A 72,089-nucleotide genomic window follows, 5' to 3' on the forward strand; every position below is an offset into this window, starting at 1 on the left:
CGTGATGGTACAACAATCAAAGATATTGTCATGGGGCGTGCAGCAGAGGTGATGGTGGTGGGTGAGCATGCAACAATAGGTTGAGCTAATTGTCATGGGCGAGAAAGGTGATCGTCTTGCGTGTAGAGGGCAACGGACAACAAAACAAAGATTATTTTGTTTAAAAGGCAAGAAGAAAAGAAGTTTAAAAAATATTAAAATTTAAAAAATTGTGGTAAGAAAAAAAGAAGTTTTTAAAAATATTTATTGTTAAAAAACTATGCTAGCCTGTTGAGGTGAGGTGGGAGGTGGTAGCTGATGGGATTTTGACTGCAACAAAACCACTACCGATTGGGATTTCGATTGGTGGTTGCTGATGGAATTTTGACTCTGCTTGTCGAATGTGAGCAAAGGTGACCGGTTTTAGAAGGTGGTCAAGGGTGACCGGTTGGGAGGTGGTCGAGCGTGTAGTAGCAGCAGGCCGAGGCGAGTGTGGGCGAGGCAACAAAATATTGCATTGTTGGCGAGGTGGTTAAGCGTGAGCAGAGGCAACCTGATCAACCGTGTAGTAGGCCGACAATTGTATTGTGTCTTTCACAAAGGACTTTTAACACATTCTTATATAGCAAAAAAAACATTTTGCTAGATAGTTTACTAGAAAAAATGAACATATCTAGTAAAAGTCCGGATTTAGGAAAAGTGGAACACTTTCTAGTTCTTCATTCTAGGAAAACGCTTGCTATATAGTAAAAAAACTAGCAAAAATCTCTATATAGTAAACTATGCAATAAAAAGTTGCTATATAGCAAAAGTCATGAAAGCATTCACTATATAGTAATTGATCTAGGAAAACTTTCCTATATAGTAATCTATATACAAAAATATTGTTATATAGGAATCAGTAATAAAAAATTACTATATAATGATTTATCTAGTTAAATATTACTATATAGTAATTTATCTAATAAAATATTATTATATAGTAAATTAATATGTAAAAAATCATTATATAATAATGGTTATAGATTTTTCTTAAAAGTTGAAGATTAGTTTTTTAAAAGAGAAATACATTGAAAATTAGGGTTTTTATTTTTCTAAGTGTTGTTATTCAAATGATTTCTATATATCATAGAGAATATTGTACGATTATGTAGATAGCTAAAGACACAAGTTAACTCTGAGAGAGAGATTCAAAGTATTTTTTACTATATGTAGTAGAGAATATTACACTATTATGTGGACACCTAAAGACACCCACATTTTGTTTTTATGTGTGTGTAAGAGAGAGAGAGAGAGAGAGAGAGAGAGAGAGAGAGAGAGAAATAGATTTGGAGCATTTTTAAGAATACTTATAAAGTAAAACTTCATAAATTTCAAGCTTCTTTTACACTTTATAACTAAATAACTTACTCCAATATAATATTTCTAAATAGCTAAAACTTTTAAATAATTTAAGATAAAAAAACATTACAATAGTTTGAGATAAAAAATCACAATAGCTTGAGATTTAAAAAAAATAAAAAGTAGATAAAAATAATACATTACTGTGAAATCTTAATTGTACATCAATAGTTTAAGAAATGAAGTTTTCTATAGTTTAAACATCACTTAAGTTAACATCATCTAAAGATAAAGAGCCATTTCTCTTCTTCGCGATATTTACTAGATAACTTGACTTTTATAGCCATGATGAAATTGGTGATGGATGACTTGATATCTATATCAATGCAGATGACTTGATTATTATAGCAATGATGAAATGATTTTAAGCTTTAGTGTCTAGCGTATAGAGTTTTAGGATTAGGGTTTAGGATTTAGTTACGCTTTAGGATTTTAGGGTTAGGATTTAGGGATTAGGGTTTAAGGTTTAGGGTTTAGGATTTAGGGATTAAGGTTTAGGGATTGGGACATCGGATTTAGGGTTTAGGATCTAGGGTATGGAGTGTAGGGTTTAGGGTTTGGGAATTGGGACATAGGATTTCGGGTTTAGGGTCTAGGGTCTAGGGTTTAGGGTCTAAGGTATAGGGTTTAGGGTCTAGGATTTTAGGGTTTTAGGGATTAGGGTTTAGGATGTAGGGTCTAGGATCTAGGGTCTAAGGTCTAGGGTTTAAGGTTTAGGGTTTTAGTGTTTTATGTAGGGTTTCACGCATTAGAAATTAAGGTTTAGGGATTAGGGTTTAGGATGTAGGGTCTAGGATCTAGGGTCTAAGGTCTAGGGTTTAAGGTTTAGGGTTTTAGTGTTTTATGGCTTAGGGTTTCACGCATTAGAAATTAAGGTTTAGGGTTTAGATTCCAGGGCTTAGGGTTTGGGGTCTAGGTCTGGGGTTTTGGGTTTTGGGTCTAGGGTCTAGGGTCTAGGGTTTACGATTTAGGGTTTAAAATTTAGGATTTAGAGTTTAGAGTCGGGGGGTATAGGGTTTGCGGTTTAGATCTAGGGTTTAGGGTTAAGAGTCGAGGGTTTAGGGTTTTTTGTTTAGGTCTAGGGTTTTGGGTTTAGGGTCTAGGGTCTAGGGTTTAGGGTCTAGGGTGAAGGGTGTAGGGTGTAGGGTCTAGGTTTTAGGGTTTATGGTTTAGAGTTCGAGGTTTAAGGTTTGGGGTTTAAGTCTAGGGTTTAGGGTTTAGGGTCTTAGGTTGAGGGTTTAGGGTCTAGGGTTTAGGGTCTTAGGTTGAGGGTTTGGGCTTTAGGGTCTAGGGTTTAGGTTTTAGGGCTTCAGGATCTAGGGTTTTAGGGATTTATGGTTAAGGATTTAGGGATTTATAGTTTAGGATTTAGGGTTTAGGGTATCTAAATGTATATGTGTGTGGGTTTGTGTAAGAGTGAGATAAATAAATTGAGAGAGTAAGGTAATAAAAGGGAATGTTCCTCTCACTCTCTCTCTAATCATTTGAAGAAAAAAATGCACAAAGCTCTCATAATTATATCTCTACCTCACTACCTCTCTCTCTCTCTCTCTCTCTTTTATAGGCACACACTCTCTCTATGTTCTATACCTCCATATCTCCTTTTCTCCCTCTTCTATCTCTCAATCTCTCGTCTCTCTCTCATGCATAAACACATTCGCTTACTTCTCTCTTTCTCTCTCATCCATAAACACATTCGCTTACTTATCTCTCTCTCTCTCTCTCTCTAGCTTGGCTCTCTCTCAATATACACACACACACACTCTCTCTCTCTCTCTCTATCCCCCCTCTCTCTACCCCTATGCCTCCTTTCCTTCTCGTTCTTTGTGAATCTCTCACTTCATCTCTCTTTCTCTTTCTCACACTCTCTCTCTCTCTCTCTCTCAAACCTCACTCTTTTCCTTGACACACTCTCTCTATGTTCTATACCTCCATATCTCCTTTTATCCCTCTTCTATCTCTCTCCTCTCCTTGCTCATCCTCTCTCTCATTTCTCACTCCCTCTTCTCTCTTCCTCTTCCTCTCTCTCTAATCCTTTAGAGAAAAAATGCACAAACCTCTCATTGTTATCTCTCTCTCTCTCTCATAAGCACACACTAACCCTCTCTTCCTCTTGCTATCTCTCTGCTCTCTTGCTCATCCTCTCTCTCATTCTACCTCTTCTCTCTTCCTTTCTCTCTTCTCTCTTCCTCTCACTCTCTCTCTAATCCTTTGGAGAGAAAAATGCACAAACCTCTCATAAGCACACACTAACCCTCTCTTCCTCTTGCTATCTCTCTACTCTCTTGCTCATCCTCTCTCTCATTCTCACTACCTCTTCTCTCTTCCTTTCTCTCTTCTCTCTTCCTCTCACTCTCTCTCTAATCCTTTGGAGAGAAAAATTCACAAACCTCTCATAATTATCTCTCTATGTCACCACCTCTCACTCTCTCTCCCTCTAATCCTTTGGAGAGAAAAATTCACAAACCTCTCGTAATTATCTCTCTACGTCACTACCTCTCTCTCTCCCTCCCTCTCTCTCTGATCTCTCTCTCTCTCTCTCTCTCTCTCTCTCTCTCATAGACACACTAACCCTCTCTTCCTCGCTATTTCTGTACTCTGTTGCTCATCCTCTCTCTCATTCTCACTCCCTCTTGTCTCTTCCTCTCACTCTCTCTCTAATCTCTCTCTCATGCATAAACGCATTCGCTTACTTCTATCTTTCTCTCTCTCATGCATAAACACACACACACACTCTCTCTCTCTCTCTCTCTCTCTCTCTCTCTCTCTCTCTCTCTCTCTCTCTCTCTCTAGCTAGCTTGGCTTTCTCTCAATACAAGTTTTTTACACAAAGTTTATTAATCATAAATATAATATTCTTTTTAAAAATATAATGAATATTAAATTTATGTAGATTTATTTCTCTCTTAATTCTAATATACTTGATTTCTTTCATGAAGATTGAAACCTTTATTTAAAGACCATATAATTATATACATTGTGAGTTCTTAGCTATATAGATGTTGTTATTTTTGCTATATAGAGATCACTAGTTTAGTAGATGAAAGTTATATTTCCTATATAGGTATTTGAATTTGCAAGAGAGACTTCATTTCTTTGCTAGTTGTGAGGTGGGTTTTCTATATGACCATTATCATTTACTCTATAGACCCTTCACAATGCTATATAGAAAATATTGTTTGCTATTTAGGGAAAACCTATTTACTAGTTGTAAGATTAATTTCCTATATAGATAATATTGTTTGCTATATAGGGAAAACCTATTTACTAGTTGTAATATTAATTTCCTATATAGATATTCACATTTCCCATAAAGAAATCACTTCATTACTAGACATAATGTCATTTTCTATATAGATATTATCATTTTCTATATAGAAACCATTTATTTGCTAGATAGATAATGTAATTTGCTAGATCAATATATAGGAAATCATGTTTACTATATTGAATAAGAAAAATGTGTGTTGACATCTAGCAAATTTGTCCAAATTTGCTAGATAGATTCAACTTTACTATATAGGAATGCGTTTGAAGTCCCTTGTGTTTGCTAATAGCTATGGATCTAGCATGCTGCTCTAGGGCTAAGAGACTGCAGTCAGCAGGACCCAAAACAATAGCAAATGATATCTACACAATAGGGCTCCACCTCCCCAACCTGCCCACCGGCGGGAGCTCTAGATTACCTCATCCACCACCAGTGAGACGACGACGATGACTACAACACGTCAGTGATCAGAAGCTAGGAAGACGTCCAGCTCGAGGCAAAAAAACAAATATTGTGGGAGATCATGAACAGAGGCATTGGGAGGTGGTAAGCGTGCAGCAGGCCCGTAGCAACAAAATGGCATTGGCTAGCCCCCAACCTGCCCACCGGGAGCTCTAGATTATCTCATCCAGCGCGACGATGACGATGGCCGATGATCAGAAGCTAGGAAGATGTCTAGCTTGAGGCAACAAAACAAATATTGTGGGTCAGTGTGAGCAGAGGCATTGGGAGGTGGTAAGCGTGTAGCATACCGTAGTGAGTGTGGGCGAGGCAATAAAACAAACGTTGATCCTGAACTTACGTTGGCGCAACGTTGATTGTAAGATTCGTCCCCAGCCTCTCAAAATGTCCAGCATCTTCCCCCTGTAATCAATTCCCTCTTCAGAAATATAAGAGATCTCGTCTCTGCCTGTTTTGACATAGAAAGAGAAAATATTATAGAGAGAGAATATTCAGAGTATGAATATTTTTGGATAGAAAAATAACTCATCTTATTAAAATAAGTTCCCCTAAAATAGAAATTCAAAAAGAACTTTCCAATGTGCAATTGGAATTAATTGGAAATGGGTATGAAGGACCTTAGCCTAAGGGTCTAGATTTTCAAAAATTTTTGGATTATGGTCCAATTAAGGTTCCTGTGGGCCAATAGGATCAATCCATGTGTGGGGAGGAGATAAATCCAATTTGTAAAAGAAGATACCCAAAAATGAGTAAATGCTCACATAAGATGAAGAGTTGACTATGTACAAGGTTTATTAGTAAGAAACTATGAGTAATATCAAAAATATGAGATATTTTGGGTATAATGATTCCATTTTGACACATATGTAAGGAAGGGGAGTCCCTTAAAGGAGGTGCATACTTCACATGCTTGAATGAGTTTTAAACTCAAAAATAATGTGATATTTTTATCTCTCCTCTCTCTTGAACCAAACCAAATCAAAATGGAACCAAACCGAATTAAAAAGTAACCAAACTAGGTCCAAATCTAGTCCAAATTCAACCAAACTAAAATCTAGAAAATTCTAAAAATCAGTTAGCTTTGGTTAGAGCTTCCCTCTCCTATAAATAGAACATGAATCCTTTGAAAAAAATAGGAGAATTTTACTATACTAAAGTTATGCTGAAATAATGCTAATTTCTACTATTCTCTAAAATTCTCTCCAAATTGGAGAAATTGGAGCTTCCCTCTTTCTTCAATCCCCATTGGTGGCTCCATCAACATACTAAACCAATTGATTGGTTGGGGGCCTCCACCGTGAACAAAGAATCAAGCAATTTGTAAGATAAATGGTGAATTTAGATCTTTTCTATAATTTCTCAATGTTTCTCTCTTCTCAACCCCTCTCAAGCTTGAGAAGCTTAATTGGAATGGTTTTTGAATGCTATTGAAGTTAATTGATGAATGGTAGTGAAGAGTTACATAATTTGATCAATGCTATTGAAGTTAATTGATTAATGATAGTTAAGAATTACATAAATTTCTATTTATGCTTAATTCTAATGGTTTTATGTAATTTCTCTCTCTCACTCAAGAAATGGTCATACTCATGACCCATTCTCAATCCAAATGAAGCTTTTCATAAATCTTTTCCTTAATCCAAGATTAATCTATGCTTGAGGCCAAATTAATAGCTTTTTTCTATGCTTTTAGTTTATGTATTTCATGAATATTGATGATTCAATCCATTATTGGGTTAATGATCCAATTAGGGATCATTCTAATCCTTCCCTTAATGATAAGCTTTATCCTTCAAAATAAATTGAGATTTATCAATCATAGTAGCGGAACTATGGTAAAATTTTTATAAAAAGTACACATAAAATAATTTCATTCAAAGCATGAAAAGAGAACTACTTACCATATTCTAGGAATTATCATCCTAGATTAATTGAAAGATATTCATTGTAATCATAGACAAATTGATTTTTATATTATGCATAATTGGATTTCATGCATAGAGGTATGCATAAAAGATTATTATTTTAATATAAAAGTGTTACTTTTATCATATTTGGATTTCATGCATAGAGGTATGCATAAAAGATTATTATTTTAATATAAAAGTGTTACTTTTATCATATTTGAATTTCATGCATAGAGGTATGCATAAAACTTGATTATTTTATTATAAAAGTGTTACTTTTATCATATTTGGATTTCATGCATAGAGGTATGCATAAAAGTTGATTATTTTATTATAAAAGTGTTACTTTTATGATATTTGGATTTCATGCATAGAGGTATGCATAAAAGATTATTATTTTATTATAAAAGTGTTACTTTTATCATATTTGGATTTCATGCATAGAGGCATGCATAAAAGATTATTATTTTATTATAAAAGTGTTACTTTTATTATATTTGGATTTCATGCATAGAGGTATGCATAAAAGATTATTATTTTAATATAAAAGTGTTAGTTTTATCATATTTGGATTTCATGCATGGAGGTATGCATAAAAGTTGATTATTTTATTATAAAAGTGTTACTTTTATAATATTTGGATTTCGTGCATGGAGGTATGCATAAAAGTTGATTATTTTATTATAAAAGTATTACTTTTATCATATTTGAATTTCATGCATAGAGGTATGCATAAAAGTTGACTATTTTAATATAAAAGTGTTACTTTTATCATATTGGATTTCATGCATAGAGGTATGCATAAAAGATATTCTTTTTATACTAAAAGTGTGATTTTCATCATAAATGGATTTTATGCATAACTTAGATGCATAAGAGAAATTCTTTTATTCTAAAAGTGTAATTCCTACCAAATTGAATTTATGCATAGGAAGATGCATAAAAGAATGGATTTTTAATTCAAAAGTGTTATTCTCATCCAAATTGAATTTATGCATAGGATGATGCATAAAAGATGGATTTTTAATTCAAAAGTGTCAATTCTCATCTAAATTGAGTTTATGCATAGGAAGATGCATAAAAGATTGAATTTTAATTCAAGAGTGTCATTTTTATTTAAAATGAATTTATGCATAGGAAGATGCATAAAAGATTGATTTTTATTTCGAAAGTGTTAGTCTCCTTAATTGGAATTTATGCATAAATAAATGTGTAGAGAAATCTTATATCAAATATAAGAATTCTCTTGTATTCTATAAATAGATATGGGAAGTGATAGGATGTGATAAGATGCATATGAGATGAGTCAGGATGTGATAAGATGAGTTAAGATGTGATAAGATGTGTATGAGATGTGATAGGATGCGATAAGAGGTGTATGAGATGTGATAAGATGTGATAAGATGAGTTAGGATGTGATAAGATGAGTTAAGATGTGATAAGATGTGTATGAGATGTGATAGGATGTGATAAGAGGTGTATGAGATGTGATAAGATGCATATGGATAAGATGTATATAGGATGTGATAAGGCGAGAATGGATGTGATGTAAAGAATAGATGTGAAGGCATATGTGGCTATATGAATGGGAATGTGAAAATGGATGTATGTATGTGGATGTGTGGATGTGGAAATGGGAGTGTGGATGTATGAATGTGAAAACGGATGTATACATGTAGATGTAGATGTATAGATGTGAATGAGAATGTGGATGTGGATGTATGCATGGAGATGTTGATGTATGCATGGAGATATAGATATATGTAGGTAGATGTAGATGTATGGATGTGAATGTGACTATGGAGGTAAATGTTGATGTATGCATGGAGATGTAGATATATGTAGGTAGATGTAGATGTATGGATGTGAATGTGATTATGGAGGTAAATGTTGATGTATGCATGGAGATGTAGATATATGTAGGTAGATGTAGATGTATGGATGTGAATGTGATTATGGATGTGGATATATGCATGGAGATGTTGATGTATGCATGGAGATGTGGATATATGTAGGTAGATGTAGATGTATGGATGTGAATGTGATTATGGAGGTAAATGTGATTATGGATGCGGATATATGCATGGAGATGTTGATGTATGCATGGAGATGTGGATGTACGCATATAGATGTAGATGTATGGATGTGAATGTGATTATGGATGTGGATGTATGCATGGAGATGTGGATGGATGGTTATGTATGTGGATGTGGATGTATGAATGAGGATGTGAAAATGGAGGTATGCATGGATGTGTATGTAGAATAATGAACGTGAATGTGTATGGAAAATAATGTGTCATCGATATGAGTAAATGGATGAAAATGGATACACATTGAATGGAATGTGGATTAAGTAATGTGGATTGAGGAGGGATAATGTGGAAAGACGAGAGTTCGATATAGAAACTGTATTTTGTGACTGTTTGTAAATGACTGTTTTATGTCGAGAATGCTGGGGAAGCATTTTGACCGTCTTGTGGATTAAGGTCATGGAGACCTACTTGATAGAGTTGCAACTGCTGAGACGGAGAGTCAATGGAGGACGTCTCGCGTAGCAAGGTCGACCGATGTCTTGACCAGCCTCGGTTCGATTTAAATGGTGAGCTTCCGGTACGGTGGATGAGGGCCCAAGGAAGCGACCTATGAGTAAAGCGTTAGGTCACCTGCGAAGGATCCTAGAGGGTGCTGACCATACGGTGCTTGGGCTCTCGGTCGCCGAAGATACCCACACGTGCGTCGTGGAAGATATTGGAACAAGGAGTAAGAGTTGTTTTCTGAAACCGGGCATGGATCTGGTTGATTGACCTTGCTGGTCCTCAACGGATGAGTCCATGGCTCTCTTATATGGATCTGTTGATTGATCTTGCTGATCTTCAACGAGGATTCCATCTTGATTTTATATGTGAATATATTGCCGGTTACTACTATGAGCTAGGAACTATGGAAAAGGCCCCTGAGTGAACACGTGGTGAGCGTTCTGGTTGCCAATGATGCCATAAGTACACCGATGAATGAACGAGACTGGAAATAAGGATTCAACTAGAGACTTTGAGGATTGTCATCAGTGACATAATGGTTTTATTAAGGATTGTTTTAAAGTTAGCTGATGCTGAGAAAAAGGCAATTTCATATTGGGTGTGTAAGTGGTGTGACTAGTTTTACGTTTGCATGAACTTCGGGCTAGGGGGCCTTGGAACTCTTTTCCTTGGTACCCGGGACAAAACCTAACCAAATTCCTAATTGGATCGCATCACTACAGTGGTTGGGTGGTTGGCTAACCCATGGGACTGGATGGGGTTAGGCTGGATTGATGGATCCGTATACCGAGACTCAATTTCTGTTATTACGATAGATGAAGTAAATCCGGATAGTAATTGTTCTATGGATAGGAATCAACGGCTGTGCCTTTTGATGGGGAAAAAGCGTTGATCTCAATGATCCAAGTGCAAGTTTCTTCCTTGATCTGACCGAGTACCTTTATAGGTGCAGTCGGATCAGTTTGATCAGTAATGATCTTGACTACGTTAGAGTAAAAAGTTATCCTGGTGGAATCGTCCGTACTTTTCGGGTAAAGGAAGTTTTTCCGGGTTCGGTTTTGGAAAAATCGACGGATTAGTCTCTTGTCCGGATATCCGTGGACGAGGCCCCGAGTGTGGACCCTCTCCTGTGCATGATGTGCTACTTCCGCTGCTAGCATCCCGAATCCGCGCGGTGGGGGACGGGGATCTTACAGTTGGTATCAGAGCAAATTGGCTAATAAAGATCAACTGAGAAGCCAAATAGGTCAAAAATTTATCAAGAAGCACAAAAAGGTTGTAATTGTGTGATATAAATTCATACAATTTGATATTCAAACTGAAAATTCATAAACTAGTAATTGGGTCTTCAAATGGAAGTACCGCAATCGTATGGAATCTTGACTTGCTTGAGGCCTAGACATGATGGTATTTACCTTATAGTTCCAAGTATCATGACTACCGTATATATCGAGGGTATAACTGCAGCTCTTTACCGCCGGCAGTATATACGAGTAAATCTAAGACTTGAAATTATAAACATTAATGCTATCCAGATGATGAATTCGAATGTGGTTGACATGATTTTTAATTATGGTTGAGAACTGATGAGTTGATTTGGATTCTGATTGAAAAATGTTGATCCCTGAAATTTGGTTGAAATGTAATAAGCTGATCGAATCCTCAATGAGGATGAATGGGATGAGTCCCTGTGATGATATTCATAACTAGAATGATGATAATGATTTCAGCAAATCACTATGAGATTAGTGGATTATGCTGTCAAATTGCTACTGTTAACTCTTATCACGGTAGATCAAGTTAAGGGATGACAATTTGAGAAATTACTTAACTTAAATTTCCATGGAGAAATGTTCAAAAAGAAATTTTTCGGTCTAATGGACCATTATCGTGTTAAAAATATGGCTGATATGATCGGAATGAATTGTTATTAATGAGTTCTATATAAGGGATACTTATCCCCGTATTCTGTTGGGTTGACCAGAATATAAGGAACCCCAGCATAAATTGGATCTTAAGAAAAAAGAGTTGTCTCTACTTTACGAGATGAGGACATCTCGCGCCTTTTTAAGTGGGGTAGAATGTAAGATTCCTCCCCCAGCCTTCGAGGTATGCAGGAGTAAGAATCTCCCTTTCTGATCTTATAATTATTCCCTCTCTAAAATAAAAGAAAGATTCTGTTTAAAAAAAGGGAAGACACTTTCCCCAGAATACTTTCTCAGGAGCCCACCTGTTTTAAGGATTCAGAACGATGAGTTCAGAAGTAAGAACCGGTGTTTTAGATGCCAAGGAATTGGTCATCAGTTAAAAGACTACCCAGGATCGACAGAAGCAATATTTAAGCAGATAAGAAGAGGACAGTGAGAGAATTCAAAGAAGCAGATATAGTCTTCATTCGAGTACGGCCCAAAAGAAATTCTTTATCTTTTGGGAAGTATAAGAAGTTATCCCGCAGATATTGTGGACCATATCGGAATTCAATGGAAGTAGGTGACTTAGCCTACGAGCTTTTTCTACCTCATCATCTCAAAGTTCATATTGTATCTCATCTAAACCTTCTATAGAAATATGTGCCAAACCCAAATCATGAAAAGATGGTAAAACTTCAGTGGCAAGATACCCCGTTGGCTTCTAGGTTACGCTAGTTCTTTCTTTTATATAAGGCGTAACTCTTACTTGTCGCTCGCAGTAATCTGACTTCTATCGATCTCCTTTCTTCTTAATCTCTCTTATGGCTTGGCAAAGGACTTAGTTTTATCCATGATGATTTCTCACCTTCAAGACACAAGCGAGTCTGTGAAGAAGGATTTTATAGAACTGTATGAGCGCTCACTTTTCCCTCACTTGGGAACTTCTGTAGCTCAGACCAAATGGCGGACCTATCAAGACATAACTAGGGTAACACCGTGGGGCCAGCAGCACTTTCGTAACAATGTCCGCTTGGCGATGGTTATTGAAGCTTTGGGTTTGGGTCCCCGATACTATTGCGTGATGAGTTTAAGGCATGGTGGATTTTCTGAGAGGGTCTTCTTACTTGCATGTTTTCTTCCTCGCCAGAAGATATGCCTTTATCCCAATTTCGGCTTGCCTCTTAGAGGTCCTTTTATTAGGTCACCTCATACCAATGAGATAGGTCCTTTTACTAGGTCACCTCATACCAATGAGATAGGTACTGCAATAGCTGACCGAATTATTCCTAGAGATGAGTTACCTTATACGTGTGCTGCTTGTGAGTGCTACTTTTGTGACCATATGATGGACAGGCTTATGGAATTGTAAAAAGTTCTTCTACCTTGCTATATATGTGTTCCAAGAGTGAATAAAGTTGAAATCTTGTTCTTGTCTTGAGTCTTGCTCTCTTTGAGACTTTTCTTGGTGGTTAATCTTAATTAAAATTTTCTCTCAGTCTCATATTCGTGCATTTGGCGAAACTACCCCCAGTTTGCGAGATGAGGACATCTCGCATTTTCAAGTGGGACAGAATGTAAGATTCGTCTCCAACCTCTCAAAATGTCCAGCATCTTCCCCGTGTAAGCATCTTCTCCCTGTAATCAATTCCCTCTTGAGAAATATAAGAGATCTCGTCTCTGCCTGTTTTGACATAGAGAGAGAAAATATTTTAGAGAGAGAATATTCAGAGTATGAATATTTTTGGATAGAAAAATAACTCATCTTATTAAAATAAGTTCCCCTGAAACAGAAATTTAAAAAGAACTTTCCAATGTGCAATTGAAATTAATTGGAAATGGGTATGAAGGACCTTAGCCTAAGGGTCTAGATTTTTAGAAATTTTTGGATTATGGTCCAATTAAGGTTCATGTGGGCCAATAGGATCAATCCATGTGTGGGGAGGAGATAAATCCAATTTGTAAAGAAGATACCCAAAAATGAGTAAATGCTCACATAAGATGAAGAGTTGACTATGTACAAGGTTTATTAGTAAGAAACTATGAGTAATATAAAAAATATGAGATATTTTGGGTATAATGATTCCATTTTGACACATATGTAAGGAAGGGGAGTCCCTTAAAGGAGGTGCATACTTCACATGCTTGAATGAGTTTTAAACTCAAAAATAATGTGATATTTTTATCTCTCCTCTCTCTTGAACCAAACCAAATCAAAATGGAACCAAACCGAATCAAAAAGTAACCAAACTAAGTCCAAATCTAGTCCAAATTCAACCAAACTAAAATCTAGAAAATTCTAGAAATCAGTTAGCTTTGGTTAGAGCTTCCCTCTCCTATAAATAGAACATGAATCCTTTGAAAAAAACAAGAGAATTTTACCATACTAAAGTTATGCTGAAATAATACTAATTTCTACTATTCTCTAAAATTCTCTCCAAATTGGAGAAAATGGAGCTTCCCTCTTTCTTCAATCCCCATTGGTGGCTCCATCAACATACTAAACCAATTGATTGGTTGGGGGCCTCTATCGTGAACAAAGAATCAAGCAATTTGTAAGGTAAATCTAAATGGTGAATTTAGATCTTTTCTATAATTTCTCAATGTTTCTCTCTTCTCAACCCCTCTCAAGCTTGAGAAGCTTAATTGGAATGGTTTTTGAATGCTATTGAAGTTAATTGATGAATGGTAGTGAAGAGTTACATAATTTGATCAATGCTATTGAAGTTAATTGATTAATGATAGTTAAGAATTACATAATTTTTTGTTTATGCTTAACTCTAATGGTTTTATGTAATTTCTCTCTCTCACTCAAGAAATGGTCATACTCATGGCCCATTCTCAATCCCAATGAAGCTTTTTATAAATCTTTTCCTTAATCCAAGATTAATCTGTGCTTGAGGCCAAATTAATGCCTTTTTTCTATGCTTTTAGTTTATGTATTTCATGAATATTGATGATTCAATCCATTATTGGGTTAATGATCCAATTAGGGATCATTCTAATCCTTCCCTTAATGATAAGCTTTATCCTTCAAAATAAATTGAGATTTATCAGTCATAGTAGCGGAGCTATGGTAAAATTTTTATAAAAAATATACATAAAATAATTTCATTCAAAGCATGAAAAGAGAACTACTTACCATATTCTAAGAATTATCATCCTAGATTAATTGAAAGATATTCATTGTAATCATAGAGAAATTGATTTTTACATTATGCATAATTGGATTTCATGCATAGAGGTATGATAAAAGATTAATATTTTAATATAAAAGTGTTACTTTTATCATATTTGGATTTCATGCATAGAGGTATGCATAAAAGATTATTATTTTAATATAAAAGTGTTACTTTTATCATATTTGAATTTCATGCATAGAGGTATGCATAAAAGTTGATTATTTTATTATAAAAGTGTTACTTTTATCATATTTCAATTTCATGCATAGAGATATGCATAAAAGTTGATTATTTTATTATAAAAGTGTTACTTTTATCATATTTGGATTTCATGCATAGAGGTATGCATAAAAGATTATTATTTTAATATAAAAGTGTTACTTTTATCATATTTGGATTTCATGCATAGAGGTATGCATAAAAGATTATTATTTTATTATAAAAGTGTTACTTTTATCATATTTGGATTTCATGCATAGAGGTATGCATAAAAGATTATTATTTTATTATAAAAGTGTTACTTTTATCATATTTGGATTTCATGCATAGAGGTATGCATAAAAGATTATTATTTTAATATAAAAGTGTTACTTTTATCATATTTGGATTTCATGCATGGAGGTATGCATAAAAGTTGATTATTTTATTATAAAAGTGTTACTTTTATCATATTTGGATTTCATGCGTAGAGGTATGCATAAAAGTTGACTATTTTAATATAAAAGTGTTACTTTTATCATATTTGGATTTCATGCATAGAGGTATGCATAAAAGTTGATTATTTTATTGTAAAAGTGTAACTTTTATCATATTGGATTTCATGCATAGAGGTATGCATAAAAGATATTCTTTTTATACTAAAAGTGTGATTTTCATCATAAATGGATTTTATGCATAACTTAGATGCATAAGAGAAATTCTTTTATTCTAAAAGTGTAATTCCTACCAAATTGAATTTATGCATAGGAAGATGCATAAAAGAATGGATTTTTTAATTCAAAAGTGTTATTCTCATCCAAATTGAATTTATGCATAGGATGATGCATAAAAGATGGATTTTTAATTCAAAAGTGTCAATTCTCATCTAAATTGAGTTTATGCATAGGAAGATGTATAAAAGATTGAATTTTAATTCATGAGTGTCATTTTTATTTAAAATGAATTTATGCATAGGAAGATGCATAAAAGATTGATTTTTATTTCGAAAGTGTTAGTCTCCTTTATTGGAATTTATGCATAAATAAATGTGTAGAGAAATCTTATATCAAATATAAGAATTCTCTTGTATTCTATAAATAGATATGGGAAGTGATAGGATGTGATAAGATGCATATGAGATGAGTTAGGATGTGATAAGATGAGTTAAGATGTGATAAGATGTGTATGAGATGTGATAGGATGTGATAAGAGGTGTATAAGATGTGATAAGATGAGTTAGGATGTGATAAGATGAGTTAAGATGTGATAAGATGTGTATGAGATGTGATAGGATGTGATAAGAGGTATATGAGATGTGATAAGATGCATATGAGATGAGTTAAGATGTGATAAGATGAGTTAAGATATGATAAGATGTGTATGGGATGAGGTAAGAAGTGTATGTGATGGGATAAGATGTATATGGGATGTGATAAGGCGAGAATGGATGTGATGTAAAGAATAGATGTGAAGGCATATGTGGCTATATGAATGGGAATGTGAAAATGGATGTATGTATGTGGATGTGTGGATGTGGAAATGGGAGTGTGGATGTATGAATGTGAAAACGGATGTATACATGTAGATGTAGATGTATAGATGTGAATGAGAATGTGGATGTGGATGTATGCATGGAGATGTTGATGTATGCATGGAGATGTAGATATATGTAGGTAGATGTAGATGTATGGATGTGAATGTGATTATGGATGTGGATATATGCATGGAGATGTTGATGTATACATGGAGATATATGTAGGTAGATATAGATGTATGGATGTGAATGTGATTATGGAGGTAAATGTGATTATGGATGTGGATATATGCATGGAGATGTTGATGTATGCATGGAGATGTGGATGTACGCATATAGATGTAGATGTATGGATGTGAATGTGATTATGGATGTGGATGTATGAATGGAGATGTGGATGGATGGTTATGTATGTGGATGTGGATGTATGAATGAGGATGTGAAAATGGAGGTATGCATGAATGTGTATGTAGAATAATGAACGTGAATGTGTATGGAAAATAATGTATCGTCGATATGAGTAAATGGATGAAAATAGATACACATTGAATGGAATGTGGATTAAGTAATGTGGATTGAGGAGGGATAATATGGAAAGACGAGAGTTGGATATAGAAACTGTATTTTGTGACTGTTTGTAAATGATTGTTTTATGTCGAGAATGCTAGGGAAGCATTTTGACCGTCTTGTGGATTAAGGTCACGGAGACCTAACTGATAGAGTTGCAACTGCTGAGACGGAGAGTCAATGGAGGACGTCTCGCGTAGCAAGGTCGACCGAGGTCTTGCGGTTCGATTTAAATGGTGAGCTTCCGATACAGTGGATGAGGGACCAAGGAAGCGGCCTATGAGTGAAGCGCTAGGTCACCTGCGAAGGATCCTAGAGGGTGCTGACCATACGGTGCTTGGGCTCTCGGTCGTTGAAGATACCCACACGTGCGTCGTGGAAGATATTGGAACAAGGAGTAAGAGTTGTTTTCTGAAACCGGGCATGGATCTGGTTGATTGACCTTGCTGGTCCTCAACGGATGAGTCCATGGCTCTCTTATATGGATCTGTTGATTGATCTTGCTGATCTTCAACGAGGATTCCATCTTGATTTTATATGTGAATATATTGCCGGTTACTACTATGAGCTAGGAACTATGGAAAAGGTCCCTGAGTGAACAGGTGGTGAGCGTTCTGGTTGCCAATGATGCCATAAGTACACCGATGAATGAACGAGACTGGAAATAAGGATTCAACCAGAGACTTTGAGGATTGTCATCAGTGACATAATGGTTTTATTAAGGATTGTTTTAAAGTTAGCTGATGCTGAGAAAAAGGCAATTTCATACTGGGTGTGTAAGTGGTGTGACTAGTTTTATGTTTGCATGAACTTCTGGCTAGGGGGCCTTGGAACTCTTTTTCTTGGTACCCGAGACAAAACCTAACCAAATTCCTAATTGGATCGCATCACTACAGTGGTTGGGTGGTTGGCTAACCCATGGGACTGGATGGGGTTAGGCTGGATTGATGGATCCGTAAACTGAGACTCAATTTCTGTTATTATGATAGATGAAGTAAATCCGGATAGTAATTGTTCTATGGATAGGAATCAACGGTTGTGCCTCTTGATGGGGAAAAAAGTGTTGATCCCAATGATCCAAGTGCAAGTTTCTTCCTTGATGTGACCGAGTACCTTTATAGGTGCAGTCGGATCAGTTTGATCAGTAATGATCTTGACTACGTTAGAGTAAAAAGTTATCCTGGTGGAATCGTCCGTGCTTTCCGGGTAAAGGAAGTCTTTCCGGGTTCGGTTTTAGAAAAACCGACGGATTAGTCTCTTGTCCGGATATCCGTGGACGAGGCCCCGAGTGTGGACCCTGTCCTGCGCATGATGTGCTACTTCCGCTGCTAGCATCCCGAATCCTGGGGGACGGGGATCTTACAGTTGGTATCAGAGCAAATTGGCTAATAAAGATCAACTGAGAAGCCAAATAGGTCAAAAATTTATCAAGAGGCACAAAAAGGTTGTAATTGTGTGATATAAATTCATACAATTTGATATTCAAACTGAAAATTCGCAAACTAGTAATTGGGTCTTCAAATGGAAGTACCGCAATCGTATGGAATCTTGACTTGCTTGAGGCCTAGACATGATGGTATTTACCTTATAGTTCTAAGTATCATGACTACCGTATATATCGAGGGTATAACTGGAGCTCTTTACCAGCAGTATATATGAGTAAATCTAAGACTTGAAATTATAAGCATTAATGCTATCCAGATGATGAATTTGAATGTGGTTAATATGATTTTTAATTATGTTTGAGAACTGATGAGTTGATTTGGATTCTGATTGAAAAATGTTGATCCCTGAAATTTGGTTAAAATGTAATAAGCTGATCGAATCCTCAATGAGGATGAATGGGATGAGTCATTGATATGATTTTTAATTATGTTTGAGAACTGATGAGTTGATTTGGATTCTGATTGAAAAATGTTGATCCCTGAAATTTGGTTGAAATGTAATAAGCTGATCGAATCCTCAATGAGGATGAATGGGATGAGTCCCTGTTGATGATATTCATAACTAGAATGATGATAATGATTTCAGCAAATCACTATGAGATTAGTGGATTGTGCTGTCAAATTGCTACTGTCTTATCACGGTAGATCAAGTTAAGGGATGACAATTTGAGAAATTACTTAACTTAAATTTCCGTGGAGGAATGTTCAGAAAGATATTTTTCGGTCTAATGGACCATTATCGTGTTAAAAATATGGATGATATGATCGGAATGAATTGTTATTAATGAGTTCTATATAAGGGATACTTATCCCCGTATTCTGTTGGGTTGACCAGAATATAAGGAACCCCAGAATAAATTGGATCTTAAGAAAAAAGAGTTGTCCTCTACTTTACGAGATGAGGACATCTCGCGCAATTTTAAGTGGGGTAGAATGTAAGATTTCTCCCCCAGCCTTCGAGGTATGCAGGAGTAAGAATCTCTCTTTTTGATCTTATAATTATTCCCTCTCTAAAATAAAAGAAAGATTCTGTTTAAAAAAAGGGAAGACACTTTCCCCAGAATACTTTCTCAGGAGCCCACCTATTTTAAGGATTCAGAACGATGAGTTCAGAAGTAAGAACTGGTGTTTTAGATGCCAAGGAATTGGTCATCAGTTAAAAGACTACCCAGGATCGACAGAAGCAATATTTATGCAGATAAGAAGAGGACAATGAGAGAATTCAAAGAAGCAGATATAGTCTTCATTCGAGTACGGCCCAAAAGAAATTCTTTATCTTTTGGGAAGTATAAGAAGTTATCCCGCAGATATTGTGGACCATATCGAAATTCAATGGAAGTAGGTGACTTAGCCTACGAGCTTTTTTACCTCATCATCTCAAAGTTCATATTGTATCTCATCTAAACCTTCTATAGAAATATGTGCCAAACCCAAATCATGAAAAGATGGTAAAACATCAGTGGCAAGATACCCCGTTGGCTTCTAGGCTACGTTAGTTCTTTCTTTTATATAAGGCGTAACTCTTACTTGTCGCTCGCAGTAATCTTACTTCTATCGATCTCCTTTCTTCTTAATCTCTCTTATGGCTTGGCAACAAGACTTAGTTTTATCCATGATGATTTCTCACCTTCAAGACACAAGCGAGTCTGTGAAGAAGGATTTTATAGAACTGTATGAGCGCTCACTTTTCCCTCACTTGGGAACTTCTGTAGCTCAGACCAAATGGCGGACCTATCAAGACATAACTAGGGTAACACCATGGGGCCAGCAGCACTTTCGTAACAATGTCCGCTTGGCGATGGTTATTGAAGCTTTGGGTTTGGGTCCCCGATACTATTGCGTGATGAGTTCAAGGCATGGTGGATTTTCTGAGCGGGTCTTCTTACTTGCGTGTTTTCTTCCTCACCAGAAGATATGCCTTTACCCCAATTTCGGCTTGCCTCTTAGAGGTCCTTTTATTAGGTCACCTCATACCAATGAGATAGGTACTGCAATAGCCGACCGAATTATTCCCAGAGATGAGTTACCTTATACGTGTGCTGCTTGTGAGTGCTACTTTTGTGACCATATGATGGACGGGCTTATGGAATTGTAAAAAGTTCTTCTACCTTGCTATATATGTGTTCCAAGAGTGAATAAAGTTGAAATCTTGTTCTTGTCTTGAGTCTTGCTCTCTTTGAGACTTTTCTTGGTAGTTAATCTTAATTAAAATTTTCTCTCAGTCTTATATTCGTGCATTTGGCGAAATTACCCCCAGTTTGCGAGATGAGGACATCTTGCGTTTTCAAGTGGGACAGAATGTAAGATTCGTCCCCAGCCTCTCAAAATCTCTAGCATCTTTTCCCTGTAAGCATCTTCCCCCTGTAATCAATTCCCTCTTCAGAAATATAAGAGATCTCGTCTCTGCCTGTTTTGACATAGAGAGAGAAAATATTATAGAGAGAGAATATTCAGAGTATGAATATTTTTGGATAGAAAAATAACTCATCTTATTAAAATAAGTTCCCCTGAAACATAAATTCAAAAAGAACTTTCCAATGTGCAATTGGAATTAATTGGAAATGGGTATGAAGGACCTTAGCCTAAGAGTCTAGATTTTCAGAAATTTTTGGATTATGGTCCAATTAAGGTTCTTGTGGGTCAATAGGATCAATCCATGTGTGGGGAGGAGATAAATCCAATTTGTAAAAGAAGATACCCAAAAATGAGTAAATGCTCACATAAGATGAAGAGTTGACTATGTACAAGGTTTATTAGTAAGAAACTATGAGTAATATCAAAAATATGAGATATTTTGGGTATAATGATTCCATTTTGACACATATGTAAGGAAGGGGAGTCCCTTAAAGGAGGTGCATACTTCACATGCTTGAATGAGTTTTAAACTCAAAAATAATGTGATATTTTTATCTCTCCTCTCTCTTGAACCAAACCAAATCAAAATGGAACCAAACCGAATCAAAAAGTAACCAAACTAGGTCCAAATCTAGTCCAAATTCAACCAAACTAAAATCTAGAAAATTCTAGAAATCAGTTAGCTTTGGTTAGTTGAAAAAAATAGGAGAATTTTACTATACTAAAGTTATGCTGAAATAATGCTAAATTCTACTATTCTCTAAAATTCTCTCCAAATTGGAGAAATTGGAGCTTCCCTCTTTCTTCAATCCCCATTGGTGGCTCCATCAACATACTAAACCAATTGATTGGTTGGGGGCCTCTACCGTGAACAAAGAATCAAGCAATTTGTAAGGTAAATGGTGAATTTAGATCTTTTCTATAATTTCTCAATGTTTCTCTCTTCTCAACCCCTCTCAAGCTTGAGAAGCTTAATTGGAATGGTTTTTGAATGCTATTGAAGTTAATTGATGAATGGTAGTGAAGAGTTACATAATTTGATCAATGCTATTGAAGTTAATTGATTAATGATAGTTAAGAATTACATAAATTTCTATTTATGCTTAATTCTAATGGTTTTATGTAATTTCTCTCTCTCACTCAAGATCATACTCATGACCCATTCTCAATCCAAATGAAGCTTTTCGTAAATCTTTTCCTTAATCGTTGATTATTTTATTATAAAAGTGTTACTTTTATCATATTTGAATTTCATGCATAGAGGTATGCATAAAAGTTGACTATTTTAATATAAAAGTGTTACTTTTATCATATTTGGATTTTATGCATAGAGGTATGCATAAAAGTTGATTATTTTATTGTAAAAGTGTAACTTTTATCATATTGGATTTCATGCATAGAGGTATGCATAAAAGATATTCTTTTTATACTAAAAGTGTGATTTTCATCATAAATGGATTTTATGCATAACTTAGATGCATAAGAGAAATTCTTTTATTCTAAAAGTGTAATTCCTACCAAATTGAATTTATGCATAGGAAGATGCATAAAAGAATGGATTTTTAATTCAAAAGTGTTATTCTCATCCAAATTGAATTTATGCATAGGATGATGCATAAAAGATGGATTTTTAATTCAAAAGTGTCAATTCTCATCTAAATTGAGTTTATGCATAGGAAGATGCATAAAAGATTGAATTTTAAATCAAGAGTGTCATTTTTATTTAAAATGATTTTATGCATAGGAAGATGCATAAAAAATTGATTTTTATTTCGAAAGTGTTAGTCTCCTTAATTGAAATTTATGCATAAATAAATGTGTAGAGAAATCTTATATCAAATATAAGAATTCTCTTGTATTCTATAAATAGATATGGAAAGTGATAGGATGTGATAAGATGCATATGAGATGAGTTAGGATGTGATAAGATGAGTTAAGATGTGATAAGATGTGTATGAGATGTGATAGGATGTGATAAGAGGTGTATGAGATGTGATAAGATGTGATAAGATGAGTTAGGATGTGATAAGATGTGTATGAGATGTGATAGGATGTGATAAGAGGTGTATGAGATGTGATAAGATGCATATGAGATGAGTTAAGATGTGATAAGATGAGTTAAGATATGATGAGATGTGTATGGGATGAGGTAAGAAGTGTATGTGATGGGATAAGATGTATATGGGATGTGATAAGGTGAGAATGGATGTGATCTAAAGAATAGACGTGAAGGCATATGTGGCTATATGAATGGGAATGTGAAAATGGATGTATGTATGTGGATGTGTGGATGTGGAAATGGTAGTGTGGATGTATGAATGTGAAAACGGATGTATACATGTAGATGTAGATGTATAGATGTGAATGAGAATGTGGATGTGGATGTATGCATGGAGATGTTGATGTATGCATGGAGATGTAGATATATGTAGGTAGATGTAGATGTATGGATGTGAATGTGATTATGAATGTGGATATATGCATGGAGATGTTGATGTATGCATGGAGATGTGGATATATGTAGGTAGATGTAGATGTATGGATGTGAATGTGATTATGGAGGTAAATGTGATTATGGATGTGGATATATGCATGGAGATGTTGATGTATGCATGGAGATGTGGATGTACGCATATAGATGTAGATGTATGGATGTGAATGTGATTATGGATGTGGATGTATGCATGGAGATGTGGATGGATGGTTATGTATGTGGATGTGGATGTATGAATGAGGATGTGAAAATGGAGGTATGCATGGATGTGTATGTAGAATAATGAACGTGAATGTGTATGGAAAATAATGTGTCGTCGATATGAGTAAATGGATACACATTGAATGGAATGTGAATTAAGTAATGTGGATTGAGGAGGGATAATGTGGATTGAGGAGGGATAATGTGGAAAGACGAGAGTTCGATATAGAAACTGTATTTTGTGACTATTTGTAAATGATTGTTTTATGTCGAGAATGCTGGGGAAGCATTTTGACCGTCTTGTGAATTAAGGTCATGGAGACCTAACTGATAGAGTTGCAACTGCTGAGACGGAGAGTCAATGGAGGACGTCTCGCATAGCAAGGTCGACCGAGGTCTTGACGAGCCTCGGTTCGATTTAAATGGTGAGCTTCCAGTACGGTGGATGAGGGACCAAGGAAGCGGCGTATGAGTGAAGCGCTAGGTCACCTACGAAGGATCCTAGATCGTGCTGACCATACGGTGCTCGGGCTCTCGGTCGCCGAAGATACCCACACGTGCGTCGTGGAAGATATTGGAACAAGGAATAAGAGTTGTTTTCTGAAACCGGGCATGGATCTGGTTGATTGACCTTGCTGGTCCTCAACACGGATGAGTCCATGGCTCTCTTATATGGATCTGTTGATTTATCTTGCTGATCTTCAACGAGGATTCCATCTTGATTTTATATGTGAATATATTGCCGGTTACTACTATGAGCTAGGATTTATGGAAAAGGTCCCTGAGTGAACAGGTGGTGAGCGTTCTGGTTGCCAATGATGCCATGAGTACACCAATGAGAATGAACGAGACTGGAAATAAGGATTTAACCAGAGACTTTGAGGATTGTCATCAATGACATAATGGTTTTATTAAGGATTGTTTTAAAGTTAGCTGATGCTGAGAAAAAGGCAATTTCATATTGGGTGTGTAAGTGGTGTGACTAGTTTTATGTTTGCATGAACTTCCAGCTAGGGGGCCTTGGAACTCTTTTCCTTGGTACCCGGGACAAAACCTAACCAAATTCCTAATTGGATCGCATCACTACAGTGGTTGGGTGGTTGGCTAACCCATGGGACTCGATGGGGTTAGGCTGGACTGATGGATCCGTAAACCGAGACTCAATTTCTGTTATTACGATAGATGAAGTAAATCCGGATAGTAATTGTTCTATGGATAGGAATCAACGGCTGTGCCTTTTGATGGGGAAAAAAGCGTTGATCCCAATGATCCAAGTGCAAGTTTCTTCCTTGATCTGACCGAGTACCTTTATAGGTGCAGTCAGATCAGTTTGATCAGTAATGATCTTAACTACGTTAGAGTAAAAAGTTATCCTGGTGGAATCGTCCGTACTTTTCGGGTAAAGGAAGTTTTTCCGGGTTCGGTTTTGGAAAAATCGACGGATTAGTCTCTTGTCCGGATATCCGTGGGGACGAGGCCCCGAGTGTGGACCTTGTCCTGCGCATGATGTGCTACTTCCGCTGCTAGCATCCCGAATCCGTTGCGCGGTGGGGGACGGGGATCTTACAGTTGGTATCATAGCAAATTGGCTAATAAAGATCAACTGAGAAGCCAAATAGGTCAAAAATTTATCAAGAAGCACAAAAAGGTTGTAATTGTGTGATATAAATTTATACAATTTGATATTCAAATTGTATAAATTGTACAATTTGATATTCAAACTGAAAATTCGTAAACTAGTAATTGGGTCTTCAAATGGAAGTACCGCAATCGTATGGAATACTGACTTGCTTGAGGCCTAGACATGATGGTATTTACCTTATAGTTCCAAGTATCATGACTACCGTATATATCGAGGGTATAACTACAGCTCTTTACCGGCAGTATATATGAGTAAATCTAAGACTTGAAATTATAAGCATTAATGCTATCCAGATGATGAATTCGAATGTGGTTGATGTGATTTTTAATTATGTTTGAGAACTTATGAGTTGATTTGGATTCTGATTGAAAAATGTTGATCCCTGAAATTTGGTTGAAATGTAATAAGCTGATCGAATCCTCAATGAGGATGAATGGGATGAGTCCCTGTGATGATATTCATAACTAGAATGATGATAATGATTTCAGCAAATCACTATGAGATTAGTGGATTGTGCTGTCAAATTGCTACTGTTAACTCTTATCATGGTAGATCAAGTTAAGGGATGACAATTTGAGAAATTGCTTAACTTAAATTTCCGTGGAGGAATGTTCAGAAAGAAATTTTTCAGTCTAATGGACCATTATCGTGTTAAAAATATGGATGATATGATCGGAATGAATTGTTATTAATGAGTTCTATATAAGGGATACTTATCCCCGTATTCTGTTGGGTTGACCATAATATAAGGAACCCCAGCATAAATTGGATCTTAAGAAAAAAGAGTTGTCTCTACTTTACGAGATGAGGACATCTCGCGCCTTTTTAAGTGGGGTAGAATGTAAGATTCCTCCCCCAGCCTTCGAGGTATGCAGGAGTAAGAATCTCCCTTTCTGATCTTATAATTATTCCCTCTCTAAAATAAAAGAAAGATTCTGTTTAAAAAAAGGGAAGACACTTTCCCCAGAATACTTTCTCAGGAGCCCACCTGTTTTAAGGATTCAGAACGATGAGTTCAGAAGTAAGAACCGGTGTTCTAGATGCCAAGGAATTGGTCATCAGTTAAAAGACTACCCAGGATCGACAGAAGCAATATTTATGCAGATAAGAAGAGGACAGTGAGAGAATTCAAAGAAGCAGATATAGTCTTCATTCGAGTACGGCACAAAAGAAATTCTTTATCTTTTGGGAAGTATAGGAAGTTATCCCCCAGATATTGTGGACCATATCAGAATTCAATGGAAGTAGGTGACTTAGCCTACGAGCTTTTTCTACCTCATCATCTCAAAGTTCATATTGTATCTCATCTAAACCTTCTATAGAAATATGTGCCAAACCCAAATCATGAAAAGATGGTAAAACTTCAGTGGTTGGTAAGATACCCGTTGGCTTCTAGGTTACGCTAGTTCTTTCTTTTTTATAAGGCGTAACTCTTACTTGTCGCTCGCAGTAATCTTACTTCTATCGATCTCCTTTCTTCTTAATCTCTCTTATGGCTTGGCAGCAAGACTTAGTTTTATCCATGATGATTTCTCACCTTCAAGACACAAGCGAGTCTGTGAAGAAGGATTTTATAGAACTGTATGAGCGCTCACCTTTCCCTCACTTGGGAACTTCTGTAGCTCAGACCAAATGGCGGACCTATCAAGACATAACTAGGGTAACACCGTGGGGCCAGCAGCACTTTCGTAACAATGTCCGCTTGGCGATGGTTATTGAAGCTTTGGGTTTGGGTCCCCGATACTATTGCGTGATGAGTTCAAGGCATGGTAGATTTTCTGAGCGGGTCTTCCTACTTGCGTGTTTTCTTCCTCACCAAAAGATATGCCTTTACCCCAATTTCGGCTTGCCTCTTAGAGGTCCTTTTATTAGGTCACCTCATACCAATGAGATAGGTACTGCAATAGCCGACCGAATTATTCCCAGAGATGAGTTACCTTATACGTGTGCTACTTGTGGGTGCTACTTTTGTGACCATATGATGGACGGGCTTATGGAATTGTAAAAAGTTCTTCTACCTTGCTATATATGTATTTCAAGAGTGAATAAAGTTGAAATCTTGTTCTTGTCTTGAGTCTTGCTCTCTTTGAGACTTTTCTTGGTGGTTAATCTTAATTAAAAAATTTTCTCAGTCTCATATTCGTGCATTTGGCAAAATTACCCCCAGTTTGTGAGATGAGGACATCTCGCGTTTTCAAGTGGGACAGAATGTAAGATTTATCCTCAGCCTCTCAAAATGTCCAGCATCTTCCCCCTTTAATCAATTCCCTCTTCAAAAATATAAGAGATCTCGTCTCTGCCTGTTTTGACATAGAGAGAGAAAATATTATAGAGAGAGAATATTCAGAGTATGAATATTTTTGGATAGAAAAATAACTCATCTTATTAAGATAAGTTTCCCTGAAACATAAATTCAAAAAGAACTTTCCAATGTGCAATTGGAATTAATTGGAAATGGGTATGAAGGACCTTAGCCTAAGGGTCTAGATTTTCAGAAATGTTTGGATTATGGTCCAATTAAGGTTCCTGTGGGCCAATAGGATCAATCCATGTGTGGGAATGAGATAAATCCAATTTGTAAAAGAAGATACCCAAAAATGAGTAAATGCTCACATAAGATGAAGAGTTGACTATGTACAAGGTTTATTAGTAAGAAACTATGAGTAATATCAAAAATATGAGATATTTTGGTATAATGATTCCATTTTGACACATATGTAAGGAAGGGGAGTCCCTTACAGGAGGTGCATACTTCACATGCTTGAATGAGTTTTAAACTCAAAAATAATGTGATATATTTATCTCTCCTCTCTCTTGAACCAAACCAAATCAAATGTTAATGAGTTCTATATAAGGGATACTTATCCCCGTATTTTGTTGGGTTGACCAGAATATAAGGAACCCCAGAATAAATTGGAACTTAAGAAAAAAGAGTTGTCCTCTACTTTACGAGATGAGGACATCTCGCGCCTTTTTAAGTGGGGTAGAATGTAAGATTCCTCCCCCAGCCTTCAAGGTATGCAGGAGTAAGAATCTCCCTTTCTGATCTTATAATTATTCCCTTTCTAAAATAAAAGAAAGATTCTGTTTAAAAAAAGGGAAGACACTTTCCCCAGAATACTTTCTCAGCAGAAGCCCACCTGTTTTAAGGATTTAGAACGATGAGTTCAGAAGTAAGAACCGGTGTTTTAGATGCCAAGGAATTGGTCATCAGTTAAAAGACTGCCCAGGATCGACAGAAGCAGTATGCAGATAAGAAGAGGACAGTGAGAGAATTCAAAGAAGCAGATATAGTCTTCATTCGAGTACGGCCCAAAAGAAATTCTTTATCTTTTGGGAAGTATAAGAAGTTATCCCCCAGATATTGTGGACCATATCGGAATTCAATGGAAGTAGGTGACTTAGCCTACGAGCTTTTTCTACCTCATCATCTCAAAGTTCATATTGTATCTCATCTAAACCTTCTATAGAAATATGTGTCAAACCCAAATCATGAAAAGATGGTAAAACTTCAGTGGGCAAGATACCCGTTGGCTTCTAGGTTACGCTAGTTCTTTCTTTTATATAAGACGTAACTCTTACTTGTCGCTCGCAGTAATCTTACTTCTATCGATCTCCTTTCTTCTTAATCTCTCTTATGGCTTGGCAGCAAGACATGGTTTTATCCATGATGATTTCTCACCTTCAAGACACAAGCGAGTCTGTGAAGAAGGATTTTATAGAACTGAATGAGCGCTCACTTTTCCCTCACTTGGGAACTTCTGTAGCTCAGACCAAATGGTTGACCTATCAAGACATAACTAGGGTAACACCGTGGGGCCAGCAGCACTTTCGTAACAATGTCCGCTTGGCGATGGTTATTGAAGCTTTGGGTTTGGGTCCACGATACTATTGCATGATGAGTTTAAGGCATGGTGGATTTTCTGAGAGGGTCTTCTTACTTGCATGTTTTCTTCCTCGCCAGAAGATATGCCTTTATCCCAATTTCGGCTTGCCTCTTAGAGGTCCTTTTATTAGGCCACCTCATACCAATGAGATAGGTCCTTTTATTAGGTCACCTCATACCAATGAGATAGGTACTGCAATAGCCGACCGAATTATTCCCAGAGATGAGTTACCTTATACGTGTGCTGCTTGTGAGTGCTACTTTTGTGACCATATGATGGACGGGCTTATGGAATTGTAAAAAGTTCTTCTACCTTGCTATATATGTGTTCCAAGAGTGAATAAAGTTGAAATCTTATTCTTGTCTTGAGTCTTGCTCTCTTTGAGACTTTTCTTGGTGGTTAATCTTGATTAAAGTTTTCTCTCAGTCTCATATTCGTGCATTTGGCGAAATTACCTCCAATTTGCGAGATGAGGACATCTCGCGTTTTCAAGTGGGACAGAATGTAAGATTCGTCCCCAGCCTCTCAAAATGTCCAGCATCTTCCCCATGTAAGCATCTTCCCCCTGTAATCAATTCCCTCTTCAGAAATATAAGAGATCTCGTCTCTGCCTGTTTTGACATAGAGAGAGAAAATATTATAGAGAGAGAATATTCAGAGTATGAATATTTTTGGATAGAAAAATAACTCATCTTATTAAAATAAGTTTCCGTGAAACAGAAATTCAAAAAGAACTTTCCAATGTGCAATTGGAATTAATTGGAAATGGGTATAAAGGACCTTAGCCTAAGGGTCTAGATTTTCAGAAATTTTTGGATTATGGTCCAATTAAGGTTCCTGTGGGCCAATAGGATCAATCCATGTGTGGGGAGGAGATAAGTCCAATTTGTAAAAGAAGATACCCAAAAATGAGTAAATGCTCACATAAGATGAAGAGTTGACTATGTACAAGGTTTATTAGTAAGAAACTATGAGTAATATCAAAAATATGTGATATATTTTGGGTATAATGATTCCATTTTGACACATATGTAAGGAAGGGGAGTCCCTTAAAGGAGGTGCATACTTCACATGCTTGAATGAGTTTTAAACTCAAAAATAATGTGATATTTTTATCTCTCCTCTCTCTTGAACCAAACCAAATCAAAATGGAACCAAACCGAGTCAAAAAGTAACCAAACTAGGTTCAAATCTAGTCCAAATTCAACCAAACTAAAATCTAGAAAATTCTAGAAATCAGTTAGCTTTGGTTAGAGCTTCTCTCTCCTATAAATAGAACATGAATCCTTTGAAAAAAATAGGAGAATTTTACTATACTAAAGTTATGCTGAAATAATGCTAATTTCTACTATTCTCTAAAATTCTCTCCAAATTGGAGAAATTGGAGCTTCCCTCTTTCTTGAATTCCCATTGGTGGCTTTATCAACATACTAAACCAATTTATTGGTTGGGGGCCTCTACCGTGAACAAAGAATCAAGCAATTTGTAAGGTAAGTGGTGAATTTAGATCTTTTCTATAATTTCTCAATGTTTCTCTCTTCTCAACCCCTCTCAAGCTTGAGAAGCTTAATTGGAATGGTTTTTGAATGCTATTGAAGTTAATTGATGAATGGTAGTGAAGAGTTATATAATTTGATCAATGCTATTGAAGTTAATTGATTAATGATAGTTAAGAATTACATAAATTTCTATTTATGCTTAATTCTAATGGTTTTATGTAATTTCTCTCTCTCACTCAAGAAATGGTCATACTCATGACCCATTCTCAATCCAAATGAAGCTTTTCATAAATCTTTTCCTTAATCCAAGATTAATCTATGCTTGAGGCCAAATTAATGGCTTTTTTCTATGCTTTTAGTTTATGTATTTCATGAATATTGATGATTCAATCCATTATTGGGTTAATGATCCAATTAGGGATCATTCTGATCCTTCTCTTAATGATAAGCTTTATCCTTCAAAATAAATTGAGATTTATCAGTCATAGTAGCGGAGCTATGGCAAAATTTTTATAAAAGTTAAACATAAAATAATTTCATTCAAAGCATGAAAAGAGAACTACTTACCATATTCTAGGAATTATCATCCTAGATTAATTGAAAGATATTCATTGTAATCATAGAGAAATTGATTTTTATATTATGCATAATTGGATTTCATGCATAGAGGTATGCATAAAAGATTATTATTTTAATATAAAAATGTTACTTTTATCATATTTGGATTTCATGCATAGAGGTATGCATAAAAGTTGATTATTTTATGATAAAAGTGTTACTTTTATCATATTTGGATTTCATACATAGAGGTATGCATAAAAGATTATTATTTAATATAAAAGTGTTACTTTTATATAAAAGTGTTACTTTTATCATATTTGGATTTCATGCATAGAGGTATGCATAAAAGATTATTATTTTAATATAAAAGTGTTACTTTTATCATATTTGGATTTCATGCATAGAGGTATGCATAAAAGATTATTATTTTATTATAAAAGTGTTACTTTTATCATATTTGGATTTCATGCATAGAGGTATGCATAAAAGATTATTATTTTAATATAAAAGTGTTACTTTTATCATATTTGAATTTCATGCATAGAGGTATGCATAAAAGTTGATTATTTTATTATAAAAGTGTTACCTTTATCATATTTGAATTTCATGCATAGAGGTATGCATAAAAGTTGATTATTTTATTATAAAAGTGTTACTTTTATCATATTTGGATTTCATGCATAGAGGTATGCATAGAAGATTATTATTTTAATATAAAAGTGTTACTTTTATCATATTTGGATTTCATGCATAGAGGTATGCATAAAAGATTATTATTTTATTATAAAAGTGTTACTTTTATCATATTTGGATTTCATCCATAGAGGTATGCATAAAAGATTATTATTTTATTATAAAAGTGTTACTTTTATCATATTTGGATTTCATGCATAGAGGTATGCATAAAAGATTATTATTTTAATATAAAAGTGTTACTTTTATCATATTTGGATTTCATGCATAGAGGTATGCATAAAAGATTATTATTTTATTATAAAAGTGTTACTTTTATCATATTTGGATTTCATGCATAGAGGTATGCATAAAAGATTATTATTTTATTATAAAAGTGTTACTTTTATCATATTTAGATTTCATGCATAGAGGTATGCATAAAAGATTGTTATTTTATTATAAAAGTGTTACTTTTATCATATTTAGATTTTATGCATAGAGGTATGCATAAAAGATTATTATTTTAATATAAAAGTGTTACTTTTATCATATTTGGATTTCATGCATGGAGGTATGCATAAAAGTTGATTATTTTATTATAAAAGTGTTACTTTTATAATATTTAGATTTCATGCATGGAGGTATGCATAAAAGTTGATTATTTTATTATAAAAGTGTTACTTTTATCATATTTGAATTTCATGCATAGAGGTATGCATAAAAGTTGACTATTTTAATAAAAAAGTGTTACTTTTATCATATTTGGATTTCATGCATAGAGGTATGCATAAAAGTTGATTATTTTATTGTAAAAGTGTAACTTTTATCATATTGGATTTCATGCATAGAGGTATGCATAAAAGATATTCTTTTTATACTAAAAGTGTGATTTTCATCATAAATGGATTTTATGCATAACTTAGATGCATAAGAGAAATTCTTTTATTCTAAAAGTGTAATTCCTACCAAATTGAATTTATGCATAGGAAGATGCATAAAAGAATGGATTTTTTAATTCAAAAGTGTTATTCTCATCCAAATTGAATTTATGCATAGGATGATGCATAAAAGATGGATTTTTAATTCAAAAGTGTCAATTCTCATCTAAATTGAGTTTATGCATAGGAAGATGCATAAAAGATGAAATTTTAATTCAAAAGTGTCATTTTTATTTAAAATGAATTTATGCATAGGAAGATGCATAAAAGATTGATTTTTATTTCGAAAGTGTTAGTCTCCTTAATTGGAATTTATGCATAAATAAATGTGTAGAGAAATCTTATATCAAATATAAGAATTCTCTTGTATTCTATAAATAGATATGGGAAGTGATAGGATGTGATAAGATGCATATGAGATGAGTTAGGATGTGATAAGATGAGTTAAGATGTGATAAGATGTGTGTGAGATGTGATAGGATGTGATAAGAGGTGTATGAGATGTGAGAAGATGCATATGAGATGAGTTAGGATGTGATAAGATGAGTTAAGATGTGATAAGATGTGTATGAGATGTGATAGGATGTGATAAGAGGTGTATGAGATGTGATAAGATGCATATGAGATGAGTTAGGATGTGATAAGATGAGTTAAGATATGATAAGATGTGTATGGGATGAGGTAAGAAGTGTATGTGATGGGATAAGATGTATATGGGATGTGATAAGGCGAGAATGGATGTGATGTAAAGAATAGATGTGAAGGCATATGTGGCTATATGAATGGGAATGTGAAAATGGATGCATGTATGTGGATGTGTGGATGTGGAAATGGAAGTGTGGATGTATGAATGTGAAAACGGATGTATACATATAGATGTAGATGTATAGATGTGAATGAGAATGTGGATGTGGATGTATGCATGGAGATGTTGATATATGCATGGAGATGTTGATGTATGTATGGAGATGTAGATATATGTAGGTAGATGTAGATGTATGGATGTGAATGTGATTATGGATGTGGATATATGCATGGAGATGTTGATGTATGCATGGAGATGTGTATATATGTAGGTAGATGTAGATGTATGGATGTGAATGTGATTATGGAGGTAAATGTGATTATGGATGTGGATATATGCATGGAGATGTTGATGTATGCATGGAGATGTGGATGTATGCATATAGATGTAGATGTATGGATGTGAATGTGATTATGGATGTGGATGTATGCATGGAGATGTGGATGGATGGTTATGTATGTGGATGGGGATGTATGAATGAGGATGTGAAAATGGAGGTATGCATGGATGTGTATGTAGAATAATGAACGTGAATGTGTATGGAAAATAATGTGTCGTCGATATGAGTAAATGGATGAAAATGAATACACATTGAATGGAATGTGGATTAAGTAATGTGGATTGAGGAGGGATAATGTGGAAAGACGAGAGTTCGATATAGAAACTATATTTTGTGACTGTTTGTAAATGACTGTTTTATGTCGAGAATGCTGGGGAAGCATTTTGACCGTCTTGTGAATTAAGGTCATGGAGACCTAACTGATAGAGTTGCAACTGCTGAGACGGAGAGTCAATGGAGGACTCTCGCGTAGCAAGGTCGACCGAGGTCTTGACCAGCCTCGGTTCGATTTAAATGGTGAGCTTCCGGTATGGTGGATGAGGGACCAAGGAAGCGGCCTATGAGTGAAGCGCTAGGTCACCTGCACGAAGGATCCTAGAGGGTGCTGACCATACGGTGCTCCGGCTCTGGGTCGCCGAAGATACCCACATGTGCGTTGTGGAAGATATTGGAACAAGGAGTAAGAGTTGTTTTCTAAAACTGGGCATGGATCTGGTTGATTGACCTTGCTGGTCCTCAAAAACGGATGAGTCCATGGCTCTCTTATATGGATCTGTTGATTGATCTTGCTGATCTTCAACGAGGATTCCATCTTGATTTTATATGTGAATATATTGCCGGTTACTACTATGAGCTAGGATTTATGGAAAAGGCCCCTGAGTGAACAGGTGGTGAGCGTTCTGGTTGCCAATGATGCCATGAGTACACCAATGAGAATGAACGAGACTGGAAATAAGGATTCAACCAGAGACTTTGAGGATTGTCATCAGTGACATAATGGTTTTATTAAGGATTGTTTTAAAGTTAGCTGATGCTGAGAAAAAGGCAATTTCATATTGGGTGTGTAAGTGGTGTGACTAGTTTTATGTTTGCATGAACTTCCGGCTAGGGGGCCTTGGAACTCTTTTCCTTGGTACCCGGGATAAAACCTAACCAAATTCCTAATTGGATCGCATCACTACAGTGGTTGGGTGGTTGGCTAACCCATGGGACTGGTGGATGGGGTTAGGCTGGACTGATGGATCCGTAAACCGAGACTCAATTTATGTTATTACGATAGATGAAGTAAATCCGGATAGTAACTGTTCTATGGATAAGAATCAACGGCTGTGCCTCTTGATGGGGAAAAGAGCGTTGATCCCAATGATCCAAGTGCAAGTTTCTTCCTTCATCTGACCGAGTACCTTTATAGGTGCAGTCGGATCAGTTTGATCAGTAATGATCTTGACTACGTCAGAGTAAAAAGTTATCCTGGTGGAATCGTCCATGCTTTCCAAGTAAAGGAAGTTTTTCCGGGTTTGGTTTTGGAAAATCCGACGGATTAGTCTCTTGTCCGGATATCCGTGGACGAGGCCTCGAGTGTGGACCGTGTCCTGTGCATGATGTGCTACTTCCGCTGCTAGCATCCCGAATCCGTTGCGCGGTGGGGGACGGGGATCTTACAGTTGGTATCAGAGCAAATTGGCTAATAAAGATCAACTGAGAAGCCAAATAGGTCAAAAATTTATCAAGAAGCACAAAAAGGTTGTAATTGTGTGATATAAATTCATACAATTTGATATTCAAACTGAAAATTCGTAAACTAGTTATTGGGTCTTCAAATGGAAGTACCGCAATCGTATGGAATGCTGACTTGCTTGACGCCTATACATGATGGTATTTACCTTATAGTTCCAAGTATCAAGAGTACCGTATATATCGAGGGTATAACTGCAGCTCTTTACCGGCAGTATATACGAGTAAATCTAAGACTTGAAATTATAAGCATTAATGCTATCCAGATGATGAATTCGAATGTGGTTGTTATGATTTTTAATTATGTTTGAGAACTGATGAGTTGATTTGGATTCTGATTGAAAAATGTTGATCCCTGAAATTTGGTTGAAATGTAATAAGCTGATCGAATCCTCAATGAGGATGAATGGAATGAGTCCCTATGATGATATTCATAACTAGAATGATGATAATGATTTCAGCAAATCACTATGAGATTAGTGGATTGTGCTGTCAAATTGCTACTGTTAACTCTTATCACGGTAGATCAAGTTAAGGGATGACAATTTGAGAAATTGCTTAACTTAAATTTCCGTGGAGAAATGTTCAGAAAGAAAATTTTCGGTCTAATGGACCATTATCATGTTAAAAATATGGATGATACAATCAGAATGAATTGTTATTAATGAGTTCTATATAAGGGATACTTATCCCCATATTCTGTTGGGTTGACCAGAATATAAGGAACCCCAGAATAAATTGGATCTTAAGAAAAAAGAGTTGTCCTCTACTTTACGAGATGAGGACATCTCGCGCCTTTTTAAGTGCGGTAGAATGTAAGATTCCTCCCCCAGCCTTCGAGGTATGCAGGAGTAAGAATCTCCCTTTCTGATCTTATAATTATTCCCTCTCTAAAATAAAAGAAAGATTCTTTTTAAAAAAAGGGAAGACACTTTCCCCAGAATACTTTCTCAGGAGCCCACCTGTTTTAAGGATTTAGAACGATGAGTTCAGAAGTAAGAACCGGTGTTTTAAATGCCAAGGAATTGGTCATCAGTTAAAAGACTGCCCAGGATCGACAGAAGCAGTATGCAGATAAGAAGAGGACAGTGAGAGAATTCAAAGAAGCAGATATAGTCTGCATTCGAGTACGGCCCAAAAGAAATTCTTTATCTTTTGGGAAGTATAAGAAGTTATCCCCCAGATATTGTGGACCATATCGGAATTCAATGGAAGTAGGTGACTTAGCCTACGAGTTTTTTCTACCTCATCATCTCAAAGTTCATATTGTATCTCATCTAAACCTTCTATAGAAATATGTGCCAAACCCAAATCATGAAAAGATGGTAAAACTCCAGTGGCAAGATACCCGTTGGCTTCTAGGTTACGCTAGTTCTTTCTTTTATATAAGACGTAACTCTTACTTGTCGCTCGCAGTAATCTTACTTCTATCGATCTCCTTTCTTCTTAATCTCTCTTATGGCTTGGCAGTAAGACTTGGTTTTATCCATGATGATTTCTCACCTTTAAGACACAAGCGAGTCTGTGAAGAAGGATTTTATAAAACTGTCTGAGCGCTCACTTTTCCCTCACTTGGGAACTTCTGTAGCTCAGACCAAATGGCGGACCTATCAAGACATAACTAGGGTAACACCGTGGGGCCACCAGCACTTTCGTAACAACGGCCGCTTGGCGATGGTTATTGAAGCTTTGGGTTTGCGTCCCCGATACTATTGCGTGATGAGTTCAAGGCATGGTGGATTTTCTGAGCGGGTCTTCTTACTTGCATGTTTTCTTCCTCACCAGAAGATATACCTTTACCCCAATTTCGGCTTGCCTCTTAGAGGTCCTTTTATTAGGCCACCTCATACCAATGAGATAGGTCCTTTTATTAGGTCACCTCATACCAATGAGATAGGTACTGCAATAGCCGACCGAATTATTCCCAGAGATGAGTTACCTTATACGTGTGCTGCTTGTGAGTGCTACTTTTGTGACCATATAATGGATGGGCTTATGGAATTGTAAAAAGTTCTTCTACCTTGCTATATATGTGTTCCAAGAGTGAATAAAGTTGAAATCTTGTTCTTGTCTTGAGTCTTGCTCTCTTTGAGACTTTTCTTGGTGGTTAATCTTAATTAAAGTTTTCTCTCAGTCTCATATTCATGCATTTGGCGAAATTACCCCCAATTTGCGAGATAAGGACATCTCGCGTTTTCAAGTGGGACAGAATGTAAGATTCGTCCCCAGCCTCTCAAAATGTCCAGCATCTTCCCCATGTAAGCATCTTCCCCCTGTAATCAATTCCCTCTTCAGAAATATAAGAGATCTCGTCTCTGCCTGTTTTGACATAGAGAGAGAAAATATTATAGAGAGAGAATATTCAGAGTATGAATATTTTTGGATAGAAAAATAACTCATCTTATTAAAATAAGTTTCCCTGAAACAGAAATTCAAAAAGAACTTTCCAATGTGCAATTGGAATTAATTGGAAATGGGTATGAAGGACCTTAGCCTAAGGGTCTAGATTTTCAGAAATTTTTGGATTATGGTCCAATTAAGGTTCCTGTGGGCCAATAGGATCAATCCATGTGTGGGGAGGAGATAAATCCAATTTGTAAAAGAAGATACCCAAAAATGAGTAAATGCTCACATAAGATGAAGAGTTGACTATGTACAAGGTTTATTAGTAAGAAACTATGAGTAATATAAAAAATATGAGATATTTTGGGTATAATGATTCCATTTTGACACATATGTAAGGAAGGGGAGTCCCTTAAAGGAGGTGCATACTTCACATGCTTGAATGAGTTTTAAACTCAAAAATAATGTGATATTTTTATCTCTCCTCTCTCTTGAACCAAACCAAATCAAAATGGAACCAAACCGAATCAAAAAGTAACCAAACTAGGTCCAAATCTAGTCCAAATTCAACCAAACTAAAATCTAGAAAATTCTAGAAATCAGTTAGCTTTGGTTAGAGCTTCTCTCTCCTATAAATAGAACATGAATCCTTTGAAAAAAATAGGAGAATTTTACTATACTAAAGTTATGCTGAAATAATGCTAATTTCTACTATTCTCTAAAATTCTCTCCAAATTGGAGAAATTGGAGCTTCCCTCTTTCTTCAATCCCCATTGGTGGCTCCATCAACATACTAAACCAATTGATTGGTTGGGGGCCTCTACCGTGAACAAAGAATCAAGCAATTTGTAAGGTAAATGGTGAATTTAGATCTTTTCTATAATTTCTCAATGTTTCTCTCTTCTCAACCCCTCTCAAGCTTGAGAAGCTTAATTGGAATGGTTTTTGAATGCTATTGAAGTTAATTGATGAATGGTAGTGAAGAGTTACATAATTTGATCAATGCTATTGAAGTTAATTGATTAATGATAGTTAAGAATTACATAAATTTCTATTTATGCTTAATTCTAATGGTTTTATGTGATTTCTCTCTCTCACTCAAGAAATGGTCATACTCATGACCCATTCTCAATCCAAATGAAGCTTTTCATAAATCTTTTCCTTAATCCAAGATTAATCTATGCTTGAGGCCAAATTAATGGCTTTTTTCTATGCTTTTAGTTTATATATTTCTTGAATATTGATGATTCAATCCATTATTGGGTTAATGATCCAATTAGGGATCATTCTGATCCTTGTCTTAATGATAAGCTTTATCCTTCAAAATAAATTGAGATTTATCAGTCATAGTAGCGGAGCTATGGCAAAGTTTTTATAAAAGTTACACATAAAATAATTTCATTCAAAGCATGAAAAGAGAACTACTTACCATATTCTAGGAATTATCATCCTAGATTAATTGAAAGATATTCATTGTAATCATAGAGAAATTGATATTTATATTATGCATAATTGGATTTCATGCATAGAGGTATGCATAAAAGATTATTATTTTAATATAAAAGTGTTACTTTTATCATATTTGGATTTCATGCATAGAGGTATGCATAAAAGCTGATTATTTTATGATAAAAGTTTTACTTTTATCGTATTTGGATTTCATGCATAGAGGTATGCATAAAAGAATATTATTTTAATATAAAAGTGTTACTTTTATTATATTTGGATTTCATGCATAGAGGTATGCATAAAAGATTATTATTTTATCATAAAAGTGTTACTTTTATCATATTTGGATTTCATGCATAGAGGTATGCATAAAAGATTATTATTTTAATATAAAAGTGTTACTTTTATCATATTTGAATTTCATGCATAGAAGTATGCATAAAAGTTGATTATTTTATTATAAAAGTGTTACTTTTATCATATTTGAATTTCATGCATAGAGGTATGCATAAAAGTTGATTATTTTATTATAAAAGTGTTACTTTTATCATATTTGGATTTCATGCATAGAGGTATGCATAAAAGATTATTATTTTAATATAAAAGTGTTACTTTTATCATATTTGGATTTCATGCATAGAGGTATGCATAAAAGAATATTATTTTATTATAAAAGTGTTACTTTTATCATATTTGGATTTCATGCATAGAGGTATGCATGAAAGATTATTATTTTATTATAAAAGTGTTACTTTTATCATATTTGGATTTTATGCATAGAGGTATGCATGAAAGATTATTATTTTAATATAAAAGTGTTACTTTTATCATATTTGGATTTCATGCATGGAGGTATGCATAGAAGTTGATTATTTTATTATAAAAGTGTTACTTTTAAAATATTTGGATTTCATGCATGGAGGTATGCATAAAAGTTGATTATTTTATTATAAAAGTGTTACTTTTATCATATTTGAATTTCATGCATAGAGATATGCATAAAAGTTGACTATTTTAATATAAAAGTGTTACTTTTATCATATTTGGATTTCATGCATAGAGGTATGCATAAAAGTTGATTATTTTATTGTAAAAGTGTAACTTTTATCATATTGGATTTCATGCATAGAGGTATGCATAAAAGATATTCTTTTTATACTAAAAGTGTGATTTTTATCATAAATAGATTTTATGCATAACTTAGATGCATAAGAGAAATTCTTTTATTCTAAAAGTGTAATTCCTACCAAATTGAATTTATGCATAGGAAGATGCATAAAAGAATGGATTTTTTTATTCAAAAGTGTTATTCTCATCCAAATTGAATTTATGCATAGGATGATGCATAAAAGATGAATTTTTAATTCAAAAGTGTCAATTCTCATCTAAATTGAGTTTATGCATAGGAAGATGCATAAAAGATGGAATTTTATTTCAAAAGTGTCATTTTTATTTAAAATGAATTTATGTATAGGAAGATGCATAAAAGATTGATTTTTATTTCGAAAGTGTTAGTCTCCTTAATTGGAATTTATGCATAAATAAATGTGTAGAGAAATCTTATATCAAATTTAAGAATTCTTTTGTATTCTATAAATAGATATGGGAAGTGATAGGATGTGATAAGATGCATATGAGATGAGTTAGGATGTGATAAGATGAGTTAAGATGTGATAAGATGTGTATGAGATGTGATAGGATGTGATAAGAGGTGTATGAGATGTGATAAGATGCATATAAGATGAGTTAGGATGTGATAAGATGAGTTAAGATGTGATAAGATGTGTATGAGATGTGATAGGATGTGATAAGAGGTGTATGAGATGTGATAGGATAAGATGTATATGGGATGTGATAAGGCGAGAATGGATGTGATGTAAAGAATAGATGTGAAGGCATATGTGGCTATATCAATGGGAATGTGGAAATGGATGCATGTATGTGGATGTGTGGATGTGGAAATGGGAGTGTGGATGTATGAATGTGAAAACGGATGTATACGTGTAGATGTAGATGTATAGATGTGAATGAGAATGTGGATGTGGATGTATGCATGGAGATGTTGATGTATGCATGGAGATGTAGATATATGTAGGTAGATGTAGATGTATGGATGTGAATGTGATTATGGATGTGGATATATGCATGGAGATGTTGATGTATGCATGGAGATGTGGATATATGTAGGTAGATGTAGATGTATGGATGTGAATGTGATTATGGAGGTAAATGTGATTATGGATGTGGATATATGCATGGAGATGTTGATGTATGCATGGAGATGTGGATGTACGCATATAGATGTAGATGTATGGATGTGAATGTGATTATGGATATGGATGTATGCATGGAGATGTGGATGGATGGTTATGTATGTGGATGCGGATGTATGAATGAGGATGTGAAAATGGAGGTATGCATGGATGTGTATGTAGAATAATGAACGTGAATGTGTATGGAAAATAATGTGTCGTCGACATGAGTAAATGGATGAAAATTAATACACATTGAATGGAATGTGGATTAAGTAATATGGATTGAGGAGGGATAATGTGGAAAGACGAGAGTTCGATATAGAAACTGTATTTTCTGACTGTTTGTAAATGATTGTTTTATGTCGAGAATGTTGGGGAAGCATTTTGACTGTCTTGTGGATTAAGGTCATGGAGACCTAACTGATGATAAAGTTGCAACTGCTGAGACGGAGAGTCAATGGAGGACGTCTTGCGTAGCAAGGTCGATCGAGGTCTTGACCAACCTCGGTTCGATTTAAATGGTGAGCTTCCGGTACGGTGGATGAGGGACCAAGGAAGCGGCCTATGAGTGAAGCGCTAGGTCACCTGCGAAGGATCCTAGAGGGTGCTGACCATACGGTGCTTGGGCTCTCGGTCGTCGAAGATACCTACACGTGCGTCGTGGAAGATATTGGAACAAGGAGTAAGAGTTGTTTTCTGAAATCGGGCATGGATCTGGTTGATTGACCTTGCTGGTCCTCAACGGATGAGTCCATGGCTCTCTTATATGGATCTGTTGATTGATCTTGCTGATCTTCAACGAGGATTTCATCTTGATTTTATATGTGAATATATTGCCGGTTACTATGAGCTAGGAACTATGGAAAAGGCCCCTGAGTGAACAGGTGGTGAGCGTTCTGGTTGCCAATGATGCCATAAGTACACCGATGAATGAACGAGACTGGAAATAAGGATTCAACCAGAGACTTTGAGGATTGTCATCAGTGACATAATGGTTTTATTAAGGATTGTTTTAAAGTTAGCTGATGCTGAGAAAAAGGTAATTTCATATTGGGTGTGTAAGTGGTGTGACTAGTTTTATGTTTGCATGAACTTCCGGCTAGGCGGCCTTGGAACTCTTTTCCTTGGTACCCGGGACAAAACCTAACCAAATTCCTAATTAGATTGCATCACTACAGTGGTTGGGTGGTTGGCTAACCCATGGGACTAGATGGGGTTAGGCTGGACTGATGGATCTGTAAACCGAGACTCAATTTCTGTTATTACGATACATAAAGTAAATCTGGATAGTAATTATTCTATGGATAGGAATCAATGGCTGTGCCTCTTGATTGGGAAAAAAGCGTTGATCCCAATGATCCAAGTGCAAGTTTCTTCCTTGATCTGACCGAGTACCTTTATAGGTGCAGTCGGATTAGTTTGATCAGTAATAATGATCTTGACTACGTTAGAGTAAAAAGTTATCCTAGTGGAATCGTCCGTGCTTTCCGGGTAAAAGAAGTTTTTCCAGGTTCGGTTTTGGAAAAACCGACGGATTAGTCTCTTGTCCGGATATCCGTGGACGAGGCCCCGAGTGTGAACCCTGTCCTGCGCATGATGTGCTACTTCCGCTGCTAGCATCCCGAATCCGTTGCGCGGTCGGGGACGGGGAGCTTACATTGATAGTAGGCCGAGGTGTGTGCGGGTTATGGTGGGCAAGCTGATGTTGTCGAATGTGGTGATGGCAGTAGGAAACCGATTCGAGAGTGTAACTGTCAGGACACTGGTAGGATTAGGCGGGAGTAGGGCGGTTCAGGGCAGTCAAGACATCTGTGGACAGCCAAGGCTATTTTAGTCGGTTAGGGTTCCATATCTGGCGGTCGATGGAGAGTTGCCCTATTCTCTTCTAGCAGTTTTCATGGAAGTCTCATGGGAATCTCACACTGATATCAGAGCAAGGTTCTTCCTCATCTTCGGCTTTCTTTGTGAAATCTCATAAAAAGCGCATCTTCCGCTTTCTTTGTGAAATCTCATAAAAAGCGCGCAGCCAGCCATAATCGTGGAAGGCCATCTTCTCTCTCTCTCTCTCTTTGTGTTTTCATAAGGGAGGAGGAGATCAACTATTCTCTGTTTCGTTAACTGTACAAGCTGGAGGGAGGAAGAAGCATCAAGACTTGTGGCGCATAGCAGCGGCCATGATATATTAAAAAAAAAGCACTGATAGCCAGCCATGAAAGCAACAACCGTGCCAAGTCTGCAGCAGCCGCAGCAGCCGCTAAAGTAACGTGTTGCATCCGCCGTTTTGTTTCTACAATTGCACTATTGCCATGAATAAGCAGGCGTATAACATCCCTATCAACAGCCGACAGCAACAAAACGGGCATACAGTCGCCATACACAACAACAACAGCGCTGTTAAAGCGCACGTCAGAGCCAAGATTTTTATGAGAAAGAATTATTTATAAAACAAAAAAAACAAAGGGCTGTTGTATCCAGCCGTGGAGACAAATAACAGAGAAGGAGCATATATATATATTTCTCTCTCTCTCTCTCTCCCTCTTATTGGCGGGAGGAGAGAAGCATCTCACGAAAGGAGAGAAGTATCTCTCTTTTTTTTTCTCATCTGCGAGAGAAGCAACATCACAACTCCACACCGAGGGGTGTCTACAAGAGCGAAGAGCAATCAAGAGCAAGTCGAGCCGGTTTCGGTCAAGTATTCATCTTCATTTTGCATTTGAATTTGATTTGTTACCATGACCTTAGAAGATTTGTTACCATGACCTTAGAAGATTTCGAGCCATCTTTGGATACCAATATGGTTGATCTGGATGTTGGTGATCATGGATTTATGGATGTGGATGTACATACTTTGTTAGAATCATGCACACAACATATTGAGCAAAGTTTACTTGTTCTTTCTCAAAGTTTCCAGACCATGCAAGAGACTCTTTAGCAGTTGGTCGCTAGTTTAGGGTTTCAGAGTGTCCCGTTTAATACTCCAAGCGCATCTACTCCTACGGGTGAAGACACCAAAATGCCTAGGAATCAGGAAGTGGCAACTATGCTCAAGAGCATGAAGCCTCCTCTGTTCCATAGGGAAGAGAAGGAGCGTAATAAAGATGCAATGAACACTTTTTTACAAAAGTGGATGGACTTGCACCTTTTGAAACGTTCTCCTGATGTTGTTCGTACACTCGAGGCAAGTCTCATGCTTGAGGGCAAGGCTTACAAGTGGTGGGTGTGGTGAGAGTGATCGACCTATGACATGGGCTGCTTTTGAGGCACTCTTTTGGAAAGAACTCTTACCTGACAATTGTAAGATGGAAGGTCCAACATATTTCCAAGTATCGCAAGATAATTCTCAAGATCGAAGGTTTGGATGATTTGCAGAAAGTATGAGGTTTTCTGCGTGATTTAGATAATGAATATAAAACTAAGGTTAAAACTCAATATCCTAAAACTTTGGAAGAGGCCATAAAAAGTGCACAGATCTTTGATTATAACATTGAGAAGAAAACACGACCAAGACACCTTGGGTTGGAGCATCCGACTTCTGAAGTTCTAAGAGGAACAAACAAAATGGGGCCAAAGAAGGTAATGATGCGGTTAAGAAGGCCAAGGGGCCAAGGGGTCCATTGTCACCGCAAGATTATGAGCGAGCTAAAAAGGAAAAAATATGTTTTATTTACATGGATGCTGATCATAATAAACAGAATTGTCCAAACAACTGTGGCAAAGATGTTGATAAGGGTGGTAGTAAGGTAGTGCACACAGTGCAAGTCTTACCACTTGAAGCTTCTCAGAAGTTTTCTGAAGTTCAAGTATGTCATACCAATGCCACGCATGAGTGTTGTGTAACCTCTATGATGTGGGTACCCTCTTTCGGGCCTTATGATTTGGTTCGAATGCAGAGACACATCAATGGACAAAGAGTTCATGTCATGATTGACGATGGGGCTACACATAAGGTTTTGAATTATCATTTGGTTACAAAATTAAAATTACCACAAAGCCCTAGTGATCATAAATACATGGTATCTCTTGCTAATGGGCATGATAAGCATGTATGGGAAACAGTGGTTTAAGCAAGTACCACTTAGTATTTAGGGACATGAAATGTACTATTTTGGGTTGTGAATGGTTATTTTAGTTAGGACCATCTCTTTCTCGTAGTTATCTAGATAATACTTTGCAAGGTGAACGTGATATGCCCCCATCTCCACTCATTTGTTCTGTTGAAATGGATCGCCTTGTACATGCTCATGAAATAGAAAATCTATTTTGTGTTACATGTCTCCTTCAGTTTTGTCTCATGATGATGCTAGTGGTGGGATTTTAATTCCAGTTTCAATATTGAATCTCTCAATTATGTCATATGTGAACATGTTAATGCTATGCATAATAATGAACAAACTCAAATTTTTCCTAAGCTCACTTAACAAGTTTCTAATTCTTTGCAAAGTCTTTTGCATGAATTTGATGATGTGTTTCCAAGCTAGCTTTCCTCTTGAGTTCAATGCCCAGCATACCAGTGAAGTGCTCAAGGATGCAAAGCCAGCTTGCAAGCCTCCATATGGGCTTAATGCTAGTGAAGCCAGTGAGGTAGAGCACCAGCTTGCTGACTACCTTGGCAGAGGCTTCATTAGGCTTAGCAATTCACCATGGACATCAGCAGTTTTATTGATGAAGAAGAAAGGTGGGTCTATGCGTTTATGCGTGGACTATCGTGGTTTGAATACAATCACGACGATAAAGAATAAGTATCCATTACCGCGAGTTGATGATCTTTTTGATCAACTGCAAGATGTGCGATACTTTAGCAAGATTTACTTAAGGTCAAGCTCTCATCAAGTTCGCATCCGCATGGAGGATGTGCCTAAGATAACTTTTCATACTAGATTTGGACATTATGAGTTTTTAGTTATGTCGTTTGGTCTAACTAATGCTCCAGCTACGTTTATGACCTTATGGATAGTGTCTTATGCCCGTATCGTGGTCGATTCGTTGTAGTATTTCTTGATGATATTTTGATCTTTAGTCACACAGAGGAAGGGCATTTGTAACATTTAAGATTAGTGTTCAAATTGCTAAGGCAAAACGCACTTTATGCTAAAGAGAGCAAGTGTGAGTTTTTTGCCTCAGAGATCCATTATTTGGGTCACATAATTTTGGCAGAGGGAATTCAGATGGATCCTCTGAAAGTAGAGGCAATCCTTAAGCGCTCTCATCCAACCAATTTGGAGGAATTACAAATATTCCTTGGGCTAGTAGGGTTCTATTCATCTGAGATTATGCTAAGTTAGCAATTCTTATGACATACCAGCTAAAGGCTAAGGGTCACAACTTTGTTTGGGGTGCTGGCAAATAAGAAAGTTTCAATCGCTCAAGGTTGCCATAGCTACTGCACTTGTGTTGGCAATAGTAGATCCAAATCAACCATTTGTGGTTGAAACAGATGCTAGTGCACTACAAGACAATGCTGCCATACACGCGTTTCATACACGCGATAAATTACGAACGCGTGTATGGTCGCGCTTGTATTTGAATAGAATCGAGCGCGTGTACTTTAGCATTTAAGTTCGCGTGAATATTTGCATTTATCAACGCGTGTATAAATGCGTTTATATACACGCAGTAATACACGCATAAATACACGATAATATTTACGGGGTGATACTCGCTATTATACACGGATAAATACACGCCACTGTACACGGATTAATACACGCATGGCAGAGAAAAACTGAAAAAAAACTGAATTCCTTAACAAAATTAAAAACTATTTTCCTTAAACCATCTCATAGTACATTACAGTATACATCATTACACAATCCCACTACATGCATTTACAACAATGAAATATATTCAAAAATAAATCATGCATATGAGATGATAGAAATGTCATCAATTTAGAACATACAGCGACGGATTGGTTAGGGTTCGATCTCATCTTCAATAAGATCCATCCTTGTCAAACGATCAACATCAATATCCATTTGATCAATTGGTAAGGCTACGATTAAATTTATTCCACTATCGATATTCTGTACTCCATTGATAATGGTATCGATGTCCTGATCATCCTCATCAACATCACCATCATCCTCAATGGTAGGGTCATTCTCATGATCATGAGAAATGGCATGCTCATCCTCATTATCACGATCATCTCTTATTTCTTGATCATCGATCACAACATCTTCAATGGCATGTTCGACGTCATCTTCATTGCGGCTTGTTACATCCTCCATATGCTCCATATCAGTGAATGTATTATACATCACTTTGGAACGTGGTGCAATAGGGATGACGTACCACCATTTGATGTCATGCACCATTGGTAGATAGATAACCTACTCAAATACACACAGTACAGTAATTAATTAGCATATCAAAAGTCAAGGGGTACGCGAGCTTAGATATATATGTACATGAAACACATTAGTAAAAAAATGCATACCTGCTCACATTGTTGTGGCAATACGAGCCTATCTTTCTTTGTTTGCCAGAACTTTGTAGAGTCAATAGTTACATATCCACTTGCATGGCGTTTTATCGTTGCATCAGGCCCTTTTTCCACCACGTTCATTTGCCATTTGACATCCAAAACATACACAAAGAAGCGACGAAAGTCAAGCCTAAATATGTCTTGGATTATGCCACAATAATCATCCATTTTTCCATTAGCTCCCTCAAAGCTACTAATGACACCGCAATCTTGTGTATTTCTCTTTTCATCAATTCTTTGTGTTCGAAAATGCTTGCCTTCACACCATATAGCATTGAACATAGTGCACTGGACCAAAATAGAAGCAATATTTGTGTAAGCAATGTGAATAAATATTAAAAGCAAATCACTTACAACTAATGCAAAACATTAGTTCTATGTACCTTTGACATGCATCCTCATGCATACTCCCATTCTTCCGCCGTGATATGCAGCCCCTCGTCGCTCTCTGCTCTCTCCATTTCCTCATGCAACCAATCAACATGGATATCATTCAGAAGTGTTGCTAGATGCTTAGGGTACGCCTTCCGAGAGCCATGTTGCCTCCAAAAGAGAGCTCTTTCTGCTTGCCTTTTTGTCTTTGCATCCTCATATCTTGTAACCCATCTGCTCATCACATCACTATTAAGGATACAAGTGAAATTGAGATCATCAATCAATGTTCTGTCAATTACTTTACTCTGTCCTTTTCCTTGAGGCACAATAGAGGTCATCCTCAAGTCCTCTTCATTGCTCCATAGTCGTGGCAAAGAGCTGTCCACCTGACCAAGAAATTCTGAAATATATACAAGAGACTCTTGTATCAACCAACCCTCGGCCATGCTTCCTTCAGGCCTTGCACTTTGCCTCACAAAGTCTTTTAAGGTGTTCATGAAGCGCTCTAGGAAGAACATCCAACGTGCATGCACAGTACCACATAAAGCAATTTCGTCCACTAAATGCACAATGAGATGTAGTTGACTCGTGAGAATGGTTCGCGGAAAAGTCTCCTCTACCAAACAAACCACCTCCACTGCCATAACATGCACATCATCCAACGTGGCTGGATCAATTGCTTTGGAACTAACATATCTGAAAAATAAATAAATAGTACGTTATACCTCATGCACGTTCATTTTGCAAGGTATAATGAAGGGTGATCTGAGCATGGGTTTTACATACCTCACAAGCTCGCCCATCTTATAAATACATTTTTTCAAACTCTTATTCGCACAATGGTCGATGCTAGTAGGTAGTATGAACTGCGCACATAAGAGCACATTTATGGTTTATGGCATTACAAAATTTAATTTCAACATATGTACAAGACTTGGAAAACACTTACTTGAAGCATCTTGTGCCAATCGTGGGACTTCAACCCATATAGTTGCTCAACGCCTCTTTTCTTAGTGGTTGTAAAGGCTCCCTTCAATGATCTCATGCATCCAGTGGGAGTACGCAAAGTGGTGATGGCCTGCTTTACCTGCTTCTCCTCTTTCTTTGATATAATCCATGGTGCAGGCGGAAGACGAACGTGCCCACCCACCTCTCGTGGCCAAGCTTGACGCATACGTCCTGCGACCCGCAAGTCCTCACGTACGCTAACATTGTCTCATTTACCAGTAATATGTTCCCAAATACCAGATCCCACATTCTTGAAGATGTGCATGGGATCAAGAAGATGGTTGATCTTAAGATGGGTCCAATATGGCAGCCGGAAAAAAATGGAGTACCTGCACAAGGGATTGCTCTATGTGACCTTTAATCCAATTAGAGACTACACAAAACAAGATTGAAAAAACATCACTATACCTGTTCATGCCATCTGGAGGAAGAATAGTTGTAGACTCCCAAATACGCTTCCAATCTTTTGCACGAAGTGTTTGTGGAGGAATGTTACTCTTACTAGCAACATATTTAGGATGATCTGAGGGGAGAAATCGATGATGATTATCGAATATAGTCTTACACAAACCATCAGCATACTCATGTACTAACGAAGGGCCACAAACAGGACATGCATGTTTACCCGATGTTTTCAAACCTGTTAAAATATAAATAAAAGTTAGAATAATAAAGTCAAACCGTCTAATTAATATATATAGCCAATAGTAATAGAGTAGGGAGGTAATTAGAATTCTTACCAGAACAATCGCTGTATCCTGGAAAGTCATGCATTGTCCACATCAACCCTGCTTCAATTTATCAAATTATATGTTACAACTCTATTAATTTAATTTGGATACCATGAGTCATTTGAATACCATCAATTTACATCTACTCACCTCTAAACCTGTTTGATTCCATTCTCCATACATGGAGATGTGATTCAAGGTAATTCGACGTGCTCGTACAATGCATCCTTGACATCGATTACACATACATTTGATCCGTTGTCCCAACCACACATCGCGATTACGATGACGCATTGTCTCATCTTCCCCAGAACTGCTTGAAGAGGTTGATGACATCCTGTGTACAAATCAGAAAACACAAACTCATTATATATTTTTAATGAAAGCACAAAATCGCGTGTATTCACGCGGCTATCTCCTAAAATTTGCGTGTATTAACGCGGCTACTTCCTAAAAAACGCGTGTATTCACGCAGCTAATTTCTGCAAAACGCGTGTATCAACGCAGCTAAAAGCATATACACGCGAATATACCTGCGTTCATAAACGCGAACATAAACGCGGCGGCATATTTAAACTAAAAATAGCCTGCCTTCCCCAAATATAGATTTTGAACTTAGAAATCAACAGTGCATGCGTTTTCGCCTGTTTTCGCCTCTTCCAACAGCAAGGAGGGAGCAGAGAAAGGAGCACACACACGGGAGAAGGAGGGAGCAGAGAAGGAGCAGAGAGGACTCACTTTTTCAGAGGTGAGTCACTTTGTCCTGTGCCTTGTCTCTTTTTGTCAGATTTGTTTACTTTGCTCTTTGCTCTTTGGGTTTGTCTTTTTGCACACGATTGGGTTGTTGCATCCTGACAGGGGCGACAATGGCTGGTCCTTTTATAAGGACATTCTGTCTTTGTCGGGGGGTCGGTCTTTTCGAGAAAATTTTTTCGCAGGTCGCGTGTACAAACGCGTGTAGAAGCGCGTGTAACCTGTCTGCAGAGTTTTTTCACGCGCATATACACGCGTTTTTGGCCGGGTGTATACACGCGTTTTCTGACGGGTGTATACACGCGTTTCTACAGACAAAAAACTGCGGCGTTTCAGATTTCATGGTTTGCAGGCAATTGACTTGTGTAATGACAATGTGTGAGTCAAGAGACAGCCCATGATGTACATGATGATGTTTGTTGCAGGTTCTTTATGGATATTCCAGGTTCTTCATCCGATCCATTTGCGTACAGCAATTGGTTGATGGAGATGATGAATCACTTTGGGCGCCAACCTGGTCCGGTTGAGCTTACAGAGTATATGTATGCCCATCCCCCTCCTTCCCTGCCTGGTGTCTATACCCCTACCGCGAGTATCCAGGGCACTCCAGTGCCGTCTATTCCTCCGAGTCCGACGAGACGGCATGCAGCTTCTCCTCTTCCACGTCCACCGAGGAGACATACCTCGTCCCAGACACACTCACGTACACCCTCACAGCCACCATCACGTGCTCCCTCAGAGCCACCGTCACGTCAGGGCTCACAGCCACCGTCACGTAGACAATCCCCCAGTCGTGACTCCACCCGCAGCAGTAGGAAGACTGGGAGTGGAGGATGCGGCGGGTGCTTTGGTGGGGGAGGTGGGGGAGGTGGGGGAGGTAGTAGGGCACGGGGTGAGAGAGGAGATAGAGGGAGAAGAGTTAGAGGAGACAGTTCGGAAGAGGAGGAGATGAGAGAGATGGAGAGAGTGGTTTGCTATGATGTGACGGATAGGGGCGGGATAGTGATGGATGCGAGGGGGAGGGAGGTAATGGAGTACATGCGTGGGGTAGTATCAAACTCATATAGAAATTGTTTTATTAAATTTAAAGATCAAAATAGCCGATTAGTTGGGGAGGTGATAGAGGCTGTACATAGTCGGTACCCCAATCCCCCACATGCTACATTCTCGGATGTATGGGGAAGGACGCGAATAAGGGAGATCTTAAGTAATAAAAGATCTCACCTTAAAAAACTCGCGTACGATGACCGGCTAAATGTAGCTGCGGGTGGCTATCCTGCCGAGAAACCTGCCACCCACTGCGCACAAACGCGAGTGGAAGGAGGCAAAGAAACGAGCAGAGGGTGGCGTGAAGAGCAGGCAGCATGTGGAGGCACGACGGATCCAAATGGAGACCGTTGGATCTTCGCATTTCGGATCTGGCGGCGTCGAGTCATGGGAGGCAGAGTTCGTAAGTATCCTGCCACTTTATTTGATTGTTTACTTAATTCATTGATTCTATGAATTGTTTTAATCTTACAAATTGTGTTGATTATGATACAGCGACGGGTTACGGGGAGGAAGCCCACAACCCACGATACTGCGTATGCTTGCCGGCATAGCAGACGTGACACGTGGGCCATCTTCAGAGCCGAGGGACGTATTACGGATGCGCAGTTTGAGTTGGCCATGAGACCATACGGTCGACAGGTACTTGAAAATTCGTAACGAATGGTTTTGGTTTATTGAATTGCATATATATATACTTATATACTATATATTACTTGAACAGGCACAAGCTGCTGATGATCCACCGGCCGCCGCTGCAGAGGGTGGACGTGAGCACTACTCCTCGGACATTCCGACCGATGCGAGCTCATCTGAGCATGGGGGGAGCACCGAGAGTCATCATCTGGGTCTGAGTAGTACTCAGACTTGTAGTATCACATTCCATATTTAGGATGTGATTGTATATATTTTTTTGTAAACTCAAGCCATGGGCTACTTCGAGATATGGACTCCCTTGTATACATGTATGAAATTTTGATAGTAATATTGAATTGATTGATCGATAGTATTACATTCATGGCTGTCTTGAATCATGTAATGACAATGTATGCATTCATGTCGTTCTTGTCTTAATCTCCCTCGTGCATATGTTCTTCGTGGATGGTCTAATGGGATGGTCTAATGCACCAAAAACCCTAAACCAGAGAGTGCTATTGGGTGCTGGAATGCTGGAACAGTATTCAGGCACCAAATAGCACTCTCTGGATTTTTTTTTTTGCTCTCTGTTCGCGTGTATAAACGCGTCAACACTGCTCAAACTCGCGTGTATCTACGCGGATACCCTGGAAATTACGCGTGTATTGAAGCGTATAAACTGGCAGTAACGCGTGTATAAGCGCATCTAAATTAAAGAAACGCGTGTATAGACGCAAGTAAAAACGCGTCTGGGACATGGGAACTGAGCAGGATGCGGCTATACACCCGTGTATAAGCGCGTCTAATATAATAAGAAGCGTGTATAGCCGCGTGTATTAACGCGTCTGTGTAAAAAAACACGGCTACATACCCGTGTATACGCGCGTCTGAGAGGTACTGTACACGCGGTTTTACACGCATGTCTCTGGCCACGATTATACACGCGCTGATACACGGGCCCGCTACTTTTTTTCACAAGTCATTTTTAGCGGCTAAGAGCGCGGGTATGAGCCCAATCCCTTGTAGTGGTGACCATGCTAGTGACATGCAGTTGGTGTTGTGCTTCTACAGGGAGGAAGACCAATAGCTTTTGAGAGCAAGAAGTTAGATAGAGTTCATCAAAATAATTCTGCGTGTATGAGCATGAGCTTTATGCCATCATTTATGCTCTAGGCAAGTGGAGACATTATCTCTACGGTGGTAAGTTTGAGATTGTTTTTGATCATGAGAGCATCAAATGGTTGATAGCTCAAACTGATTTCAAAGGTCATAAAGCTCGTTGGGTAGAAATCCTCTAGGAATTCGACTTTCAACTAAGGTATCGCAAAGGGCGACACAATGTCGTGGGGGCTGATGCCTTAAGTTGCATTCCTCAATTCAACTCGTTGAGGCAAGTGCGAACATGATCAGTCATATGCACAGGTGTGAAAATTTGTTACACGTAGGGATCCCTCCCACTCCGCAGTAGTAGTAGCGAGTGCAGATGATAGTTCCACACCCTGCTCTTCTCTTTCTAGGGATGAGCTTAATCGTTGGAAGAATTTTTCCATTGATAATGGGTACTTATTACACAAAGGAAGAGTGTGTGTACCCTCAGACTCCGACACTAGGCGCCAAATACTTTATGGGTGTTATGATAGTCCAAGTATAGGTTTTCTTGGAATTAGGAAGACCTATGCCTTAGTGAGAAGGCAATTCTAATGGCCTGGACTTCACAGGGATGTCCAAGAATATGTTTTGCATTGTCAAAAATGCCAGGTCAATAAGGTCGAGCATCTTAAGATAGGCAACCATTAGAGATCCCTGATGGTAAGTGGGAAAGCATCTCTATGGATTTTATTGTACATAGGCAATCTGTTACAACCATTAGAGATCCCTGATGGTAAGTGGGAAAGCATCTCTATGGATTTTATTGTACATAGGTCTACCTACAACCATTAGAGATCCCTGATGGTAAGTGGGAAAGCATCTCTATGGATTTTATTGTACATAGGTCTACCTACAACTAGCAGAGGTCATCATGCCATTTGGGTTGTAGTGGACAGGTTGACCAAGATGTCTCGGTTTATTCCGACTAAAACCACAGTGAAAATGCCACAATTAGCGTGGCTTTTCATTAAGAATATCTATCGACTTTATGGGCTGCCTGCCAATATAGTTAGTGAAAGAGATCAGAAGTTTAATAGTCCCTTCTACGAGTAGTGTTCAAAAGGTTGGACACAATGCTCAGTATGAGCACTGTGCTCAGTATGAGCAGTGCTGACCAACCTCAGAGTGATGGTCACAAAGATAAAGGGTTAACCAAGTACACGAGGATATGCTACGGGCATATGTGAGTAAACGAAAAACTAATTGGACAGATTACTTACCAATTTTGGAATTTGCCTACAATAGTGCGAAGCATGTCGTACAGGTTTTAGTCCTTTCATGCTTATGTATGAGTTTCAATCCCAATCCCCAGTAGTTGTGGGGATAGGTACTGAAAGAATTTAAAAGGTTAAATATTCTTTGCAAGATCATCATGATATGCTGAAAATCGCTAAGGAAAATGTTAAACAGACCCAAGATCGTTTATAAGCATTATGTGGATGAGGACCGCAGAGTGGTCACATTTGAAAAAGGTGACCAAGTATTTCTCAAAGGTTCCCCCCCCTGAGTTTAGAAACTTTGAAGATGAGAAAAGCACCAAAGTTGTCACCTAGGTATTGTGGACCTTTCACAATACTTAAGCATGTAGGTGAAATTGCCTACAAGTTAGCACTGCTAGAACATTCGAAGGTTCACCGAATTTTTCATGTTAGTCATCTATGAAAATGACTAGGCGAAGATGCCAATGTGGTGGGTGGATACAAGTGTTCTTGTAGATTCAATTGGCCCTCCGATGTTACCACACAAGCCAGAGCACATCTTGGATTTCAAAGAGAAGTGAACTCATCATAGCATTAGACAACAATGTCTAATTAACTGGAAGGATAGACCGGATGAAGGTACAACTTGAGAGGATGTTAGTACTCTCAAGGCCCGATTTCCTACCTTTGTTTTCGAGGACGAAAACTCTTCCAAAAGGGGGAAGTAGTGTCAGGACACCGATAGGACTAGGCGGGAGTCGGGCGGTTTAGGGGAGTCCAGACATGTGTGAACGGCCAGAGCTATTTTAGCTGGCTAGGGTTCCTATATCTGGCGGTTGGGTGGAGAGTTTCCCTATTCTCTTCTAGCAGTTTTCATGGAGGTCTCATGGTTGGGGATCTCACAGTAACACTAATAGATGGCGATGCCTCTACTCTTCCACGAACTGGCACTTTGGATTATGATGGTTGTGATCTTCCACAAATCTTTCCCTTGTTTTCTCATCTCATTGATGTGGGCAAAGGGTGTAGAGGGCATTGAAGAAGGGGCATAAAGCATTTCTTTACTCACCACGTGGCAGGCACTCCTACCCCTACCATATGGCAAGCCAAAAATAAGATATGTAATAGATTGAGTGTCAACATAAGTGCATAACATATCTATTTATAGTAGAAATTATTCCATAACTTATCTATTTATAGTAGAAACTATTCCATAAGTAGTCATCTATAGCTTCTTTTGACGAATAGAGCTATGGAGGGTGTGTGCACGATGAGAAACTTGGTGTTGTGTTTGTGTAGAAGGATCATGGATGAGAGAGGTAGATATAGAAATCCAGTACAGAGAGAAATACACTAAAAAGACAAGGTTTGGGTAAGTGTGGTTGATTGATTTGATTGAAGTACAAAGACCCCTTTTAGGGGCATTTGTAACATGGCACTGCACGTGCCATGCTTTATTTTAAAGTACTTAGAGGTGCTTCACACACACATACCCTTTAGGGTAACACACACTAGAGAGGATTCACATGTAGCACATAGATAATCTTTCATAGCTCGTCACATGAACATAATGGTACATTTCGTTAGGTTTGTGTTTGGGGACCCAAAATTGCAAGGACGCGGTTTTTTGTATTCCAAGATGGAGATTGAAACACACGCAGTAGTGAGGGGAAGCGTTGGGTGACAAATGCACAACTTGCATCGTTGAGCTCTGACCCACGAAGGGTGTCCCTGGAATGTCATGCAGCACAGAGATTAATTAGCTCATGAAAGAAGAAGAAGAAGTGGCAGGGATCGAATGGCTAATAGTAGCATACTTGACAATCTGCATGATGGGAGCTGAGGATGGGAATAGATGAGTTGACGATGGGAGGGGAGTCAATGACAATGGCTCCGAGGTGGGGAGTGGAACTGAAGGGGTGGCCTTGTGTTGGAGCACTGCTAGATCCACTAGCCTACTTGCAATTGTCACAGCGTGACACAACCTTGATGGAGAAGTCGTCCCTAGACTTGAGGTTCACCATTTGCATAGCATACGTGTAGTTGGCTGTCTGCACTACAAGAGAATGAGAACATAGATGCGTAACATAGGTGCACAAACTAGAGAGAGATGGAAGTGAGAGAGGCGCCATGGGAGAATTTACAATTTGGTGAGATTTACGCGGCTATTTATGCGTGTCTATAGGCGCGTCTATATGTGCTTCTATAAGCACGTCTATAGCACATCTATACTGGTATAGACACGCTTATAGACATGCCTATAGACGCACCTATAGATGCAATTATAGACGCTCTGTTTAAAAAAATTGAATAATCCTGCCCACGTCGACGGCGCAACTATTTTCGCTTCCCTCCCCTTTGCTCCCTGTGCTGTACCTCTTCCTCATGATGGCTGCACCTCACCCTTTTTCCTCTCCTAACAAAGTCTCCTCTTAAGTCTCCTCCCAAGTCTCCTCCCAAGGACGATTCCTCACAAGGTAATCTCTATCTCCCACCTCTTCATATATTCATATATTCATGGTTTTTGATTGGTATTCTCTTCTCTCTCTCTCTCTCTCTCTCTCTCTCTCTCTCTTATGCATAAGCCTCTTATGCATAAGAGGCTTATACTTAAACCTCCTTATGCATAAGGCTTAAACCTCCTTGTGTATCCATGCTATTCACACTTTTAGGGTTTTGTATTACTAATTCTTTTCTCAACTTTTTGTTTTGTTTTGTAGGTCTTATAATCCTCTCTTTCAACTTCACCAAAAAGAGGTAAATGCTTTTCTCTCTTTCCTCTCTTTTCGATTTTGTATGTATGCATTAGGTTCATAGGGCTTTTGTATGTATACATTACTAATCCTTTCCTCACCCTTTTGTTGGTTTTGTAGGTCTTCTAATCTTCTCTTTCAACATCACCAAAAAGAGGTAAGTGCTTTCCTATCTTTTCTGTCTTTCCTATCTTTTTATCCTCTCTTTCCTCTATTTTTATCTACCAAAAAGAGAGGTTTTGTTTTGGAGGTCCTCTATGCATAGAGCTTAATCTATGAATAGATCTCTAATCATAGAGCTTAATCTATGAATAGAGCTCTAATCATAGAGCTTAATCTATGCATTAAGATCTATTCGTAGAGCTTAATGCATAGATTAAGCTCTATGCATGCATTCATAATGCATAGAGATCTATGCATAGATTAAGCTGTATGCATAGAGCTCTATGCATACATTAAGCTCTATGCATAGAGCTTAATCTTTTTAATTTTGTATGTATGCATTAGGTTCTTAGGGCTTTTGTATGTATGCATTACTAATCCTTTCCTCACCCTTTTGTTGGTTTTGTAGGTCTTCTAATCTTCTCTTTCAACATCACCAAAAAGAGGTAAGTGCTTTCCTATCTTTTTTCTCTTTCATATCTTTTTATCCTCTCTTTCCTCTATTTTTATCTACCAAAAAGAGGGGTTCTATTTTATGCATACTTTATGCATAAGCCTTATGCATAATGCTTTATGCATAAGCCTTATGCATAGTGCCTCATGCATAGCTTTATGCATAAGGCCTTATGCATGCTTTATGCATAAGCTTTAGCATAGCTTGCAAAAGGCTTGCATAGCGGCATAGTTTGTATAAGGCTTGCGTAGTGGCATAGCTTGCATAAGCTTTAGCATAGCTTGCATAAGCTTTTGTATGTATACATTACTAATCCTTTCCTCACCCTTTTGTTGGTTTTGTAGGTCCTCTAGTCCTCTCTTTAAACATCACGAAAAAGAGGTAAGTGCTTTTCTATCTTTTCTCTATTATTATTGCACCCTTGGGTGCTGGGGATTTGTTTTGTAGGTTTGCGTATAAGCTTTATGCATAATGCTTTATGCATAAGGCCTCATGTATAGCTTTATGCATAAGGCCTCATGCATAGTTTTATGCTTAAGGCCTTATGCATAGTGCTTTATGCATAAGCCTTATGCTTTAAGCTTTATGCAGCATAAGCCTTGTAGGTTTGCGCATAAGCCTTATGCATAAGCTTTATGCATAAGCCTTATGCATAAGGTCTCATGCATAATCTTTATGTATGAGCTCTCATGCATAAGGCCTCATGCATAGTTTTATGCTTAAGGCCTCATGCATAGCATAAGGCCCCATGCATAGCTTTATGCATAAGCCTTATGCTTTAAGCTTTATGCATAAGCATTAATAAGCTTTATATATATATTTTTTAAATAATAAACATAAAAGGTATATATATGGGTGTAAGCAAGTTAACGTAGTATGTTATTTATGCTTGTTAGCACATTTCAAAAGCTTCTTTAACTTGCATAGAATATAGTAGTTGTGTGGGGTGATATTATAATAGCCTAAAATGTGATAAATCTTAATAGTATATTTACCATGTGTGAAATGTCAAGTCAAGTTTTCTACCACTATTCTTAATGATGACGAGGAGTAAAGGAATCGAAATGTGAATCATAAGTCTTACTCGTGTAAAAGTAACGTTTTGAAATTTTTGTCGGCACCACTCGCGTTGCTTACGTTCTGTTTGTGAAAGCAGCAGAGGAAAAGAGCAGGCTCTCCAAAACTAAGTAGAGAACACCAAAGAAGCGAGTGAAAAAATTTGAAACAGAAGGCTCTCCAGCAGAGTTAAGAACACCAAAGCAACCGAAGAAATTTGAAACAGTAGGCTCTTCCAGTAGAGTAAAGAACAACAAAGCAAGCTCGAGTAACCCCTCCAATCGAGGTGGAGTCAGACAGAGAAGAGGAGAAGATGCTGAAGGAAAGACAAGTTGTCCTCAGGAAGTAGGTTTCTAACTCATAGAATGTGTTCTCTTTCTTTCTTCTCATTTATATAATTCTGATATTCATGTTTCTTGCATGTCATTTCTACAACAAGATGGAAGGCCCCTAAGGTATATTATCCACTTCAAACCGCTTTCTGCTAACAAAAGAGGATTTCCACACACAGTACGGCCTAGACATAGAAGGCAAGGACCCAAGGCTCTTAAGGGATTCAGATGTCTCCAAATCTGATTGGTTGTCAGTATATTCAAGCACACTAGGGAGACAGGTGCATATCGGATTAAGTGTAGTAGTATTCAAACAGAGCAGTTCCAGGACGTTTTGATATTTTACGACAAGATATATCAGAAGTGTCCTACAAACATGGAGTTTAACGTCTCATTTGCTCGAGCATATGTGTTGCAGTTCAGTCCAAGTGTTGTCGGCGTAGGAAAGGCAATGTCTTTTGCTTAGGCTGTTTGTTGCCGAAGATCACAATAATGATCTTCGAAAAGGCAGCTACTTTGACAGCCATTTCCTCCATTGTTGGAAGGTAAACAATGGTGGCGTGGATAGTGCTGTGTGGAGGACAACAAAGGGGAACAACTCCAAATTGAAGAAACTCCTAACTCTCAAGACAGGTAGGAGCTTAAGTTTCCTGCATGCAGATTATATGTCTGAGGCCTTGAAGATGAAAGCATTAATTGAAGATGTAGAAATAAGAATGAGAGAGGCCAAGGATGCATATGCAATTCGTGAGAAGAAATTGGAGGCTGCAAAAGTTGAGAAATTGAATGAGGAGAAATTTGCCAAAGCCCTCAAGTTGTTGGCAAATTGGAAACTACACAATCCAAGATGGCTTCCTTGCTGCGCCTCTGCTGAAGACTCCATCACAAGAACCACACTTAGTGTGAGAAGCTAGCAACACAAGAGTCGATGTTGCAGGTTCTTGGAGGAGGATCAATAGATTTTGTGGACCTATCTGTGATTGAGGTGAATTTATTAGTTTTTCTATTTTTTATATTTATTGTATGTGTGTACATTTTGATTGACTGTCTTATGTGTGTTTTCTATATGGATATTGATTGACTACAGGTTGATATGGAGCTGTAGGCTGATGTAATCAAGGAGCTAGAAGTGCAGCATTCTTTTCTTGTAGAGATGCTTAGTAGAGTCGAAGCGGGCCAGCAAGTGTGCCTCTTCCCATCTCCACCTTGTCCGGTCTCCCACACCATGTAGACAACCTTACTATAGCAGGAAAGTGTGCTGGGTGTGGGTAGGGTTTCAACGTCAATGAAACCCAAATGTTAGTGGTACTTTCATGCAAGCACACATATCACTCAATGTGCTTTGCATCATTATGCACTCTTAGGGATCGATGTATATTTCTCTATTATACTATGGTGATTCCACGTAGTGCTCATTTGAGTGTGGTTTGGAGAGTAGATAAAGACCTTTGTTTCATTTTTACATGTATATAATTTGTCACCAATATGCTAGTTAACACTTACATGTATGGCAGTTTGATAGGATCCAGTATGCATTAACAGTCACTAACATGCTAGTCAACAGTCACCTATGTTAATTAGCACTCAACATTTTCTAGTTAGCAGTCACCTATTCAATAGTATGCTAGTCAACAGTCACCTATATGCTAATTTGTAGTCCCCAATATGCCAGTTAACACTTACCAATATGTTAGTTAACACTTACCAGTATGCTAGTTAATAGTGCCAAGTATGCTTGTTAACAATCACCTGTTTAACAAGCATGATAGTTAATAATGCCTAGTATGCTTGTTAATAGTCACCTATTAACAACCATAATAGTTAACAGTGCCCAATATGCTAGTTTATAGTCCCCACTATGCTATTTATAGTCCCCAGTATGCTAGTTAACACTTATCAGTATGCTAGTTACAATGCCCACTATGCTTGTTAACAGTCAACAGTACCCAGTATGCTAGTTAACACTCCCTAGTATGCTTGTTAACAGTTTCCAACATATTATTTAACAATCACCTATTCACTAGCATGCTAGCCAACAACCACCCATGTTAGCTAGCACTTAAATATATTTAGTTAACAGTCACCTATTCATTAGTATGCTAGAAAACAGTCAGCTATGTTAGTTAGCACTCGAGTATGTTTTTGTTAACAATTACACTAGTATTTGACTAGGTCTGTTAGCTAGCACTCATATGTAGATAGCACCCATACACTAGTGCAGTCAACTACTCCCTAGACTCATATGTTAGATAGCAAATGCTTTCCAGTTTGTACTTATGTTTTCCAATTGGTTTATCTATTTTTGTAACTTCGTTGACATGCAGCTCATCAAGACGAACAAATGCCCAAAATATGTTTTCACGTGGGAAAATGGAGAGCAGCGTAACAACGGGTCATATGCAATGCAGGATAAGGGTGGTGAAGACAATGGCTCTTCTACAGATTTGGCCAATTTGAAGAATGCTACTGACTCGTGTCGGTGTTGACATACACCCTATTTACAACATGTCAAATTTGGAGCAGAAAGGTTACATACAGGACGTGAATTATAGTGAGACACAAGAGTTGGAGGAGGAAGATGTACAGGACCTGAACTATAGTGAGACACAAGAGTTGGAGGAGGAAAAGGTACAGGATGAATCAGGACGCACTACTGTCTGCCCCATATGAAGAAATTGCTTATGTCCTCGAGTTGGAAAGTCAAGGGTATGATCCAAAGATTGTGATGTAGGAGATGACTCTCCCTTGGCCACCTTGTAGGTCAGATTGCAAGGAAGAAGGGTCATGAGCATATTGTGAGCCAAGCATCTCCTGCAAAGAAATGGAAGGTCACAGCAAGTACAACAAAATCCCAGAAACCAAAATCACCTAGTGTAAAAGTTGGCAAAACTCGTGCATGCAAGAAGCTGTGAGGTCACAAGGCTAGGTCTTTCTTTTTTCCATCCTAGTAGTGCACACCTCATGGAGGTGGTGTATTTTGTAGTTCTCAATTATATTGGAACTATGTTTTGTAAACCAATGATATAATAAAAAATGTCATTTTTTAATCCATGAGTTCCAATTTTGTGTATGAGTGCCTAAGTAGTACAACTTTGTTTGCAGGATACTTTGTCCTAGTGATGTGGGTGCCCCCATGTTTATGTATTGCACTTGACTTGTCAGTAGGGGGTTTAATGCATGTTCTTTGGGTGCCTCAAGTTTTGTGTTTGGATGCAAGTTTTCAAGCTTGCAATCACTTTAGTGAGGTGTTTACACATCTAAACATACCGATCATAGTTGATGAGATGAACAGTTAAAGCCATTGTTGGCCCCTGGGCCACAACCAGTAAAGAAACGATAAGAAAAGGAAAGAAAATAGGTAGTCAAGCAAGTGGAAGAAATAGTGAATAGATTCTTTAAACTGTTGTGCTTGCCACCGGGCAACATAATTGTGAGTAATGAAGAAACGTAGCTTGGATTTCAAAAGTGCAAGAAACGCCCAACACTGCATCTCTTTGTTTAAAAGATCTTTCCTCTTCCTTTTGTTTCCTTCTTTGTCCATAGTCTCCACAAATGCAAATACCTTCACAATCATAGAATTCCCTCCATTTCTTGTCTCTCCAAAGGGTAGCATGCTAAATTCTTCACACCATAGTTTTTGCATTATCCCACCAAGCACTTTTTGTTATGGAAGGACTCATCTTCTTGCTTCAGGCAGACTATTGACTCCCACAACTATGTGACACCATTGAAGGTATGCCCTATGGATGAGCATGTTTTGTTTGGTACCATCTCCAACACAAATCTCACAACTGCATGGACATCCACACCCATGGAGACCAAAATTCTAAGAGCACATGTGATTGAGTGCATCTTTCAAGAAAGACATCTGCACGTGATATTCACAACAACATGTATATATTTCCTTCACTCGACAAACAAAGAAAGGCTTCAAATACTCAAATGAACACAATTGAAATTTGCATTCTGGATGACAAGCTTTGAATCTACGAAACAACTCAACCTACAGATAAATAAACCAAAAAGATACATTACTTAGCATGAAAGATGTGCTACTTGGGTTGAAAGATATGCTAACAACATGATAGATATGCTACTTAGCATGACCTGAAGTAGGAAGATATGCTAACTAACATGAAAGATATGTTAATTAGCATGAAAGATATGTTGTTCAGAATGAAAAATATGCTAACTAGCATATATGATATGCTACTTATCATAAAAGATACATTACTTAGCATGACTTGAAACTAGCAAGATCAAATAGATGTGCTACTTAGCAAGAAATATATGCTAACTAGCATGCAGCATATGCTACTTAAGATGCAAGATATGCTAACATCATGATTTTCATGCTACTTAGCATGAAAAATATGCTACTTAAGATGCAAGATATGCTAACATCATGTATATTCAAATATGTTACTTATAGTAGTAAATATGCTAACTAGCATGTACAATATGCTACTTAGCATGAAAGAAATGCTAACTAAATTGAAATATATGCTACTTAACATGTTACTTTACATGAAAGATATACTTTTTAGCATGATAGATATATTACTTAGCATGATAGATATGCTAACTAGCATGAGAAATATGCTACCTAGCGTATATGAATTTTTATGCCAGTTAGTTAGTATCATTTAGGCTAATCAAGATGATAAATATGCTAATTAGGCATTTAAGAATATGCCCATAAAATGAATTAGTAAGTTGGTTAACACTTGAAACTAGAACAATTAAGCATAATATACCTACGGCTCATCGAGTAGATGGACTGGGTGTTTGATGTAACTTTTCTTTCCTAATCTTTTTCTACAAACATCCTTCTTATTGAGAGAAACACGTGACTCAGATTCTCCAAATGAGTAAACTAGTTCTTTCAATTCTTCAGTTATGGTACTGCCATGTTGATGCTTCCAACATGCCACCAATGAGAATAAGCCATTACCATCATCTGAAGTGGCTTGGACACGAGACCTTAACTTGTACAAGGATGGCTTGGAAACTTGCAAAACCCTTGCCACCTTAGCAATGGGCACGTCTTCAGCGTTGAGTTCATCAACATGGTCAAAGTAATTTTCTTTAAGAACAACTCTTCTTTGTTTGTTGGCTGCTTAACAATCACCAATGTGTGCAATGGCTACTAGCGCTGCTTGCACTTGCAACTCCTCTCTAGATGATTTATCTTGTAATCTTAGCACTACAGGGTGTTGTAGAATTCGATTGAAGATTTCACACTTTAGTTTCTTTTCCATGCTTTAGGTCCTGTCATTGAAGAACTTTACTGTCTCAAAGACGATTCGTTGCTTATTGATTCATCAATCTCCATCAAGTTAGTCTCGCTCTTGCGCTTGCTTCGTACTCCCTGATGATGGCACGTGATTCAAGTTGTTTCTCCCAAAGGGTATGATTGATTGAATCTTCATGTCTTTGAAATCCTACAGTTAGTGAAAGTGAGCTTTACAATCCAGTCAAGTGACTTGGTAACAATACAAAAATGTAGCATGTACCATCTTCTTCCATGAACATTGCAATCATAATACAAAAATTTATCTTCTTCCATCACTACTAGGAATGCACCTCTGTTGTCCCCTTAACAATAATCAACCCTGTAATCTTGCCTCTAATGTCCACGTTTGGGAGAGAGAGAGAGAGAGAGAGAGAGAGAGAGAGAGAGAGAGAGAGAGAGAGAGAGAGGGAGAATGAGACAGGGTATTCTGAGTGTGTGTGTCCACCAAAATATTTGTGTGTAGTATCAACAAATCAGCCCTTCCATCACTACTTCTTCCATCACTACTGAGAATGCACCTCTGTTGTCCTCAAACAATCAGCCCTGTAATATTGCCTGTAATGCCCACGTTTGGAGAGAGAGAGAGAGAGAGAGAGAGAGAGAGGACTTTCTTGTAGGTGTTGTTACAGAGAGGGAGAGTGGGAGGAAAGACACGGGAGTAACTATTGAGGGTTCTTTTTTAAATTGTATTAAAAAACGTCTCGTTAAAAAAAAAACTCTTTTTCAAAAGGCACCTTTTTAAATAAATAGAAAGACAAATAGCATATGCTAGCAAGCAATGTCCATGGACATGCTATTTAGTAAATGTTAACATGCTTACACCCATATATATATATATGTATGTATATGTGTGTGTGTGTGTGTGTGTGTGTGTGTGTGTGTATTTAAATATTCTCTCACTCTCTCTCTCTCCTCTATAGATATATACACAGTATACTCTTTATATTATATATATATATATATTTGCACACACACATGCATATACATACATACATACATACATACATACATACATACATACATACATACATATATATATACATACATCTATATCATAGTATATTATATAGAGAGTATAATGTATATATGTCTATCTAGGAGAGTGAGAGAGAGAGAGAGAGAGAGAAAGAAAGAAAGAAAGAAAAGTTATATTAATGTCTAGGGAAGACCCTAAGAGCCTATGAGACCAAAAGTAATATAATGGTACCATGGATATACTAGGCTATGGAAAATTGAAAGAAAAAGTAAAATGAAAACATATGATAGTACATGTGATCAATAGAGCTCAGTGAAATAATTCTGCATATGAGCGTGAGATTTATGCCATCATTTATGCTCTAGGCAAATGAAGACATTATCTCTACGGTGCTAAGTTTGAGATTGTTTTTTATCATGATGAAATGGTTGACAACTCAAACTGATTTGAAAGGTCGTAAAGCTTGGTGGGCACAAATCCTTCAGGAATTTGACTTTTAACTAAGCTATCGCAAGGGCCAACACAATATCGTGGGGCTGATGCCTTAAGTCTCATGTCTCAAGTCAACTCGTTGAGTTTCACGAAGTTGAAAAGTGAATTTTTAGATTCGCTCAAAGGCAAGTGCGAACATGATTAGTCATATGCACAAGTGTGGAAAGTTGTTGTACACGCAGGGATCCCTCCCACTCCGCAATAGTAGGGAGTGTAGATGAAAGTTCCACACCCAGCTCTTCTCTTTCTAGTGATGAGCTTAATCGTTTGGAAGCATTTTTCCATCGATAATGGGTACTTGTTACGCAAAGGAAGAGTGTGTGTTCCCTCGGACTCTAACACTAGCTGCCAAATACTTTATGAGTGTTATGATAGTCCAAGTGCAGGTCATCGTGGAATTAGGAAGACCTATGCCTTAGTGAGAAGGCAATTCTATTGGCCTGGACTTCATATAGGGACGTCCAAGAATATGTTTTGCATCGTCAAAAATGCCAGGTCAATAAGGCTGAGTGTCTTAAGATAGGCAGGCTATTACAACCATTAGAGATCCCTGATGGTAAGTGGGAAAGCATCTCTTTGGATTTTATTATAGGTCTACCTACAACTAGCAGAGGTCATGATGTCATTTGGGTTGTAGTGGACAGATTGACCAAGATGTCTCGGTTTATTCTAACTAAAACCACAGTGAAAATGCAAGAGTTAGCTTGGATTTTCATAAAGAATATTTATTGACTTTATGGGCTGCTAGAGCCAATATAGTCAATGAAAGAGACCAGAAGTTTAATAGTCACTTCTGGCAAGCAGTGTTCAAAAGGTTGGACACAATTCTCAGTATGAGCAATGCTAGACCACCCTCAGAGTGATGGTCATACAGAAAGGGTCAACCAAGTACTCAAGGATATGCTAAGGCATATGTGAGTAAATGGCAAACGAATTGGGAAGATTACTTACCAATTTTAGAATTTGTCTACAATCGTGCGAAGCATTTCTCTATAGGCTTTAGTCCTTTCATGCTTATGTATGGGTTTCAACCGTGATCTCCAGTAGTTGTGGGTTTAGCTACTTAAAGAAATTCAAAGGTTAAATATTTTCTACAAGATCATCATGATATGCTGAAAATCACTGAGGAAAATGTTAAACGGGTCCAATTAGATTGTTACAAGCATTATGTGGATGAAGACCACAGAGTGGTCACATTTGAAAAAAGGTGACCAAGTATTTCTCAAAGTTTCCCCGAGTTCAGAAACTTTGAAGATGGTAAAGGTGCCAAAGTTGTCGCCTAGGTATTGTGGACCTTTCACAATACTTAAGTGTGTAGGTGAAGTTGCCTACAAGTTACCTCTGCTAGAACATTCCAAAGTTCACCTAGTTTTTCATGTTAGTCGTCTGCGCCATGGAAACAAATAACAGGATTAAGTGAGTTTAATGTTTTCTTAGATTAAGTTGTATGATTAAGATATGGTTAGGTCACAATATGTATATATGTGTGTGTGTGTGTGTATTTAAATGTTCTCTCTCTCTCTCTCTCTCTCTCTAGATATATACACAATATACTCTTTATATAATATATATATATATATATTTATGAATTTATATATTTGCACACACATACATAAATAAATATATCTATATCATGTTATATTATATAAAGAGTATAATGTATACATATACACAAACATACACTCCACATACATACATACACACACACACACACACACACACACACACATAATGTATGTGTGTGTGTGTGTGTAATATATATATATATATATATGTATGTATCTTTCTATAATAAATATTTAATTATTATAAAAAATAAGCATATTTAATATATAAAACAACACACACACCCATGCACTTGTACACACACATATACACACACATATATATTATAAATACATATGTATTTAAATAATAAACATAAAAAGTATACATATACATGTATATATATATGTGTGTGTGTGTATTTAAATATTCTCTCTCTCTCTCTCTCTCTCTCTCTCTCTCTCTCTCTCTCTCTCTCGTGGGGAGTGTTCATAGGACAGCTCATGCAGCAAAGCTGTTGCCCAGGTCTTGACCAGCCCACGGTATGGTAAAAATGGTGCGCTTTCGGGTACGATGGACAAGGGGCGACAAAGCAGTTCCGTGAGTGAAGTGCCAAGACACCTAAGGAGGATCCTGGAGGGTTATGACCAGGCGATGCACGGGCTGGCGGTGCCGAGGACATCCATGCGTATGTCATGGAAGATATATATGTATGATGACGAGAAACTTATTGTAATCTGTTACTGGATCTCGTTGTTGACCTACTGGTCTCAATGGAGAGTCCAGAGTGATATTGTTTTGTGAGAAACAAGGAATGAATGGAAATTTCGAGTTGTGACATTTGTACCCATTGTTAATGGATTGTTTTATAAATTAAGTTTAAAGAAGAGTGTGTGAGTATCTGTTTTCTAAAGCAAAAGTTAAGAAAGACTTTCAATTATGGGTGGGTGAGTACTTGTCTGGTTCTACTATTCCAGTGGTGGCTAACCCATGGGCCAGGCTGGAATCAGGAGAGTTTTAATAATGAAATTGATTAATAGGATTACGCTTAGAACTCGACTAGTTAATTAAAGCCTGAAGACTTCTCAAATGAATAGATCAACGGCTGTGCCTAATTCAATTAGGAAAAAAGCATTGATTTCTTCAAGTTAAGTCTGTTATAGTTTCCCTTCTATCTGGTTTATTTAGATAAAGGTTAGATTAGCCTTGACTTTAGAAAAATTCGTTAACAAATTCAAAATGGTGGAATCGCCCCCGCTTTACGGGCATGAAAATTTCTCGATTTCGGTTTTCGGAATGACCACCAGCTTAGTCTCGTGCCCGGACATTCGAGGGTGAGGCCCCGAGTGAGAAACCTTGCCCGCGCAAGAGGAAGTTACTTCCGCTCTGCCAGCAATCGGGAATCCGCTGCATGAAGGGGGCAGTGGGATCTCACACATTAAATCAAGCATATTTTTCTATGATTATTAGTTCATCAAAAATATTCAATAAAATATATACCTATAACAGTCCTCCCATTTGAGGAAGCAACTGTCCTCAGTTGTGGTAAAAGAAAAATGCTGTAACAACAAGATTATGCTCGTATAGGTATCGATGTCATAAAAGTCAATATTAGGTGATTTGGGAAAAATCTCACATTTTGGGAATCAATTACTCCATGTAGTTTTGGACATATCTTAAACATACTAACTCCAAATTTGTCGGAGATCATAGATTTAGATTCTACTCTTCAAGATCTTTCCGATGATATGTCACATGAGGGGGTTTGGACAAACTTTTGGACAAGTTCACCATGCTCCCATTTTTCAAATGGGAATGGGATTTTTCCCAAATTATCTAATATGGTGTTATAACTTGCAAGGTAAACTTAGAGGTTCCTATGGAATACCATAAACAGACTCAGAGGTTCATTAACCAAGCATGGCTCAAGGGTACAAAGGCATGGCTTAGAGGCTCGGATGAACATGGACTGCAACAACAATAAAAACTCGTGCGACACCTAAACTGGTGGTCCTCGCACTTATCATCAAATCATAAGTTATATGCACAAAACAACATGAAACGATATAGATGACATAAAATTCTAATAATGTTTAACAAAAAATGATCACCATCTTCACACCACCGCTCAATCCACTAGCCCTACAACACCTCAATCGGTACCCTTGTATAGTGCGACATCTCAATCAGTACCCATTGGTGTGGAAGACTAGATCCACACATAATGCATATGCAATGAACCAATTAAATGAACATATGTAAAACGAGTCTAAGTGCCCATACCACATAGGCGCGTTGCACATACACACATGGGATGGTAAAAGATAGAAGACATAAATGTGTCTAGAGTAAGTCTATGAAACCAATCTGATGTCCCATACCACCATATTAATTCTATACATCACTTCCTTCATAATAGAAGTTTGAGGCGGAGTGGCCAGTTCCCTCTGAAACTTAAATTCTGACATAAATTTTCTCTATCTTAAAAATTAATTTAAGTTACTAAATCTCAAATAATCTTAATGTTGAATCTATGGTTTATTAATTAGGTTTTTAGATTGTTAAAATATTATAGAAGGTTTTTGAAAAAGTTTTACAAAATGAAATGAATATATACATACCCCCATCATTATGGTGTAATTGAAATAATCTATCAAAAACAATATTAACACTCGAAAGAGATGTGAATTGTTATTGATAATATAGATAGAATAGGGTATATAAAGTTATCAAAAAGAATGAGAAACTTAACATTATAAGAATAAAAGGTAAATTGATTAGCGGTATAAGGGTAGATAATACTAACCTTGAGTTGAAAAGCTGTTTGAGAGGGTGTCAGATTGTAAATAACAATGGATAGAATTAATTGTAAATAAACAAGTCTGGATGATGTAAAGATTAAGTTGCATTTCAAGATGAAATAAACTTGAATAATAAATATGAAACTTATTAATCATAAGGTTGAATCAAGCATAAGAGAGAGTCATACCTTTTATAAATTCAATTGCAATGATGTTCTACATTGAGAAAAATGAGAAACCAATGCAAATGGATTAAAATATAATTATTCTTCCAAATCTAAATAGGGTTATATTAAATTACGACCTTATAAGAAATAAAACTTATAGTAATATGGTTTGAAGTTCTATTAATAAATATTTAATAATTATAATCACTTTTGTAAGGTTAGAAATGAGAAGCTTACTTGGAAAGTGTTCGAATCACTGTCTGAAAGATAAAGTATACATAGAATTATTAAAATAATTATTTACTAAGTTATGGAGGATAGCAACTTACTTGCAAGTGTCAAATAGCAGCTTTGCTACAAAATACATCATTGAAAGGACACAAATATTGCAAGCATATGTGACGTTTTAATTTGTCGTGATGATTAAAAATATGGAAATGGAGAAACTTACTTGGGTTAGTTTACAAAATATCAGTTAGAAGAAAACGAATCAACAAATAAAATTTTTTTTAATGCAAATAATCAAATTGCACAAGGTGAATACTTAACTGGTAAATCATCAGAGATTCTGCATATACTAGTCTGCAAGTTAGTTCAATTCATAATACAATATCAAACTTCAATTGATAATTTATAAAGTGTAATTTTACTTAGCTTTTACCCGTAATTCATAAGAAGTCGAAAGCTCATATGTCGAAGAGTAAGTAGTGTCATTAGAAAGCCTTGATTTAATCTGCAAAAAGTAAGTCTTAACAAAAGTATGAGACATTATTGATAGAGTTTTGATGTTAAGCCTCGGATAATGCTTTTAAGATTTTGAGTTTGCTCAAATTTTCTCTTCCTTGTAATACTTGGTGTTGAATTCTCTTGAAGTTTGTGCTTAAGTGGTATGGGCCTCTTGTACATATGCTTTAAGTTATAAGTTTTTAAGATTTTTATAATAATTTAAGATTAATCAAGTCTTGTTTAAGCTTTCATAAAAGATTCCCAAATAAAGGAGTGCATAAGTCTCTCTCTTTTTCTTAAAAACACCCAAAAAATTAAAGCTTTTTAAAGTTTTAACTAAAGTTTCATGTAGGATTTAAACTAAGCTCTAAGCTCTA

Source organism: Cibotium barometz, chromosome 14, assembly GCF_041138505.1.
Source record: "Cibotium barometz isolate CiBa-2024 chromosome 14, ASM4113850v1, whole genome shotgun sequence".
Taxonomy (NCBI): Eukaryota; Viridiplantae; Streptophyta; class Polypodiopsida; order Cyatheales; family Cibotiaceae; genus Cibotium; species Cibotium barometz.